This window comes from Rattus rattus, chromosome 5, assembly GCF_011064425.1.
Source record: "Rattus rattus isolate New Zealand chromosome 5, Rrattus_CSIRO_v1, whole genome shotgun sequence".
NCBI lineage: Eukaryota > Metazoa > Chordata > Mammalia > Rodentia > Muridae > Rattus > Rattus rattus.
This window is the reverse complement of record NC_046158.1, coordinates 6,009,124-6,081,212: the sequence shown is the minus strand read 5'-3', so window position 1 is coordinate 6,081,212 and position 72,089 is coordinate 6,009,124.

Here is a 72,089-nt window from a genome sequence, read left to right as displayed (position 1 = left end):
CCAGTGTCTTTTTCCCTCCAAAACAGTTTATTGTAGAAGCTTACATATTGATACTATTTCCCAAGGTTAAATAGGTGTTCTTATAGATAGGAATCATTTTTAAAACAGTGTAATTTTAAACAGCCTTATGAATATCAGAGTGTTCCATAATTGACTTAAGGCAAAGTTGACAACGTACAGGCCCCAAAATAAATAGGCATTTCTCTGAGTAATCCGTAGTTCCAAGTGTGAGAAACAGGATCGTAAGTGTCGATTCCTATGAAAAGCATTCTGTTATAATACTTAACAAAATGTTACACAGCTGCACTTGGCTGGATTTCATTCCGTTGCAGTTTAAAGCAGTTATTGTTAGAAATTATGATGCTTTTGTTCTACTTAATGGTAATTGTATGCAAATTTTGAAATCTGCCACAGGCTGCCTATTTGTGGTAAAAATTGAGGGAGTAATTCTATTTCTTTTTTATTTTTTCAGGAAAATGGCCAATATCAGGAGTCACTGGCTGTCTCAAAATTGCAGCTATGGTTGCCTACTCAAATTACTAGGAAATTGGAGCTGAGTTTGTAGCAAACGCAAAAACTATTGTACACCAATGTCCTGTTGCTTAGAAACACGGCTAATGCATAAAGGCAGTGAGAGAAAAGATGGTTAAAATAAGAGAAAAATTGGAAAAGTGTTCAGTTACCTAATTTATATTATCCTAAATGAAAATGAAAAGAAAGTGTGTGTGTGTATGTGTGTGTGTTTGTGTATGTGTGTGTGTGTGTGTGTGTGAGAGAGAGAGAGAGAGAGAGAGAGAGAGAGAGAGAGAGAGAGAGAGAGAGAGAGAAACCATCCTGCTTCAAGTTTTTCTTCTAGTAATAAAAATTGGCCATTCTGTCTTTTGTTGTTGAATTTAATCTTTTTGTAGATGAATGTTTAATCTCACAAATGGATTAAGTTTGAGATAAATTTGAAAGCCAAATGAAAATACAGGTACTGTCTTAAGTAAGTCATTCTGGTGAGTAGAAAGCCATAGCACATGAAATGCAAACACAGTGAACAACATCCTGCAGAACCTCTACCAACAGCCACCACTGTAACTAATTTAACTAAATGATGCCTAAGAGATAAATGCTTTCAAATTGTGGGAGACTGTGTACTATTTCATATCACAATTTCTTTATGAATTTGCTTATTTGTATATAATAGTATGTGTGTATGTAGTAGATTTCCTTATGTGATACTTGTTAAAGACTGTGTGTTATTCGTTAAGCCTCCCTTGTTTTATCCTTTAGCCAAACTGTGTATGTATGACTTTTCCCCCATATAATAGATTTGCTTGGGTTTGGAAGTCACACAGGAACACTGAAAAATTACAGTGACTTTTTAGAAAGTAAACCAAAGTCAGCTTTCTGTTTTGTTTATCTGTCCTATTATATACTACATGGATGAGTTAATTATGTCATTACATATATGTATTTATAATCTAAAAGAACTGATTATTTGTATTTTATAAGATACAAAAATAATCTAACTTCTTTTCAATCTAAATTTACTTGTATACTCTATGATGAACACATGCTAGGATTTGAGGCAATTTTTAGAACTCTGACATAAATTTACATTATCTTTAAATTATCTCCTATACTGTCAAAGACGATTACAAGCTGGTACTATTTTTGCTAAGTCTTTGAATTAAATGCTTCAGTAAAGCAGGGTGTCCAGATGGCTCAGTGGTGATGATGCTTGTTGCCCAACCATAGGAACTGAGCTTGATCCTCATGACCACTGGGGGAAGGAGAAAAGCAACTCCTGAGGGTTGTTCTCCCTGACTTCCATGTGTGATGTGTGTGCCTATGTGTACAAACTCTCTCTCTCTCTCTCTCTCTCTCTCTCTATATATATATATATATATATATATATATATAATTTTTCAAAACAAACAAACAAAACCAAAGATTTAATAATGAGACATTTTTTCTATAGTAATTGTCAGGAATGGGAAATTGAGATAGTGTTTCACTTAGCTCAGCCAGCCTCAACCTCCCTATATGCCTGGCAATAACTTTGAACTTCTGAACCTCTTGACTTTATCTCCTAAGGTCTATGATTACAGACTGATGACACCATGGCCCATCCATCTGCAGCAATTTCTAAACAAACCTATTTCTTTAAAAGAGCCTTGAGATCAAAATGGTATTATATTGATTTGGCATGTTATTTAATTTGAACATTTATAAGAATTGCATAAAAAAAAAGAGAGACTCTATCCAAGAAAGACTCTCAAATATACTGTAAATGGTTACAGGAAAAGACCTATAAAATATTTTACTTGGACTTAAGAATAATAAGTGCTTTGCAAAAAAAAAATGCCTCTCAGCAAATGCATTTCTTTCATGAATGATGAAATGAACAGAAAGGACATTATTCTAGCATTGAGTTAGTAGATAAACAGTCTGGTAATTTACAGCAAAAGCCTTCCTGGTGAATGCTATCAAGATTTCTTGACTGCTTTCAGTGTGTGAATCATATTAATGGATGGTATTTCAGCATTAATTACACAAAAAAGCAAAATTTCAGTGTTATCCTAGTGAACTGGATATCAAAATTTTACTTGTTCAGAAAACAACTGTGGTGCCACTGAAGCTAAGCTAAGTCTGAGCCAAAGCGTTGAGCCAGCAGACGTCAGAGGTTTGAGTTCCACCATCAGAGACAGCACATTAGTGCAGTAGAGGGGGAAATGAAACCCCACAATTAACCTCACAGTTGATTGATGAGACTGGAGAATTCAAAATGCTGAAATAAAACTGTGGACTGGGGAGATGTGGAAGTGAGCAAGAGAAAGAGGCAAAGAGAGTGTTCATGGAATCAATAACTTGATAGAACTAGTTTTCTTTAACTATAATTTCTGTCAGACTTCGGACATGACAAAGAGGAAAAAGAGTATTCATTTTGAACTATATAAAAGTGCTGGTAACTTACCAGTTTTGAGCAACAAATACTCTGTTTCATGTTTCAACATTTCCCAACGTTCCTAATCACCCTTAGGATGTCACCCCAGGGCTCTTGATTCTTTCCCATACAATGGAGTTTGCGATTTTTTTTTGCTTACTTTTTATTAACATACTACAGACCAGCAGAGAGTCTGGGTCTTCAAAGCTCAGTTGTAAGTGGAGCAGGAAGCTGCTTCCTTTAGACAAATACAGGAAAGGCCATTGATTCTTCAGAGGCAGAAGACACAATTTCAGAGATGTGGCAGAGGAAACCATTAAGTAGAAGGAGAAGTCTCTGAAATCTAAGACCCATCCATAAGCATCTTGGGACTATTGCAGGCCAATCTGTCCTGTGTGCCACATATTTTATTCATTCCATTTCTGCCTTCAATGCCTTTGTGGAAAAAATGTTTCTGTGAAAATATCACTCCATCCTTAGGTTTCGAGCATCACTAGATTCCCAATTGGATACTGGTGCGGTTTGAATGTGAAATGTCCTCTCTCTGTCTCATGCATCTGAAAACTTGGACTCCAACTGGGGCATTATTTTGGAAAGTGAAACCTTAGAGGATGTAGTCTTTCTGGAGGAACAAACAAATAAAAAACACACAACCAAAACAAAAGAAAAGCCAACCAAACAAAACAGAATCAAAATGATAGGAAATAGTTGGTAGGCACAAGAGAGCTTATATAGGGCCCTAATTCCCAAGAACAGCAATAAATTGCAGTCATGGATATGTTTGTGGGATTTAACTTGTGTGATTATGAAGGGGTGAAGAGAGACAGGGTGAAAGGACCGAAAAGAAGAGAGGTGGGATGGAAAAAGTAGGAGATGGAGAATGGGAGTTCACAGAGTAGAATCCCAGTGATCTTTCCTTCCCCTCTGTTGTCCTTCTCACTGAGGACTAATCCATTTAAGCAGTAACATAAAGCTTGACCAAACATCACCCTCTTTATTATCTCCCTTGATCCCCATGTCCATTTAGCTCCCTCTTATGGGCTGGTTTTGCACACAAGTGATATTTGCTCCTTGACAGCCAAGCAAATTTCCTTCTTGATATGTCACAATCAAAAGAGGCAGGCAAAAATGTCCTTGTCTTGGTATTTCTCTGTTTGTAGTAGACATACCCTAAGAACTGTTTAAAAAAACATGATGAATTGTTTATACATCGCCAAACCTTCCTTCAGGTCTCAATTCTACTGTAGACTTTTAAGTATTTCATGTCTTTACAAGGCTGATTTCCCCAAACATAGTATTCAAAATCACAACCCCAGTAAGAGAAGTGTTTGGAAATTGGGATTATATGTGAAGGTGATCTCAATAATTTGCAGCAATCACTGGACTTCCTGTGACTCTTGATTTTAGTATAATAAACCCTCAGATTAGTTAAAGGTGCACATTTTCCCAACAGATTAAATAATATTTACAGATAAAAATGTTTTGAAAAGTTATACAGTCATTATAAAGAGTATAGAGAACTAATAAATCAACAATGAACTTGACAAGGAGTGAGGTGAAGGGCTGGAGATGGGATACCTGTTGACTGCAGTTGGATCTTTTTTTTTTTTCCTTTTTTTCAGAGCTGGGGACCGAACCCAGGGCCTTGTGCTTGCTAGGCAAGTGCTCTACCACTGAGCTAAATCCCCAACCCCAGGATCACTTCTAATATATTCCACTCTAATATATTAATGTTAGTGGAAATCTGAAAAATCTAACATTCAGTTTTTCTAATGAACATACGTCATTGAGTTTTATTCAATTTTCTAAGTGTTAATAACACTTAGAAAGAGTCGACTCTTCCCCAGCACTGTGTACGAGCAGGTGAGACAATGGCCTGGTTCTCAATAGATTTAAGCTCTGTTCTTTCCTTCTGTCACAGCAACACTCAGAACTGCAGTGTGGGTTAGAAAGATTTCAGGGTTAGAATTGATCCAGGTTGTGGCTCAAATTCATTGCATATTAGGCTCTCATGAGTTATCCACAATGGGAAAAACGTTGGAAAAGCCTCACCACTTGCTTAACATCTCATGGTTCTATTGAAACTAAAGTGTCTTAATATATACTTACATTTTTACATCTCTTTAAAAAAAACCCACAGTTTTAAATTCTTGCAATTTTGAGGATCAGGGTGAATGTCCTTATGTATAAATTTTTGGGTGTAAAGAGGAAGGAAATCGAGATGAAGAGGAAAAGGGAGGTATGGGAAAGCAATGCTTAGAGCTTTATATGAAAACATGCCTTCTATTTGTCTTCTGCAGTATTATTTTTTGAGCAATATCCATGGCATGGTAAAAATGGAAGACCTATATCAATGTTTTCCTATGTTCATAGGATATCATTTGAAAAGAAGAAACTCAAACTGATTATTAAGTGATCTTCATCACAGAAAATGAATAGAACATCAAGGAATCCAAGTGAATGAAAACTGATTGAGATCTAAGTTGGTTCTGTAATTGAAGAATTTTCTTGGTGTTCGGTAACCAAGGAGGCAAATATTTCATTCCTTGACTCCTGGGATCCATTATCGACTACTTCATATCTTTGCACCCCCAGAGCTTATTTTAATGCATCTATACAGTTTGTTATATTACCTTAAAATATGTTCCAAGTTATGGAAAAGTTCTATGTCTAACATCAGTAATAGCAGGTTTTGTTGTTGTTGTCATTGTTGTTGGTGGTGATGATGATGATGATGATGATGACAATGATGATGATGATTTGTTTACTTTCTTGCTCGATTGTTTTGAGACAGAATTTCAATATTCTGCACAGGCTGGCCTTTAGCACTGTGATTCACTCTTACAGGCCCCATACACCTATGAAATAGATTATAAGCTTATGGCATCACTTGCTGAACCCATAATATTTTAAAGTGGTTTGAAGCTACCAATTCTCTATTTTCAGGGCGAAAGAAACAGTGTCTGACCCATGTCAAGTGCAGCCACTGGGTGAATCAGTAAACAGAGCAGTAACTGTGTTTACGCAGAACGACGTGTATTCTCCAGCTAAGATGATAACGGGACAATGAGGTGGGTTTAATGTTACTATTCAGTATGCAGTTGTTTCCGTGGAATCAAAGACAAATCATCTGGCTCTGACTGAAAATGAAAATCAAAAATCAAAATTTAGAATATTTTTCTCAATATGAAATATAGTTAAGTAGGTACCAGAAAGTCCTCTAATTTCTTGGAAATAACTGCCATTTTATTTTATTTTCCATAGACCACTGACACTTCTATAACATGGGAGCTGTTGAGAATAGTTTTCATACCTGTGATATAGATTCTCATCCAGTGTTGCTTAAATTCTGCTATTCGTATATATTTCAACATAAATGAAATCATAACAAAGAGCTATACTATGAGAGAGGCAATACATAATTTTAAATATATTTTGATACTACATGTATATGTAGAAGTTTCTAATACATCTGCCATTTTGAAATTTTGTTAGATTTCAGAACTTATGTACACAAATATAATTAATACCACAGAGAAAATTTAGAGCCAACAACTGAGGTTTATAAAATGGTTTTGATAAAGGTAGGAATGGTCATATTTATAGGGCTTAGTAAATCTCAGAAGGCAGCATGAATAATTTCTAAAAAATACAGCACTTTAAATATTGTAAAAAGTAAATATTATAAAACAATAGAAAAGCAGAACAAAGCAAAAAACAAAAACAACCAAAAGTTCCAAATATTGCCATTGTGTTTTCTAAGGTGAGAATATACTGACAGAGTAGCATTGATAACATTGATAAAAATTAATGAGCTGGAGTTATGTTGTGTTATTAATAGAAAGCTAGGGGACAATGATAAATTGTTAATGATGTCTAATAACTTTGGAGCATTTAAAATACTTACCATTCCTATGAATTTATCTATCCGCTAAATTTAATCTCAGATATTTCTCCCTCACTATTCATAAGATTAACAGTCCATTTTCCAAACAATTCTTATAACAGAAGGAAGTCAATAATCAGCAGAAACCTGATTATTCCTACTGTTAATCCTCATGACCTCACACTGAAAATATGATAGTCAGAGGAGAGAAACTCAACATCAAAAATAGAAGCCTTGTCCAAAATCAGAGTGTCAAGATGTTGGAGTTGGGAGCTGAGTAGGTGTGTGAACACATAGTCTGTTTTTTAAGGCATATAGGTCCTGTCAGTAGTTTCCTATTTCTTATACGACACTGAATCTGTCCTGACTTTCCTGCCTTCGTGACCTGAAGTCTTGCAGGTAAGCGCACTGCTCTTTAATGGGAAGCTCTTTCTCTAATCATCTCTCCGTGTCTATCTGGGGATCTTTATCTGCTGTGGAGTTGAAGCTTCTAATTCATCATTTGTGGGAATCTGAACTCTAAAGCCACAGTGATTATCTGTCACATTACTGTCAATAAAATGCCCCACTCCTATTTCTCCTTACCCTATGGGCTTGACTTTACCCAACTTTTGTTGACAGACTTTTTAAAATTTACTGTGGTCTGACATACACCTCCTTCTGCATTCCTCTCCTTTCTTCTGCAAACACCTTCTGCAGTATCCATGTTACCTCTACCTCTGTTTCTGATTTCAAAATGGATGTTTTTTTTTTCTCTTCTGGATCAACCATACACTGCATAGGTAATGAACATTGAATTTAATTTTATGTACACTGTAGGGAACATATCTATTATATTTTATCTAATAGAATTTATTTAGTGCCTACTTTGCAAATAATCTACCTCTGAAGAAAGAAAATGTGTAGGTTTACTGTATATAAAATGTAAATAATCCTCAATGTGAAGATAGACTTTGATCTAAATGACAAGATATATTTTATGTTTTGTTGTTATACAGATGGAAATTATGCTATTTTTCTTTTTTCAACTTTAAAATACCTTTTTCTATGGGATTTTTTTTTAAATTTACATTTCAAATGTTATCTCCTTTATGGGTTTCCCTTCCATAACTCCCTATCCCTTCCCCACCCCTGCTTCTATGACGGTGTTCCCCCTCCCCAACCAACCACCATCCTGCCTCCTCACCCAGGATCAAGGGCTTCTCCTCCCATTGGTGCCCAACAAGGCCATCTTCTCCTACATATGCAGCTGGAGCCATGAGTTTGTTCATGTGTACTCTGTGAATAATGGTTTAGTCCCTGGGAGCTCTGATTGGTTGGTATTATTGTTCTTCTGGGGTTGCAAGCCCGTTCAGGTCCTTCAATCCTTTGTGTCACTCCTACAATGGGGACCTCATTCTCAGTTCAATGGTTTGCTGCTAGCATTCGCTTCTGTATTTGTCATGCACTGGGTGAGACAGCAATATCAGGTTCCTGTCAGCAAGCACTTCTGGGCATCAGCAATATTATCTGGATTTGGTTGCTGTGTGTACAAGGGGCAGGTTCTGAATGGCCATTCTTTCAGTCTCTGCTCCAAATATTGTCTCCATATCTCCTGCTATGAATATCATTGTTCCCTCTTTTAAAAAGGACTGAAGCACCTGCACTTTGGTCGTCCTACTTCTTGAGCTTCATTTGTTCTGTGGACTGTATCTTAGATAATTCAAGCTTTTGGGCATATCAGTGAGTACATAACATGTTTTTATTTTTGTGATAGGGTTACAAAACTCAGAATAATAATTTCTAGTTCCATCCATTTGCCTATGAATTTCATGAAATTGTTTTGATAGCTGAGTAGTAATGCACTATGTAGATGTACTACATTTTCTATATCCATTCCTTTATTAAAGGACATCTGGGTTCTTTCCAGCTTCTGGCTATTATAACTAAAGCCGCTATGAACATTGTGGAGCATGTGTCCTTGTTATAAATTAGAGCATCTTTTGGGTATACGCCCAGGAATGGTATAGCTGGGTCCTCATGTAGTTCTATGTCCAATTTTCTGAGGAACTACCACATTGATTTCCAGAGTGGTTGTATCACCTTGCAATCCCACCAAAAATGGTAGAGTATTCCTCTTTCTCCTCATACTTCTGAGCATCTGTTGTCACCTGAGTTTTTGCCATTCTGACAGATGTAAGGTGGAATCTCAGGGCTGTTTTGATTTGCATTTCCCTGTACTTCTCAGCTGAGAATTCTTTGTTTAGCTCTGTGCCCCATTTTTAACAGGGTTATTTGACTCTGTGGAATCTAACTTCTTCAGTTCTTTGTATATATTGGATATTAGCGTCTATCAGATATAGGATTGGTAAAGATCTTTTCCCAATATGATGGTTGCCATTTTGTCCTAATGATACTGTCCTTTGCCATAAAGAAGCTTTGCAGTTTTATGAGGTCCCATTTGTCGATTCTTAATCTTAGAGCATAAGCCATTGGTGTTCTATTTCAGAAATTTTTGTCCTGTGCCCATGAACTCGAGGCTCTTCCACACTTTTTCTTCTATTAGTTTGAGTGTATCTGGTTTTATATGGAGGTCCTTGATCCACTTGGACTTGAGAATTGTACATGGTGATAAGAATGGATCAATTTGCATTCTTCTACATTCTGACCTCCAGTTGAACCAACACCATTTGCTGAAAATGCTGTCTTTTTTCCACTGGATGGTTTTGGCTCCTTTGTCAAAGATCAAGTGACCATAGGTGTGTGGGTTCATTTCTGGATCTTCAATTCTATTCCATTAATCTATCTGCCTGTCTCTGTACCAATACCATACAATTTTTATCACGATTGCTCTGTAATACAGTTTGAGATCAGGGATGGTGAGTCCCTCTAGAAGTTCTTTTATTGCTGAGTATAGTTTTCGCTATCCTGGGTTCTTGTTTTTCCAAATAAATTTTCCAGTTAATCTTCTAACCCTATGAAAAATTCAGTTGTAATTTTGATGGAGATTTATTGAATCTGTAGATTGCTCTTGGCAAATTGGCCATTATTACTATATTAATCCTGCTATTCCATGAGGATGAGAGATCTTTTCATCTTCTGAGATCTTCAATTTCTTTCTTCCGAGACTCTTTTTTTCGGAGCTGGGGACCGAACCCAGGGCCTTGCGCTTGCTAGGCAAGTGCTCTACCACTGAACTAAATCCCCAACCCCTTTCTTCAGAAACCTAAAGTTCTTGTCATACAGATTTTTCACTTGCTTGGTTAAAGTCACACCGAGGTATTTTATACTATTTGTGACTATTGTGAAGGATGTCATTTCCCTAATTTCTTTCTCAGCCTGTTTATCCTTTGAGAAGAGAAAGGCTTCTGATTTGTTTGAATTAATTTTATATCCAGCCACTTTGCTGAAGTTGTTTATCAGACTTTGTAGTTCTCTGGTGGATCTTTTGAGGTCACTTAAGTATACTATCATATCATTGGCAAATAGTGATATTTTGACTTCTTCCTCTCCAATTTGTATCACTTTGACCTCCTTTCATTGTCTGATTGCTCTGGCTAGGATTTTGAATACTACATTGAATAAGTAAGGAGAGAGTGGGCAGCCTTGTCTAGTCCCTAAATTTAGTGGGCTTGCTTCAAGTACCTCTCCATTTAGTTTAATGTTGGCAACAGTTTGTATATATTGCTTTTACTATGTTTAGGTATGGGCCTTGAATTCCTGATCTTTCCAGGACTTTTATCATGACCGGGTGTTGAATTTTGGCAAATGCTCTCTCAGCAGCTACTGAGATTATCATGTGTGTTTTTTTCTTTGAGTTTGTTTAAATAGTAGATTACTTTGATGGATTTCTGTACATGGAACCATCCCTGCATCCCTGGGATGTAGCCTACATGATGAGGATGGATGATTGATTTGATGTGTTCTTGGATTTGGTTTGCATGAAATTTATTGAGTATTTTTTGCATCGATATTCATAAGGGAAATTGGTCTAAGGTTATCTTTCTATGTTGGGCTTTTGTGTGGTTTAGGTATAAGTGTAATGATGGCTTCATAAAACGAATTGGGTAGTGTTCCTTCTGTTTCAATTTTGTGGAATAGTTTGGACAGCATTGGTTTTAGGTTTTTTTTATGAAGGTCTAATGGAATGATCCAATAAACCCATGTGGTCTGGGAATGCTTTTGGTTAGGAGACTTTTCCTAACTGCTTCTATTTCTTTAGGAGTTATCAGACTGTTTATATGGTTTATCTGATCCTGCTTTAATTTTGTTACCTGGTATCAATCTAGAAAATTGTTCATTTCATCTAGAGTTCCCAGTTTTGTTGAATATAGGCTCCTTTGAATTTCCTCCGATTGTTTTGTTATGCCTCCCTTTTTATTTTTAATTCTGTTAATTTGGATATATTCTCTGTGCCCTCCTGATTAGTCTGGCAAATGGCTTATCTATTTCTTGATTTTCTCAAAGAACCAACTCCTGGTTTTGTTGATCCTTTCTATCTTCTTTTTTTTCTACTTGATTGATTTCAGCCCCGAGTTTGATTATTTCCTGCCATCTACTCCTCTTGCCTGTAATTGTTCCTTTTTGTTCTAGAGCTTTTAGGTGTGCCGTCAACCTGCTAGTGTATGTTCTCTGTAGTTTCATTTTGGGGGCACTCAGTGCTATGAGTTTTCCTCTTAGCACTGCTTTCATTGTGTCCCAGAAGTTTGGGTATTTTGTCCCGTCATTTTCATTTTTCATTATTTTCTAAAAAGTCTTTCATTTCTTTCCTTATTTCTTCCTTGACCAAGTTATCATTGAGTAGAGCATTGTTCAGCTTCCATGTATCTGTGGGCTTTCTGTCATTTTTGTTGTTATTGAAGACCAGCTTTATTCTGTGGTGACCTGATAGGATATATGGGATTATTTCAACCTTCTTATAGCTAATGAGGCCTCTTTTGTGACCAATTATATGGCAAATTTTGGAAAAGGTACCATGAGCTGCTGAGAAGAAGGTATATTCTTTGGTTTTAGGATAAAATATTCTATAAATATCTGTTAAATCCATTTGGTTCATAACTTCTGTTAGTTTTTTCTATGTGTCTGTTTAGTTTCTGTTTTCATGACCTGTCCGTTGCTGAGAGTGGGGTGTTGAAGTTTCCCACTATTACTGTTGTGTTACAATGTGTGCTTGAGGTTTAGTAAGATTTCTTTTATGAAGGTAGGTGCCCTTGCATTTGGAGCGTAGATATTCAGGATTAAGAGTTCATCTTGGATTTTTCCTTTGATGAATATGGGATGTCCTTCTTTATTTTTATGATAACATTTGGTTGAAAGTTGATTTTTTCGATATTAGAATATCTACTCCAGCTTGTTTCTTGGAACTGTTTTCTTGGGAAATTGTTTTCCAGCCTTTTACTCTGATATAGTGTCTGTCATTGTCACTGAGGTGTGTTTCCTGCATGTAGCAAAATGCTGGGTCCTGTTTACGTATCCAGACTATTAGTATATGTCTTTTTATTAAGGATTTGAGTCCATTGATGTTAAGAAATAGTGGTTGTTGTTTACTATTTTTTTGTTAGAGGTGGGATTATGTTTATATGGCTTTCTTCTTTTGAGTTTATTGCAAGAAGATCACTATTTTGCTTTTTTAGGGTATAGTTTCCCTCCCTGTGTTGGAGTTTTCTATCCATTATCCTCTGTAGGGCTGGATTTCTGAAAAGATACTGTGTAAATTTGGTTTTGTCATGGAATATCTTGGTTTCTCCATCTATGTTTATTGAGAGTTTTGCTGGATATAGTAGCCTGGGCTGACATTTGTTTTCTCTTAGGGTCTGTATGACTTCTGCCCAGGATCTTCTGGCTTCTTAGTCTCTGGTAAAAAGTCTGGTTTTATACTTAAAGTTCTGCCTTTATGTGTTACTTAATCTTTTCACCTTACTGCTTTTAATATTCTTTCTTTATTTTGTGCATTTGGTGTTTTGACTATTACGTGATGGGAGGAATTTCTTTTCTGGTCCAATCCATTTGGAGTTCTGTAGGCATCTTGTATGTTTATGGGCATCTCTTTCTTTAGGTTAGGAAAGTTTTCTTCTATAATTTTGTTGAAGATATTTACTGGCCCTTTAAGTTGTGAGTCTTCATTTTTTTTCTATACTATTATCCTTAGGTTTGATCTGCTCATTGTATCTTGGATTTCCTGAATGTTTTGGGCAAGGAGCTTTTTGTATTTTACTTTTTCTTTGATGGTTATGTCAATGTTTTCTCTGGTATCTTATGCCCCTGAGATTCTCTCTTCTATCTCTTGTATTCTGTTGGTGATGCTTGCCTCTATGACTCCTGACATCTTTCTATAAGTCTGTGTTAGCACTTCTCTAAACCTGCTTTCTCCCAGCAGGATCTGGGTACAGATATCTGTGGGACTGTTTTAGCTTGGGTACAGGCTGAAACCAGAAGGGTCCTATTCCAAACTGCTTCTGGGTTTGTGTGTCCTGAGGGCTCCAGGCAGCACCCTCGGAGCAGAAGTGTTGGTTTCACCTTTGCTGCCAAGTGTTTCAGCTCTCCTGGTGATTGGTTTTCATCTCTGGGAACAGGCAGAGAATGGAAATATCCTCTCCCTGAATGCTCTAGTTTCCTGGGTCCACAAGGCTCTAGGCAGGTTCCTCTTGGGCCAGGAATATGAGCAGAATAGTGGTTTCTTCTGAGCTCTCAGAATTGTCTGTACTTCTGAGAGTCCAGCTCTATCCTCCACGAGATTTGGGCACAGAGAACTGTGGGACCGAGTCAGCTCAGGGCACAGGCAGAAAACAGAAGGTGTTATTTTTCTGTTATACTAGACGATAGAAAATCAAGAGAAAAATTCTTGTAGTTGACTTGTCTTATTCTTTTTCTTTTCTTTTCTTTTTTTACTTATTCATTTTTTAGATAATTTTTATTTACATTTAAAATGTTAACCCCTTTCCTAGTTTCTGGTCCATAAACCCCCTATCCTATCCTGTCTCCCCCTGCTTCTATGAGGGTGTTCCCCTATCCACCTACACATCCCTTCCTGTTTCCCTGCCCTGATATCCCCTTACACTGAGTGTTGAGCCTTGGCAGGACCCAGGGCTTCTCTTCCCATTGATGCCCAACAAGGCCATCCTCTGCTACATATACAGATGGAGACATGGGTCTGTCCATGTGTACTCTTTAGTTGGTGGTTTACTTTCTGGGAGCGCTGTTTGGTTGGTATTGTTGTCTTATGGGGCTGCAAGCCTCTTCAGATCCTTCAATCCTTTCTTTAATTCCTCCAATGAGGACCTGTTCTCAATTCAATGATTGGCTGCTAGCATTTGCCTCTGTATTTGTCATGCTGACTGAGTCTCTCAGGAGACAGCTATATCAGGCTCCTGTCAGCATACATCTCTTGGCATCAGCAATATTGTCTGAGTTTGGTAGCTGTATGTAACATGCGGTAGATCCTCAGGTGGGGCAGACTCTGGATGGTTTTTATTCAGTGTCTGCTCTAAACTCCGTCTCCATATCTCTTCCTATGAATATTTTTGTTTCCGATTCTAAGAAGGACTTAAGCATCCAGACTTTGGTCATTCTTCTTGAACTTCATGTGGTTTGTGAATTATATCTTGGGTAATCTGAGCTTCTTTTTGCCTAATATTCACTTATCAGTGAGTACATACCATATGGTTTTTTTCTATGATTTGGTTACCTCACTCAGGATGATATTCTCTAGTTCTATCCATTTGCCTATGTATTTCATGAAGTCATTGCTTTTAATAGCTGTGTTGTACTCCATTGTGTAGATGTACCACATTTTCTGTATCCATTCCCCTGTTGAAGGACATCTGGATTCTTTACAGCTTCTGGCTATTGTAAAAAAAAAAAGCTGCTATGAACATAGTGGAGCATGTATCCTTATTATATGTTGGAGCATATTTTGAGTATATCCCCAGGAGTGGTATACCTGGGTCTTCGGGTAGTACTATGCCCAATTTTCTGAGGAACCTCCAGACTGATTTCCAGACTTTTATTTTTCAAGGACACTCCCTGAGCAGTTCTAATTTTATCAATTATATAGACATACAACCTTCCTAGTTAATTGACATTAAATCAAAGTTTGAAAATGACATATTCGTGCACCACATTAAATTGTACATTAAGTTTGAAGAGTTACCTTTCCCAGGAACTTGAGGAAACTAATGGCTTTTAACCTCCCAACAACAATGAAGTTCCTACAAAACAAGAGTCTGGGTCTCATGGTCCTGCTACCAAACTGAAAGAGTAATGCGGCACTCAGTGACTTTATCCACGATTTTTACAGTTAATTGCTACTTACACAAGACAGTGTAATTGGTGTTCTCTTACATCCAACTGCATGCCCCGGAATTTCAGAAGCATTTTATATGCTCAGTTTCCCATCATCTATCTTATGACATAAAGCAAGGTGTAATGATGATGAATATCTAATATTTTGCATTCTGGAATGTACATGGGAAATATTTTCACAGAAAAGTTAAAGGAATTCTGAATAGTGGGGGTGGAAATTATTTCTTCAAGGGGTCTTCCTCATTGCTCATCCTGAGTCTAGTGTGGACTTATATCAGCAGAATTGCCTGTCATCTTTTTTTCTAAAGTTCTTATCAAATGCATTTATGCCTTTGTGTTATAGGGTGTGTGTGTGTGTGTGTGTGTGTGTGTGTGTGTGTGTGTGTGTGTGTGCCATGATGCATTTGTGCAGGTCAGAAGACAACTTCCAAGTCATTTCCTTCTACTATGTTACTTTCGGGAGGTGAATTCAATTGCCAGCCTTGGTGGGTACCAGGCTTGGAGGCAAGAGCTATCTCATAAGCCTCATCCTTCTGGTACAGTATCTTCTGAAGTATCTCTCACCTCTGACTCTAACCTGAAGTTGGGATGCTTTTCCTAAGTCAGTTACATAAAGCAGAAGCAATCTGGACACTGGCTGGCAGACCTTGAGAACTCAGAACTTAGGAATTATTTTCCCTAACACTCTTCATCTGCTTTAAACTCATGGGGTGAAATACCATTTCCTGTTGAACTTTCCCACCTGCTACATGCTCCTTTTCCCGCCTGCCTCCTCAGAAGTAGACTTTGAAGAAAACAAGCAAAACACTTAAAGAAAGGAGGGTATCAGTTATCTTTTCACAATTAATTTTACACTCTTCTCAAGATAATTGAAATTTATTAGGTACTTGACCAAAATATCCCTTGAACTCAGAGTTCAACAAGGCCCTCACCCTCACACATAATGTGTGCTTTCCATGATGCTGAACTTCAGCTTTGTGGGAGTATGGCTGAATGTGGTCCACTGTGATCAGCATTTTGAAGTGAGGCCAGCAATTGAATTCCAGAATCTTACATCTCAAGGATGTTTAACTACTTAAAACTTGGTGCCACATTATTTCTGTTTCTGACATCATGCTCTCTGATGTCCACAATTGTACATATCCATTTTTTATTGTTACTTCCTTCATTAGATCTTTTTCTAGTGTGTGAATAAATATTACCTACAGATATTTTAATGCAGACACTGAGCATAATGAATCAGACTGAACTAGAAATTTTATTCCAATTACTTATTCTTATATTCTGTAATTGTAATGCAATTATTGTTCCTGTATCATCAATAGGTAGAAAATTGATTTCTACGGTCTTCTTAATTTACCACTAGAAGTTTTGATAGAAATGGAGCCTCTCATTCGATATTTACCCAGTTTCCATATTTTCCAAATAAACACATTTAGACTGACTTCTAAACCCATGTGAAATGAAACTGTATAGCTGCATTCTTTAAATGACCTTTTCCTAGGAAAATCCATTTCTTTTTTGGTTTGGTTTGGTTTGTTTTGGCTTAGTTTGGCAAAGAGGAATTCAATGTATTTTTGTTGAACGAAGGAATGAATTGACACATGAACTAAATTGGTTTTGAGATACCCAAGTAACAAACAGCTCAGAAGACATTTTTGTTGTTGTCAAACCCTTTATTTATAATCTGATAGCAATACATTTCCTCAGCTGTAATTCATATTTCATGAGGAACAAACGTATCCAAACACATACTTTAGTTTTTTAAAAGTAACTAAAATATTTTAGACTCAGACCTTGTGCATGAACTTTCCATTTTATAAACTCCCTAGAAAAATGATAACGTCCATGCTAAAGCGATCTCATCATAAACATTTCTGCCAGTAACAATTAAAGAAATGTTCTTTTATGTTTCCTGATGCCAAAGTGTACAATGTCTTTCATATTACCTGACTGAAGAATTGAAATCTAGCATAAGGAATGCAGTCTATAAATAAATGTCTACAAATCAAAACTCTCCCTCTAGTGGACCAAGAGATATACATGAAGACAAAGTACAGAGAACGTTCTACTTTCTGTAGATTTTCTTGTCAGACCACTTAACCTTGGCTTCCCAGACAGTGAATGTGCCTGAACTGGAATAGGGGACACATGTCAATATGTAGGCTCTTCTTAATGTCCAAGGAGCATTGGGTTTACAAACCGACAAACCAAAGCATATCAGGCCCTCACAGTGACACTGAAGACGCATACATTTGCCACATCCCGTCTAAAAACCTGGCTTTGTTTTCAACACTAAGTAGTGTGAAGTTACTGACAGTGGCCTGGAATTTATTGGAGCAGTGAGATGAGACTTCTGGCTTCCCAGTTCGATATGGATCAGGAAACGTTTAGAATACACAAGCCCACCCAAACTGCAAAACATCAATGCTGCTGATCTGTCTGTATTATTATTATTAAAGCTGCGCAAAGAGGTTTTCAGGGAGTTCTCCACTCATCGTAAGGAGCAGGGCCCAAATATCTTACCGAGCCCTGCATTGTGATTTACTGAGCATTCAAGGATTCATGTACTTTCCTTCCTTCTACAGTCAATCATTATTGTACTCCAATACTGCAAGTTTTCGTGTCTCTTCTGACATTGGCAGAAGTGTTTGGATGTGTACAAAATGTTCACAGTCCTCTCTCTAGTTGTCCATAAACTGCACCACGCTGAAGGAATCAGAAAATGGTGTGAACACCAAACTAAGCAGTTGCTGGCACACTGAACAGGCTTTGCTGCTGGGGCCCAGTAAAGATAAATACTCATCCATCCAGCGCCTTCATTTCTGTAATGTCTCCCTGTCCAACTTAATAAATGCTTTCTTGCTGCTTTCTTGGCATCTCTTTGAATGAGGAATGTAAACTGAAAGGGCCTAAGAGACCAGAACTGGCACAAAACTGTACTATGAATAAAACAAGGAGACAAGGAGACTTGCTCAGTAGTCCCATCACAGTGCCACAGCCTACCAGAGGGCAGATGGATGAGCTACCCAGGACTCAGATATTACAGATGCTGCAGATGCATTAAAGAAGCTGGGAACAGAAGAGTGAAATTACCAGGCTCAATATTTAAAAAAGGGAAGGCTAATAATAAATCAAGAGAACATTTCAGACAATAATTTCAAGCTTTACTAATAGCAGTGCCTATATGTATGTATGTATGTGTGGATATATATATCTCCAAGCTCTGGATATGAATATAGGTAAACGTAGCAGGGGTTTATTTAGGGATACTGAAAATTGAGAGAAACGGCCAACAAAATTAGACTGAAAGTATCATTTAGCTGTTTCTGTATTTATACTAAGTCATAAACTGTTCCTGTTTCAAGATCTAAAAATAAATAAATTAATTCCCTAGAAAATCATGTTTCTTTTAAGCTACATACCATGGAAAAGAGAAACTTTTTTTATAGTGCTAAAGTGTCTGACAGTCTTCATTTTTAACTTTTTCTCCAAAAAAACTTTCAAATACATTATTTGTAAAGTTCTAGTTCTCTTTTCACATATATACATTCCCCAGGCAATCATGCTTAAAACTTTGATTACAATGCAATTGTTCCAAATAATATATTAAATAATAGTTCATTTAGGCCATGCCATAATGGGTAGCCTGGGCTACTTATTCACTCATTTTGACATCTCTAGGAACAAGTTTAGAAAGGCTTCTCAATAGATGAAAGTGGGAAGCAAGAGACAGAACTCACAAGTAATATCTCATTGTTGTTGATCTCTGGAGATGCAGGTGTTGTTAAATCTGCAGATCTGTTATATTTCTGTGGCTCTACCAAGTCAGAAACATGGAGTCCTCTGGTAAGAAGAACATTTCTGCTTGACTACAACAGGGCTCACATTGGAAAGAGAAGTACAGGAGGCAGTCTCTTCTTTGTGATCGGAACATGTCCCTACCACATGCTGGCTAGGCAGAAGACACTCGTCTTACCAATTTGTGGCAAAGTATGAAAAACATGAATCAAAAAACTGAGGGGTAAATAACATTGCACCACCATGATTGAAGGCTAAAACTGGATGAACACTATTGAGAATATGCTGGTTTACAATGCTCATCAAATCAACTAAAGGAGAAAAGGCCAGAGGCCATGAATTTTAGAGAGCTTAAGGGGAAGGTACAAGGGAGGAAAGGAGAAGTGTAAAGTGACACAATTATAATTTTAAAATAATAAAATTTATTTTTATAATTTTGGCAGAACTGTTAACATTATGTCAAGTCTATAGTCCCTAGGAGGAAATTAATGTCTATCAAGATGTACTAAGTTCTTGTGCCTTTCTGACAGTCACATGGAGTCTGTCATCATCTTAGTGCACATAGTAAAGTAAGAAATCTGATGGGTAGCAAATCCTCATCTTGCAGCTTTATTTGTTTGCTCAGCCACTCACTTCTGTAGCTATTCATAGCATTTTCTTAGTTTCAACTAAGTTTCATTCAGGTCTTGTTTTCTGCATTTTGACTAGCTGTGGCTTTCTGTAATGGTCTGTTTATGCTTTGATGAAGGACTCCATTTTCCTAAACCAACATAATTCCCCAATCTATTTAATACTAGTCTGTATTTGTACACACCTATTTTATTAACTGTCACCATGAGCAAAAAAGAAAACCCAAACCAACAACCAACCAAACAAACAAACAAACAACAACGTAGTTTATATGTTTCAACCATGTCAGGAAGAAGACAAATTTGGAATCAACACAACCTAGAGTTACAGAATATCCATCAACTTCATTCAGAATGTGGTCAGTAACTAAAGAGTACACAAAACTGGGCAAATGCTTAGGACACTCTTTGAATCTAGTGAACGAAGATACTGTTTTAACAGATTTCATGTGATTGTGCTTATAAATTACTGACTGCTGCACAACAAATTACCCTACAATTAATATCTTGGAAAAGAAAACATTTATCATCTCATAGATTTCCATGAGTCAAACATCAATTGTTTCTCTGCATCGCTGTCTCAGGAGAATAACATTCAGCTTCAGGCTCCCTTAAGGGATGACCTGCTTTCAAGTGAAGTAACTTGGCTACTGATTGACTTCCAGTCCTCGTTGACTCTTCCCACTCAGATCGCAAAATGGCGACCAGCTTTGCTCATAATGATTAACATAACTTAAAGTGAATACTTCACTGTGAAGACACGTTTTCTTTGTTACTTCGATTTGAAGTATCATTCCATTAGTTTGCTATTATCAGCTCAGGACATTACTAATCCTTGATTCATACTGGAAAATGAAAGAATGAGAGAAAGCAAGAAACATTAAAAGAAATCAAGAGAATGATTGTGTAGCGTTCTAGGAGACTACTTACCACAGTTCATGAAGCAAGCTACAATAGAGAAAATAATGTACTGACCTCCAGCTAGTCACTTGGATTTCAGTTGGAATCCAATGTTCTTAAATCTGTGAGCTCTGCTTACTCTCCAACCCCTACTGTGAAGGTTAATTGATGAACAGATTTCTGTGCTGCCTTTTGTCATCACTATAAGATGGGTACAGTAGGCCATTTTTCTTAGGTCTGTTAGGAGGATTAAATAGTATAATTATACTTAACATTGCAGGATACATGAAGCAACTCTTTTCTTGTTTTGGTAGGACACCATATTTTTTGTGCTAAATTCAAGAAAAACAATCTTCCACATTGACTCTTATGGACTTCCAAGGTTCAACACTGGTGCCTTCTAGAAGAATAACCAGCATATTTATATCTTCAGAATTCTTTAAAAGTGGTGGTTATTTTGGAAAACCTTCTGTGAGAAGCAAAATGCTGTGACCCAACTAAAAGGATTTTTTTCTGATTTTTTCCCCCTTTCTTTTCCTAGTATTTGAGTTCAGCCAAGATACAGCAATTTCTCATTATAACCAGTGAATTGTTAGACCTCTAAATGGTCTACTTTGTACTCAGCCCTGACAACACAACCAGATTGTTTTCACAGTTTCTAGATACTTCATTTCAAAAGGGGGCATAGACCTGTGGAAACATATCTAAGAAAATAGACCAGATTGATGAGTGGATTCTAAATCTAGCCACATGTCAAGTGAAAGATTAACAAGAAAAAGAGTATTAAACCAAGGACAGAGCTGGCTTCGAATCTTAGTTCTTTGAATCTTAGCTCTACTGGTAGAACTTAGTAATTCAGTGACCATCTCTGACACTGTTTTCTGATTCTGTACACATACAATAATCATTACATGCTATGCAGCTATCTTATGCACACATTAAACAAGTTGCTTTGCATATGGTTCAGATTGTTATTGTTATTTTCTTTTCAGATGAGGCTGGAGCCTTGCAGCAGAAAATTTGACCCTCTGCCGTGGTGTTTCTCTTTAGTATTTTGGTTGGCAAATTCAACTTGAATGGAACAACCTTTCTTTTTAAAGATCTATTTATTCCATTTTTAAATGATGTATGTGGGTGTGAACACATGTGAGTTCAAGTGCCTAGTATTCAGAAAAGACACTGGATCCACTGGAGCTGGAGTTTTAGGTGAGTGCAAAGTATAAGACTTCAGCACCAGGCCTGAGTCACCTGCAAGAGTAATCTGTGCTCTTAATACTTGAGCCACTTCTTTAGCATTAGATAGCTCTAGACAGCCTTATCTGTGTGAATTTGCCTGACATTTTTACCTTAGTCATTTCTCTAGCACTAGATAGCACAAGGCTGCCTGTCTATATGAATTTTCCTGATGTTTTTACTCATCAGAACCATAAGTGTTTCGCTTTATTTAAAAGTTTACTAAAAGCTGGATTTAAAATGAATTCTTCAGTCTTTAAAAGTGCAACAGGATAAAAGATGGTTTGGAAAATTCGTATTATGTTTATTCACAAGTTACTTTAGCAAATTAAAAGACAAGAGGAAAATTTAAAACCATGGTGTAGATGTTGAAACACCATCCTGGGGATTTACTATCTTTAGATTCATTATCAAAAAACAGTGAGAATGATTTTTTATAGTAAATTATTGAAAAGTCAATTAATCACTTTAAAAAGCAAATGTTTTCTAATGAGATAAGAGAGTTGCATTTGAAGAACCAAGCAAATTAGGTGACCTAGGTCTTGGAATTAGAGAAAACTATTTTCATTTTTAATAATTCTGCTTATTCCTGACATTATCACTTGTATTAATTTTTATTCCCACCCACATGTAATCCCCAATGCTTACCATCTCTTCTAAATGACATACTATATAAAATGACAAACAGACCAAAAAAGAAATTAGGGAAATAACACATTTTACAATAGCCTCAAGTAATATAAAGTATCTTGAAGGAACTCTAACCAAGCAAGTAAAGGCTTGTATGATTAAAAACTTTAAGGCACCGAAAAAAATAAATTGAAGAGGGTAACAAAAGATGGAAAGAACTCCCATGACTATATTTCAGTAGGAATAATATAGTAAATATGGACATCATTACAAGAGCAATCTAGATATTCAATGTAATCCCCCACAAAACTTCTAAAATAATTCCTCACAGAATTTGATATAACAATTTTCATTTTCATATAGAAACACAAATAGAGAGAACTCTTGAAGGATGATGATGATGATGATGATGATGATGGTGATGATGATGATGATGTTAAATTGCCATCTCTGAATTGAAGATATACTACAGAGTTATAGTAATAAAAATAGCATGGTATCAGCATGCAAACAGACACATTTTTTAGCAGATTTGAACTGAAATCTCAGGCATAAGTCTACACACATATGGACATTTGGTATTTACAGAGAAGCTAGACTGAACACTGAGGGGGAGGCATTGCTGATCAAATTTAAAGGCTACAGAATAATGCACATAGATCCATACTTATCACAGTGCCCAACACTAAGTTCCAAATGGATCAAATACTTCGACATAAGGCCAAAGACACTGAATCTGATAGAAGATAAAGTGGGGGATAGTGTGAAGCTCAATGTTTCGGGAGAAGACTTTCTGAACACGGCACCAATATCATAGACACTAAGATCAATAATTAATAAATGGGACCTGATGAAAACAAGAATATTCTGTGTGGCAAATGACACCATCATTCTGAGAAAGCATCAGGTTAAAAATGGAGAAAAGATTTTTTACCAACTTTATATCCAATGGGGCCAATATCTAAAATGGATAAAGCACTAAAAAACTAAACATGAAGAAAATACAATTAAAAATTGAGTACAGATCTAAGCAGAGAATTCTCAAAAGATAAAACATAAATGACAGAGAAAAAAATTGAAGAAACTGTCAATATTCTTAATCACCAGGGAAATGTCAATCCAGCCTCTTGAGACATTTCGTCTTATACTGGTCAGAATGGCGAAGATAAACAAATGATAGCTCATGGTAGAGAAGACATGGAGAGACAGTAACACTCATCCCTTGCTGGTAGGAGTTAAAATTTGTACAGCCACTATGAAAATCAGCATGATGGTTCCAGTGAGTGAATAGATCTACTTCTAGATCCAGCTACAGCACTCTTGGGCACACCGAAGAAGTCTACACCCTCCTAGAGAGATGCTTACTCTAGAGAGATGCTTACTCATCAATTTTTACTGCCACTCTCTTCATAATGGCCAGACATTGGAAATAACTCATCAACAGAGACGGCTCGTTTATATAGTGGAATATTGAATTGCTTTAAACAATGTGATCATGAAATTCACAGGCAAATGCCTGGAGGCAGAAAAATTCATCTTTACTAAGATAACCCAGACTCCCAAAAGAAAATATGATATGTATTCTCTTATATATGGATCTTATCTTTTAAGTATTGTATAAGAATGCTACAGTCTACATAACCACAGTGGTTAGCTATAGAGTAAAGATTGTAAGCGCCAAAGAGGAAGGATAAACTTTGGAGATTGTGTCTTGTGCTTTTTCACTTTTTAAAAAATAATTATAATTATGTTTATGTACAGAAAACCTAGCAATGTACATCTAACACAGTTTAGTGGCAAGTTCTTTAGCCTTTTCCAGGTTGGCAATGCAAGCCACAGACTTAGGACCCAAGACATTGTTTTCCTAGTGGCAGCAGATTTCATAGTATCTGTCATTATAATTGGTCCTAATTCCTTCCACCAGCTTAGCCAGAGCACCCTTGTCTTCCGAGCTAACTGGTGTGAAGGCAACAGTGATGCATGTTTTCCTGTGGATCAGGCGCCCGGACTGGCCTTTCCCTTGGTGATGCAGTAGGGTACACCTATTTTTAGATATAGGGCAGGCGGGAAAACCACCAACTCAATGGGGTCTACATCACGGGCAATCACCACCAGCTGAGCCTTCTTATTTGTCACTAAGGTGGTGGCTGTATTGGTCTCTTAGTTGGGACTTCCCCTTTGCCAGTTGCTTTCTTCTCGGCACAGGGCTTTGTTTCTTCTCTTGCTTTGTCTCTGGCCTGTACTTGTGGGCAAAATTAAGCAGCTGAGTAGCTGTTTGCCTATCCAGAGCCTGGGGGGACTGGTTAATGGCAGGTGGTACTTTGAGCGGGTTATAGAGGATGGCTCTTTGCTGCTGCAGCCTGATGTAGTGGGGCTGTTTGATGAAACCAAAGCATGTTAGATCTCTTTTGAACTGGATGTCCTGACCAATGCCAAAGCTTTTGGGCCTTTTCTCAAACAAAGGATTGACTGCCTTTTTGGCGTCCTATTTCTTGATGACTGTAGGTGGCAGAGACCACCTTCTTCCTCTTGGCCTTCTTTCCTTTGGGCATCTTGCTCGGCTGGCGAAGAGAGGCTTTCACACTTAAATTCTGATTTGTTTGCCATTTTTAAGTTTTATTTTTTTTCTATATTACTCTGATTCTCTAGAGAGAAAGAAGACATGTAGTTGTATGGGCCAGGATCTGGGGAGGATTTTGGAGAAGATGGGAAAGGAGAACCATAATAAAAACATTGTGCGAATTTTCAATAAAAATAAGTTATTAAGTTAAAACCTCAATATTAAAAATATTAAATATCTTTTAAAGTTTAAGTAGTATCTTCAGGTAGTAGTAACATGTTACTCAAGTCAAACTCTGCATGAAGGACTGAAGAATGTTCAAAATAAATAAATATTGAAAAAATGAAGCCAATTAGTTTATTTTTTATTTTTAATTACTGAAAGCATAATTAACTTCCAAAAACTAAGAACAGGCATTCTTATACAAGAGCAGGAAGAATATACTCCACTTTGAGGGGGGAGGGCAAACTGAGTTTGTTGTGGTTACTCAAGTTACTCATTGTTGTGGTAAGGCAGCAAAGACAATGTTTGCATAACAGTTGGGTGTGGTAATGCTTCTGCCTTTCATTGTCTTCTCTCTTTCTTGCTTCTCTGAGGTATCACAAACTCCCTCATTTCTTCATGAGTTACCTTTTGGTATTTTTTTCCTCTTGGTACAAAGTATCCAAGTTATCAATATTTTCAACTTACATTTATTTTTTAGGCTTTAATCTAGAAATCACTTTTTTAATACAGGGATATTTTCAAAGTACTTTATTCATTTTCTGTTTGTTGAACTGAATAGTGACATGTTAGAGAATATGTTGTACAATTATACTTGCTTTTTTGAAAATAATTCAATTTTTATATTTTTCTCTCAATGTTATTCTTGTCTTATTGTGAACAGGTAATACCAGGAGTTTGGTGTCTAATACTGGTTCAGAGGATTTCATGAAAAGATCCAATCATCTAAGCCTTGATTACCCCTCCGTCTTCTTGAGGACCATACACAAATGGGAGTACAACCTGCTTTGACTTTTAAAATACTTCATCATAAATTCCTTTTCCATTTTTTTTCTGTTATGCTCAGAGTATTTTTTTCTTGTCTCAACACAACACATTTCATGAGTATATGTCTCTTCTCATTTTTCTCTTTACATCTCTTGACATACGTCTGGGTTTCTTGAGATCAACATGACCAAATAACAATATTCACTCATTCTATTCTCCCTCCTCTTTTTTCTTCCTTTCTGCCTTTCTCCTCTTCTTTCTTCTCTCTCCCTTCCTCTCCTCTGTCTCCCCCCACCCCAGTTCAACCAATAGAAATGGTCTGTGCTGTCCCAGAGAGCCAATATCTGAAGTAGTTACTCCCTTGTCTTCCTGTGGCTAGGAAGTGACTTGCTGTTCCCATAGTGATTACAGCAGGGATAGTGCTCACCAAGGGGCAATAAAGGCTCCTTCAACAGGGTTAACACAGATGATGAGACATAATCACCTCCAGAATTGTAGAGACTAAAATGACACTACATGTGGCAGAAATGACTCATGCCTGATTTCTACCAACCTCAACTGTAAATTTATTTTTTTTCAAAATGGCAGTTAACTTTAAACATCTGGAATGACTGATTTTTGAAGTAATAAGATTATTTTGTTCTCTTGCTTTTTAATAATACTTTATTATTTCTTTGAGAATTTTATGGCATGTATTTTGATCAACCCCTACCCACTGAATTCTACATTCTCTCTAATATTATTCAGCTGAATTTAGAAAGCTAACCATTGTCGCTAAACTGTTAAAGACATTTCCACAAAAGAATTAGAAAGTCAGTTCCTCAGTTGGATATTATTCATTCATATTAAGATCTTATTTTTATAGCGGTGAAATAACCTAAGATTGTGTGCAAGTTAGGTGAGCAGTCTCCTTCTAAGCTCTTCTCTTAGCTTTTCCTGGATTTTTTTTTGTTGTTGTTGTTTTGTTTTTGTTTTTTGTTTTAGAGATGAGTATCTGCAAATGATTTTATTTCATTAACATCTGATTTTTCTCCACTAAAATTTATTTAAAAATATGGATACCAAAATAGATGAAGACAGGCTCATGAAGTCCCATTTGTAGATTAGAATCTTTTGGTAATTGGCAGATACATGACAGGGATAGTCAGTTTCCTCAGGGATGAAGATATGAAAGACTATCCACACTCTGGTAGATGATCTTATAACCATTCATATACAGGCAGCACTCAATGGACTCAGGGGGGGGTTATGAAAAAGACAGAAAGAGAGAGATAGGAAGGCTGTGGAAGGAATTGGGACAGAGTGTATATTTGCTCAAAGTACGTTATATGCATGTATAAAATTATCAAACAATAAGAATGTATTAAATGTATTGACTTGCCCAGATCATATAGTTGAAAAATAATATAACAATGTTAAACTAATTATCTTTATTTTGCTAGTTCAGCTATTAAACATACTACCAACATCTGCTTTTCTTTTCATTTTCTTTCATGTTTCCATTTTTCTCATAATCTAAACTTTAGGACACTATTATCTTTTCTTTATAATTTTCCCCTAATTGACAATTCACTACAACTCATTGTGTTATTAAGAAAAACAGAGATGAATTTATCCACAAACATAGCAACTATTTTACATTTTTCAGTTGTTCCAATATGCCGTATTAATTTTTAAAAGTTTCTTCCTATCCATTTGTCTATGAATAGGTACTAGAGTTGAAATATTGGGGGTGACTATTTGGGGCTGAATGTAGTTCTAACTTCAGTGGAATGATATTAAGAGATGGGGATTCCAGAAAATCATCACAGGTCACAAGAGTAGAATCCCTGGGCTAGAACTAGCAGCCCTCAGAAAGAACTTTAGAGCTGCCTCTCTGTCTTGTAGAGAAAAAGCAAGAAGAAAGTATTCTGTTCTCCAAAAGGAGGGTCCTTTGCTGGGAATAAATTGATAGCAACTTAATCTTTGACTTAATCTTCAGAACTGGAGGACGTAAATACCTGCCTGTTGCCCGGTCCACAGGACTTTATGAATACAGGCCAAAGGGTCATGATACTGTATTTCAAGGCACAAGAATGTCTACAGAATTCTGGTCTGTAGAAATTTGTCAATACTACATGGGCTCCAGTAAGTAAAATTATTTTTAGAATCAAACAGAATTATCTTGAAAATTTCAATAGTTTCTCCTTGTTACATGAACTGGGTGGACAAAGATAGTAATGTACCACAGGAGCCTCAAGTGAGGGACTCTGTTGGTAGAATGCTGTCTGATCTGCAGGAAACCCTGTTTAGTCCCAAGCACTATTCATGGCTCTAATGACAGTATTTTGGATTTGGAGGCTATGGCTCTCCGAGAAACAGTACATTAGAGTTTTCATAATTCCATAGTTTAAAGAAGTGAATAAACAGTCTGGAAAGGGTTGCAAGCAGAGAGAGCATCACGATGCTATGGTTAGCTAAGTCCATAGGCACATCTGGAAAGCAATTGCAACCCATGAACCATGCAAAATTGTAAATGCGGCTTGTGGAGAAGAAGGGCCCTTTCTATCTGACATTATATTGACCAGGCTCTTGCTCTCCCCTCCACAGAGGCCCTTCACCCTGTTCTGTAAACAGAGAAGGAAGTCAGTTGGTGGCTCACTCTTGCATGCAGGAGGTTGGCAGCTCACCCTGAACTTGCTTTAGCCAGAGCATACCCAGGCGTCATGGTCAGTGGGTATCTTGTAGCTTCAAAGGTAAGTCCACTGCTCAAAGGGAGACATTTCAATGACCCAGGATTCCTGGCGGATTTTATTTCAGTTGCTGGAAGTTTCTCAAAAAAGGCACACAAACTCTCCAGCTGCCTGGAGAGTCTGTGAAATACATGCAGCAGGGCTCCCAGACAGGGCTTTAGAAAGCAGCCTGCACTACAGATCCAGCCCAGTCTCTGCATCTTGATTTCACCAGAACAGATGTTATCTGCAAGCAATTAACATACTTGTCATCACCAGTGAGACAGACACAGAGTTCCGCAGGTCATTGCTTACAGTGTTTTAATATACACTAAAGAAAAGTGTGCTCAAAGCAAAATTTTCACATTGATATTAAGACAGCATTCATTAAAAAAAAAAATAGACAAAGGGAAAGTTACCTGTGTCTATCTTTTAGTTTATTCCCTCAATCTTTAGAAAGAAATACTAACATTTTCTTTTAATTATTCAGGAATAAAATTCTTCAGCAACATAAATATTGTAGCAACGGGCAACTCAGTTACATCATGTCTAATTATAGTTGTTAATACATCTTCATACATTGATGGATAGAATTTATCATTTAACTTATTTTCGTCTATTTTAATTCTTTAAAGTTACTTATGTTACACGTTTTTGCATATGCTAATAGTGTGGCTTGCAATAGTTAAACAGATGTCAAATAGGCAAATATTAGTGTTATGTCTCCTAAGACATAAGATGAAAAAGTTTAGTGGTAGTCCAATAAGATGCTCTAAAATAGATGATAGAACAAAAACAAAATAAGAATTTTAAGTTCTTAAACTGTGTTTAAAAGTGGCCAAACCACATAATGTGTTTCTATCACACAGCTATACTTTTGACATTAACTTATTTTCTTATAGACTAACTCTGACCTGATTGTCCTAAATATCTATACTTATACAGTTCAGTTTTTTACATTCATATCTTCACTTTTAGAAGATTGTGATCATTTGAAGTATTTCTCTGGTCACAAAATTCCTGCCTTAATTTCTTCTTTTTTGTCATGTTCTTCAGAAATTAAGGCAGGCAACTGGTGTACTCTCAAGGCAAAAATCACCAGGGTCGGCTCCACTGGCTTCACAATATAATCTGAAATCACAGAATGTCCTGATGCACATCTTACTCTGAACCACAGAATGGTATATAGTTACTGCTCCAGAATGAAGACATAGGACAGCCAATCCAGCATGGGCTGGAGTCTAATGCTCTCTGTCACCCCAGAGTTCACGTTTTTACTAACTGATACCCTTACAAAACCAGTATTTTTATCTATTAATAAGCTTTTACTTGAGATTGCTCATTTTATCTAGAAAAAATGATTTATGTAGTGTATGTAAAGTGATCATTAGAACTAAACACGACAAACATTGATATACTTTTATTGATGTACTCTTTTCCCCTTCTAAGTTATATAATAATTTCACTGTGGTTTTTCATGTATCTTACTAAAAGGAGTAACTATTGAAATACCTGCCAGGGTGGATAATGTGAAATCTCTCAGAGCAAAGCCAGGCCACCATGGGTCTTTTGCCTAAGGGAGGACCAAAATCCTGATACCCTTGTGTGACCCCCTTTTGAATATTTTTTGCCCAGTCCTTTACAAAACAGTCAAGACACTGAGGTGACAAGCCTCTGTTTGTGCTTTGGAGAAGAGGGGGTATTCAATCCTTTCAACAATGTTTTGTCAGCTTCTACACTAATTGAAACATGTGACTTATCTGTGAACTTACTGATTCTATCTCAGTAGGCTTGCTGGAAGCACATTCCACACAGCATGTGACAATTCAAACAGCAACTCCTTGTTCTGAAGTCCTTCCTTTGCTGGACAAGATGAGAAATATAATATGCAAAACCATAATTAAATGAAGAAATGATTTTAGACACCCAAACTTCCAATGAAAGAAATCACCACTGTACCATGACAGAAATCAGCAGGTGAAAGGAGAAAGTTTAAATGATGTTTGAAATTGTCAGGCAAGCCATGAGTAAGGCAGTGAACAGAGTGCGTCCATACCCACAGGCAGAATGGAGAATCATAGAATCTAACAGTTCTCAGAAGCTAATGTGTGTGATGGCCATCCAGGGGAACAGGGATGTCAAGAAATATTTTCAGAATAGCAATGATGATGTTAGTGGCTAACATGACTTGTTATTTTAAGATAGAATATTCATAAAGCACATTGCACAATGAAATAATGGTATCAATATTTTACAACTACATTTTTAGAGACATTCAAGTGGTTAGTACTCTGACCATGAACTCATTTAAAAGGTAGGATGCAACTTTTCTTTTGTTACAATGGTTAGCCACTAAAAGATGCAAGCGTGATAAGATATAATCTTATTAATATGAAAGCATAGTCTTTATTGGAGGTGAAAGGTGATTGTTTAACATCCCTTCCTCTCTTCATTTTTGTGCTAATAGTCTTACCAGCCCCTTTAGAAGAGTGGAGACGATTAATCTTGCTTATCAGCACAAATCCATTACCCATGTATTATGGACACTTGCATTAATTAAAATTTTTATTCTGTATGTTCATTCATGTATGTGCACATGTCTGCACATTATTGTGTGCATGCTCACATGTATACACATGCCGAGGTTGATATTAGATCCTTTGCTGCTTTATACTTTAGTTCTTGAAGCAGAGTGAGAATTACACCTAGAGCTTGCGAGTTTGGCAAGATTGTCAGGCAGAAGGTATCCCAGAATTAGGATTAAGGGCACACGCCACCATGGCCAGCTTTCTACACTGATGCTTAGACATGACATCAGGTCCATGTAACTGAATATCAAGCCTTTATTGGATGAGACACCTCCCTAGCCTCTGTAATTAATTTAAAAACTTATTTAATTTTTATGGGTATTACTGTTTGCATGCATGTAGGTCTGTGCACCACGTATATTCCTGGTGCCCATAGAAGTCAGAATGAGGAGTTGATCCTTGGAACAGGCCCCTGAGCTGCTCTGTCAGTGTTGAGAATCAAACCTGGGTCCTCTGCGAGAGGAACCAATGCTCTTAACTGCTGATTCACTCTTTAGCCCTTACAGGTTTTTTTAATTTAGTTTTTGTTTTTTATTTAGTTAATGGCTGTACTTAATGCTTACTAATATCCACCCACTTGAATTATGAACTGGATTATTTGTCTTCACTAGTATATTGATTTCTATTTTTGGGTCATTAATTTATCCAAGGTTTCCCTCTATCTTCGCTAAGATTTTAATGAGAGGGTATTTGTATGTGTTGACAAGCACTTATTGTTTCTTTTGCCTCTACTGCAATTATGATATGAGTTTCTACAGTGCTTAAGAGTTAGTCTGTCAAGGCTGCTACAACAAACGACTCTAGAAAGTGTCTTGTTTTACACCCAGGAAATGTAGGAATTTTAACAGGGTCAGTGAATACGGAGCTGATCTCCAGGTCATAGATGACACATTCTAAATGTGTCCTCTCATGGTTAAAGAGATAAGACAGCTCTTAGACTTCTTTAATAAGGATGCCAATCCCTTTGATTAGAACTTGATCTTTCTGAGCTAATTCTTTTTAAAAGGCACTAGTTCCTAGTACCATTATGTGATGATTAAGGTTCAGTATATACATTTTGGAGGTAAATGCATTGAAAGGAATAGCATTGAGGGAGAATGGGGAAAAGGCTACAACCAGAGACATTTGAGAGGAGGCCACAGGGATGAAAGGAATGGGAACCATCAAGGCGGATTCCAAAGTAGCACAGATAAACAGCATCTGCTAGCTTTGTCCATGCTACAAATGCCCATAGTCACTTAAAAATGTTTCTGTGCCTTGCTTATGAACCTTTTTATATGCATTTTTTGCTTCAATGAGTCAATAATTTATAAATTATAGTAGTTATTTCTGCCTTACTGAATGGGGAAATAATGGACTTGAGTGGTGAAAATAATGCTTATACATTAGAATTTATCCTTACCCAAATAGGACCTCATAAAACTGCAAAGCTTCTGTAAGGCAAAGGACATTGTCATTAGGACAAAATGGCAACCAACAGATTGGGAGAAAATCTTTAACAATCCTACCGATAGAGGGCTAATATCCAAAATATACAAAGAACTCAAGAAGTTAGGCTCCAGAGAGCCAAATAACCCTATTAAAATATGGGTTCAGAGCTAAACAAAGAATTCTCAGCTGAGGAATATCAAATGGCTGAGAAGTACCTAAAGAAATGTTCAACATCCTTAGTCATCAGGGAAATGCAAATCAAAACAACCCTAAGATTCTACATCACACCAGATAGAAGGACTAAGATCAAAAACTCAGGCGACAGCAGATGCTGGCAAGGATGTGGAGAAAGAGGAACACTCCTTCATTGTTGGTGGGATTGCAAACTGGTACAACCACTCTGGAAATCAGACTGGAGGTTCTTCAGAAAATTGGATATTGAACTGCCTGAGGATCCAGCTATACCACTCTTGGGCATATACCCAAAAGATGCTCCAACATACAACAAAGACACATGCTCCACTATGTTCATAGCAGCCTTATTTATAATAGCCAGAAGCTAGAAAGAACCCAGTTGCCCTTCAACAGAGGAATGGATACAGAAAATGTGGTACGTCTACACAATGGAATACTACTCAGCTATCAAAAACACTGCGTTCATTAAGTTCATAGACAAGTGGATTGAACTGGAAAATCTCATCCTGAGTGAGGTTACTCAATCACAGAAAAACACACATGTTATGCACTCACTGATAAGTGGATATTAGCCCGAAAGCTCAAATTACCCAAGATGAAATCCACAGACCACATGAAGCTCAAGAAGGATGACTGAAATGCGGATGCTTCACTCCTTAAAAGAGGGAACAAAAGTATCCATAGGAGGGGATATGGAGGCAAAGTTTGGAGCAGAGACTGCAGGAATGGCTATTCAGAGTCTGGCCCATATGTGGCCCATATATATACAGCCACAAAAACTAGATAAGATGGATGAAGCTAAAAAATGCATGCTGACAGGAATCGGATATAGATCTCCCCTGAGAGACACAGCCAGAATATGTCAAATACAGAGGCGAATGTTAGCAGCAAACCAGTGAACTGAGAACTTGACCCCTGTTGGAGTACTTAGAGAAGGTATTGAAAGAGCTGAAGGGGCTTGCAACCCCATAAGAACAACAATGCCAACCAACCAGAGCTTCCAGAGACTAAACCACTACCCAAAGACTATACATGGACAGACTCATGGCTCCAACTGCATATGTAGCAGAGGATGGCTTTGTTGGGCACCAGTGGAAGGAGAAGCCATTGGTCCTGCCTAGATTGGACCCCAGTGCAAGGGAATGTTGGGGTGGGGGAGCGGGCAGTATGGATGGGAAGGGGAACAACCTTATAGAAGGGGAGGGAAGGGGATGGGGGCTTATGGACAGGAAACCAGGAAAGGCAATAACATTTGAAATGTAATTAAAGAAATATATCCAATAAAAATCTGAAAAAAGTATTTTCACAAAATAAAATTTCATTTTATGTATTATATATCATGAAATTATTGACCATATATTTAATAAAATATAATAATGGATCTTTGATTGTCCCAGGTTAAGTAAAAGAAGTAGCTTTTACTACTGGCAGATCCTTCCTAAACCTCAGTGCCTTATTATGCATGCACTCTGCTATCATAGACTCTAGTCTGCATTGCTCCATTCAGTAGCTGGGAAGACCGAGGCTGGAGCATGTGCATCAGTAACAATGACACGAGGAGCATGCTTGGTGGCTGGGAAAGGGGAAGAGACAAGTTAATAGCATTACTAGTGGGCTTTTCATCTCTTCAAACTTGAAGTGATATTCTCGTCCCACTGGTTAAAACCAGTCACATTATAGTTTTAACTGCAAGGGTGCTAACACAGAAGGATGAGCAGAATTTGTTTAGTAACCCCTACTCCGTAATGCTGCCCACATGGCTTTCTGAAGAGTAACAAACGCAATGCTTTCAGTGGATCATAGAGCGATCATATTCCTCTTTGAAGTCTGAACTGTGTCTCACTCCTGCTTTTCTTCAGTCAGGGTAGAGTGAACATCATCCATTCACTAGAAGCTCCAGATGTATTTCCACAGTTCTCGTTCATGTAGAATATTAAATAAACAGATGCCATTCCTGATTAGGAATCTCCACTTCCTCTTACCTAATATAAAAATGTACCAAGACATTTTCAAATTAGGGACTTCTTTGTTTGTGTTTCTCATGAACATGGGAAAGGCATTGCCAAAGTGGGTAGTTTCAGAGCTGCTGACTGTCCCAAGTGAACTGTTCATTTGCTGATTGATTTGAAGCACAGTTTCAAGAAATATGAAGGCATCTTCCAATTTATAAATGAGGCGCAGTTGTTCTGTTTTCCGAGTGATGCACAGTGCTGGCGGCAGCCCTGAGATGGTGTCATCAGCATTACAGCATTGATGCTCAGGCAGTGTTTCCTTATTCTGGAAAACCGTATTACATAAATAAATTTAATAGGAAAGATATATGGCTTGATATTTTAAAATTATCTTTTCGACAGTCATTTGTATCATGCTGTCAAAGGAAACATCGTATCAATTTTCAAGGTGGAGTTGAGGACTTCTCTTCGAGAGTGTTCCATTCATTCCTACAAATAATTTAATTAAGTGCTTGCCCATGTTTATTAACTTTTTGCCTTTTCTCCTGTCTTTTGCTATTAGGTCCTGAATTTAAAAATGCGACATTTCTGGCTAATTTGAGAAAGAATAGTTTGAAGGCTTGCAAGAGGGCTCACTTGCCACACAAGCTTGCTGATCTGATATCCAAATCTCTATACCATGGGACCTGCACCCCTCTGATACACATAAATACACACACACACACACACACACACACACACACACACACAGAGAGAGAGAGAGAGAGAGAGAGAGAGACAGAGAGAGAGAGAGAGAGAGAGAGAGGTCATACATCCATGGATACATACAGATATCATACATACATACACATACTCACACACATAAGTAAATACTTTAAAGAAAGTTTTAAACAGATAACAGATGGGAATTGGTATAAGTATAAATACACCTTATACATTGTTATACATTGAAACTCCCTCTACTATCAGAGAACATGTTTAATGCATATTTAATATTATACATATTTAATTATGTATTTTTCACTAAAATGAAAATTATCAGGGATAGATGAACAAAGTCATAAAACCCCAGGGTGAAGTGGTACCCAATGGGAAGGGGTAATGGGAGAAGGGATCTATAATGGTGGGAATAGGAAGAAAGTAGGGAGGGGGCTGTAATCTGGCTGTAAAGTGAATAAATAAATACATAAATAAAAATACCAATTTTCTTCATATTGATACATGATGCCAATATAGCTACAATAAAAATATCAGTTTTCTCTAGATTTTATATATATATAAAATAAGAATTTCAGTTGGATTCTTTGAGAGCATGATTAGTTTTAAAATTGTCTGAAGAAATTCAACGACCCACCAGAAATGGTGAAATATAAAGGAAAAGAAAAGTCACACTGGGGAAACTCTGCTACCAAACATTATTTACTGTCATGACTTGGTAGATGGTTAAAAAATGGCTTATATGACAAAATGGAGAGTTCGGAAACACTGGTGTTAATACATATGTCACAGTCGACATAAAAAGCGACAGAAAGAAAAAGAAATCATTAACTACTTGTGTCCAATTAACTCATTTTCCATATGTAAAAAACCTGAGCAGGAATGCCACCTCAGGTCAAAATGTTCCATTTTGGAGGGATAAAATGCCATAGTTTAAAATAGTAAAGAAGTAATGAATATGTCCATCCCTAACATTGTGATGACAACTTCTCTTGAGTGACGTATGTTTTAATAAAACTAGCATATTAGATATGTAGATATATTGGCTTTATATCACCTAGGAAAACTAAAGAGAATATTATTATTCCAGAAACTTGTAATACACACTGTCACAAACATTGTTTTAAACCTCAAAGTAATAAAACATTGTTTTCACAGATAAAAGACAAAAACTTCATAAGGAAAAAAAACAGTTTTTTTTCTAAATTTTAAAATAATAATTGGTAGTCAGAGAAAAGTAAATTAATTGAACTACTTTTGACATTTTGTATTCTCCAGAATGACAGAATTTTTGTTTTTTTTTTTTTCAAGTTTTGCTGAGAATGAAGACCAATGAAAATCATAACATGTTTTTTTAGGGATTAAATGCATTCAACTAATTTTAAAGTTCTCAGATGGTCAAGTTGTTTCTTACAGTATATTGTGTGTTTAATTAAGTGAGAAAAATCTCAGTCGTATCTATCTCGTGGGATGTGTGTCATTATTTATAATGTCAAAAGCAGTTTTCTATATTCCTTTCCTTTTGCTTGCAATCCCCCTTCCCAGAGAGGGCAAGTTAGCCAGACCATGGCTTACTCAACTCTCCTAAGTGAGACCTGCTGGAATTCTGGACTGTCCCTCTGTAGCTGCTTCCCATGGCTCTAAAGGCCTATGTGTCAGAATTTATCCTAACAGTAAAAGATTCATCTTGCTGGCTAAAGCATGCAAGACTCTGAACCCTCCAGCATTGAGAAGGTTTGTGTGAGAATGCACACTTTCCATTTAGATAGACAGCTCAAAGGGGATACAAGTTGGCAAGGCCCAGGAAAAGCCATGAATGGGAAAGGTGGTGAAGAGTCCAGCAAAAAGCCCAGTCATTAAACCAGATGAACAGCAAGAACCTTGCTTGCTCAGCTTTCCTTCCTGTGCTTAGGTTTTGGGTTTGGTTTGGATTAGTGTTTAGTTTTGTTTGTTTGTTTGTTTGTTTGTTTTGTTTTGTGTGAGTAGTGTTTTAAATAAAGGTAAGAACTGAGAAGTACCTAGTGGTATACTTGGATTTTGCTATATTTATATTATTATCATATATATATCATTTTAAAATTTATCTTATATCTATTATTTTTACTTTAAAATTTAACAAAATCTATGTTCATTTGTGTTTCTTCCTTTTTGAAGACTTTGTCTTATCTTTTATCTATAAAAACACTTTTTATTACTTCGAGATTTAAAATAATGTGTTTGACATTGTGCAACTTTCTAGAACAATAATATTCTTTGTAGCTTTTCTAGTGGATATAAAGTCAAGCCAATACTCACTCTTGAAAACTGAATATTGTAAGATCAGGAGTTCAAGACCTCCCTTAACTGTATAGCAAATTCAAGGCTCCCTGAAGCCTCATCACCTAAAATTAAGTAAAACAAATAAGCATACAAAGAAAAAAATCTTTTAAAAGATGATAAGAAATGAGCAATAGATGTGTACATGTTAGGAAGTAATGGACTTTATATCAGAGAAAGAAACTAAGAAACCACATATTGCAAATTATAGGAGGAAGAAGAAAAATAATTTACAGTATTTAAGATCTGTGTTTTTATTTTCCTTCATCCTCACTGTTTTCCATCTTGAGAACTACAGGAAGTTAGTGTTTGCCTTCTCAGTACCAAGATAAAAGTATAAAGTAGAAATAAAGCAGGTTGAGGGAATAGCAACTTCTTTGTGCTAACTCATAAACTGTGATTTTTTAAATCCAAATTTTGTTCTCAAATTTTCGAAAATTCTACATTTTGTTCCTCTTTATTTTATTTAACAAATTTCGTTCTTTTGTGTCTTCTGTAAGAAAAATACATACCCAATTTTCTATCATATTTCATGTATTGTAAAATACATTACATTAATTATACATGTAATATCAATGTGATATTGTTTTTTTAACAAGGTTGCTATCTCCTAATTAGTTCATTGAAATTGTCCACGTGTAATTTTTGGTTCCTTGTTTTCTTCTGACTGTTGGCCACCTAGAGCACATAGAGTAAAGAGATGTATGTCTAACTTGCTTAGAAGATACAGCAACTCAAAGAATAAACATGATGTATGCTTTAGAAGTTGGAAGTAAAAATAAATAAATAAATAAATAAATAAATAAATAAATAAATAAGAGGGGAAAATGGAAAGGACTTGGTGTTCCTAAAATTTTGTGAAGATTAGGTCAAAAGAAGAGGAATAAATCCATATTGAAGAAATGAGAGTTAAATGGGATGAAGAAGAAAAAGTAGGAGCACGATGCTATAAGGTCTGCTATCCTCTTGGGTCATTTCTAGAAAACATGCCTGAGAATATAATGAAAACAAATGTGCTGATTGATTTAATTTACTGGCTCTACAACAGTGCAGGACAATAATCCCTCTCCCAGAATGACCAGGGTTTAAGATTACAGTCACAGTTCTGATCGTGAATACATCTGAAGTTGAGAAGAAGTTGCTATAACTTGTCATACAAGTAAGCTACAGCCTTTGAAGGGTGTGTGAGAAATAGTGCTGATTCTAAGTGGGTAATAAATGAATAACTATTTCATCCAGGCTTGAGTAACAAATGGTCTTAGTTTCCTGTTTCCTAATTTGTTAAACTTCCCAATACATTATACTCACCTTCAGCTTTAATATTTGGGTAAATATGACAGGTTAAATCTTTAATTTTTAGAATATTTTAGTTTCTTGATTTTAAAAAAAATTGTCATCACAGTTATAGGCATCAGAACAAATGACCACAGAGACATGAGGTGAACTCTCTGAGAATCTAAATGGTCTCCTATGCGTCACTATCTCTGCACACAGAGGGAGCTGAAGGACATCCACACGGCATAATTCAGACAGCTCAATAGTAGAATGGAAGTTGTATATGAAGTGCCAACTCCTGTACTTCGGTGAGAGCTTTCAGAAGCACAGCCTTGAGATAATAAAAAGAGGTTCTACACAGACTTCCCAATTGGGTAACAATGTCGTACATGAACTTACAGGGATATAAAGCATTATGAAGACAGCAAAGAATTAATTCTGACTTACTCTATTTTGTGTAATTGCCTTTATACAATTTGCCAGACAAAAAACTACACAATGTAGACAATTTTATGTACTTGCTGCATTTGTGGTTTCATTGATAAGTACTTAAAATAGGACCTGAATATTTATTTGATGATCAAAAGTCTTCCGGACAAGCTGATCACACACACACACACACACACACACACACACACACACACACACACACACACATGCACATACATGCAATCACAATCACACATACATAAAATATATGGTTAGAGACAGATTTGAAATAACAAGAATAAATAGCCTGAGTGTATAGCTTACTTCATAATTCTATTGTTCAGAAGACAAGGAAAAGAGAAATGTCTTGAGTCTAAGGAGACATGACAGTGGTCAAATGAAGAATGCCATTTGATTACAACATTTTAGAGAAGTTCAATTTTATCTACATTGTAAAAATGTTTGGGGTTAAAGTCAATTAAAAAGTACAAGTGAAGCTGGTTAAACTTGTGGTTGGTGTGGTTACAATGTTCAATAACATGTGGGAAATTTTCTTGGATGGAAGAAAAGCATTACACAAGTTAAGAATTCATGGATCCTGTGGTTTTCAAGATCTGAACCTAACCTGAACTTTCCAAAGTTTGTGTGTGTGTGTGTGTGTGTGTGTGTGTGTGTGTTCATTCTAAATTTTATAAAATTATTTTAAAGTCAGTTGAGATCTATGTCTATAAATAGACTGAAGAATTAACTATAAGTAAATTAGTCTAAAGAGTTAGATTTTCATTAAGATATTAGAAGATTTAAAAATCAAAAGGCAAAATAGTTAGAAAAAGGATGATCAGTTTTCACCTAAACCAGAACATTTGTAAAATAGTTTTACATGATCTCAGGTTGTAGTCCAGCTCAAAATCCTAAGTTATGTTGTTTTTCTATATTCATATTTCCCAGGATCCCTATGCTATTGGCAGTGAAACTATTGTTCCTTAGGGAGGAGACTTTGAGTTCTCTGATTTTGGTCTCCTCCTCATTCATCAGACCACTCTGGAACTTGTCCTTGGTCAGATAATGTATAAGGCCACCATGCAAGTTCTAACAGCCACCTGGGAGCTATGATTAAAATCATGTGGCTAAGCTCTTCAAAACACCCTGTGTGAGAAAAAGAAATGCACATGAATAATGACCTTAATGGAGTCTTGGGTGTTGCTGAATGTCCATTGTGTATTCTGTAGTGCAGCCAAATTTTCTAATCTGAAGGATTGTGTTGACCAGTGGGAGAGTAAAATGGATGTATGGGATATGGGAAATCATTTACATGTGGTTTTGTAAGAATATTCTTTTAAAAGCAAGACTTTTGTGCTTTCCATAATTCACTGTATTATTTTACATTTGAATAAAGATAATCCTCTTAGCTTAGTGAGTTGACTAGAAAGAACACAGGCTCTGGACATAAAGAATCACTTACTAGTTGGGTTAATTTAGGTAAGCCTTGATAATGGTGTACGGTAATAATGAACACAATTTAAGCCCCTGAGCAATGATCAATTAAGTGTGTGTGAATGTGGGTGGGTGAGTCAGTGGGTGGGTGAGTGAGTGAGTGGGTGGGTGAGTGAATGGGTAGGTGGGTGATTAGGTGAGCTGGTGGGGAGGTGAGTGTGTGTGTGGGAGAGTGAGTGAGTGAGTGAGTGAGCAGGTGGGTAAGTGAGTGGGTGGGTGAGTGAGTGAGTAAGTGGGTGGGTGAGTGAGTGGGTAGGTGGGTGATTAGGTGAGTGGGTGGGCAGGTGAGTGAGTGGTTGGGTGAGTGAATAAGTAGGTGAGTAAGTGGACGGGTGAGTGAATGGGTGGGTGAGTGAGTGAGTGGGTGGATAAGTGTTCAGGTGAGTGGGTAGGTAGGTGAGTGAATTAGGTGAGTAGGTGGGTGAATAAATGGATGAAAATAATTACTCAGCCTCAAGTCTTTCCAGAAAAGAGTGATAAGAATTTTGATCTTAAACTTTTAAAGGTGAGAGAATATGAGATTTCATATAATTTGAAATACATAGTGGAACAAAAATATTGGTTAAAAAGTTTTTGGTCCTTAGCTAATAGATTTAGAAAGCTTGTGTGAAGGAAAGTTATATTTTGAAGAGAATAATTTGAACTGGAGACATATTTCAGTTTTTTAGAGTTAAGGCTCATAGCCCAAAGTCAAAACGTGTACAGTTTATCAATGGATTTGTTCTTTTTCATGTCATGCGGCAGATCATTTGCCATTTGATGAAAAGGGCAAAAGACTATAACTTCTTTAAAGGGTCTGAACAAAGTGGTTAGACAGCAAAGAATTTAAGAGAAAAATTGTTTTTTCACAATAGAAGGAATAAAGACGTAATATTTGGTAGCTCTTCAATGGTATCTTTTCCTTTGTGATTACCCAACATGGTTCTTTAGTGTACAGTACAAAAATGTTGGCACTTTCAAAAAGGAACTGGATTTTCTTTTTTTGCATAACTTTTTGAATTTTATGGTTATAAAATAAGAAACTATATACTGATCATGGTGGATAATTGTTTTGATGTGCTCTTGGATTCGGTTTGCCAGAATTTTATTGAGTATTTTTGTGTCGATATTCATAAGGGAAATTGGTCTAAAGTTCTCTTTCTTTGTTGGGTCTTTGTGTGGTTTAGGTATAAGAGTAATTGTGGCTTCATAGAAGGAATTCGGTAGTGCTCCATCTGTTTCAATTTTGTGGAATAGTTTGGATAATATTGGTATGAGGTCTCCTATGAAGGTCTGATAGAATTCTGCACTAAACCCGTCTGACCTGGGCTCTTTTTTGGTTGGGGAGACCTTTAATGACTGCTTCTATTTTTAGAGTTATGGGGTTGTTTAACTGGTTTATCTGTTCCTGATTTAATGTACTGGTATCTGTCTAGGAAATTGTCCATTTCCTGTAGATTTTCAAGTTTTGTTGAATATAGGCTTTTATAGTAAGATCTGATGATTTTTGAATTTCCTCTGAATCTGTAGTAATGTCTCCCTTTTCATTTCTGATTTTGTTAATTTGGACACACTCTCTGTGTCCCTCTCGTTAGTCTGGCTAGGGGTTTATCTATCTTGTTGATTTTCTCAAAGAACCAACTTTTGGTTCTGTTGATTCTTTCTATGGTCCTTTTTGTTTCTACTTGGTTGATTTCAGCTCTGAGTTTGATTATTTCCTGCCTTCTACTCCTCCTGGGTGTATTTGCTTCTTTTTGTTCTAGAGCCTTTAGGTGTGCTGTCAAGCTGCTGAATATGCTCTTTCCTGTTTCTTTCTGCAGGCACTCAGAGCTATGAGTTTTCCTCTTAGCACAGCTTTCATTGTGTCCCATAAGTTTGGGTATGTTGTACCTTCATTTTGATTCAATTCTAAGAAGTCTAATTTCTTTCTTTATTTCTTCCTTGACCAGGTTATCATTGAGTACAGCATTGTTCAACTTCCATGTATATGTGGGTGTTCTTCCCTTATTGTTATAGAAAACCAGCTTTAGCCTGTGGTGGTCTGATAAGATGCATGGGATATTTCTATCTTTCTGTATCTGTTGAGGCCTGTTTTATGACTAATTATATGGTCAATTTTGGAGAAAGTACCATGAGGTGGTGAGAAGAAGGTATATCCTTTTGTTTTAGGATAGAATGTTCTATAAATATCTCTTAAGTCCATTTGGTTCATGATTTCTCTTAGTCTCTCTATGTCTCTGTTTAATTTCTGTTTCCATGATCTGTCCATTGATGAGAGTGCGGTGTTGAAATCACCTACTATTATTGTGTGAGGTGCAATGTGTGCTTTGAGCTTTAGTAAGGTTTCTTTTATGTATGTTGGTTGCCCTTGTATTTGGAGCATAGACATTTAGGATCAAGTAGGCTTCATCCCAGGCATGCAGGAATGGTTTAATATACGGAAAACCATCAACGTGATCCATTATATAAACAAACTGAAAGAACAAAACCACATGATCTTTTCATTAGATGCTGAGAAAGCATTTGACAAAATTCAACACTCCTTCATGATAAAAGTCCTGGAAAGGATAGGAATCCAAGGCCCATACCTAAACATAGTAAAAGCCATATACAGCAAACCAGAGGCTAACATTAAACTAAATGGAGAGAAACTTGAAACAATCCCACTAAAATCAGGGACTAGACAAGGCTATTCAATATAGTTCTTGAAATTCTAGCCAGAGCAATCAGACAAGAAAAGGAGATCAAGGGGATACAGATTGGAAAAGAAGAAGTCAAAATATCACTATTTGCAGATGATATGATAGTATATTTAAGTGATCCCAAAAGTTCCACCAGAGAACTACTAAAGCTGATAAACAACTTCAGCAAAGTGGCTGGGTATAAAATTAACTCAAATAAATCAGTAGCCTTCCTCTACACAAAAAAGAAACAAGCCGAGAAAGAAATTAGGGAAATGACACCCTTCATAGTAGTCACAAATAATATAAAATACCTCGGTTTGACTTTAACCAAGCAGGTAAAAGATCTGTATAATAAGAACTTCAAGCCCTGAAGAAAGAAATTGAAGAAGACATCAGAAGATGGAAAGATCTCCCGTGCTCATGGATTGGCAGGATTAACATAGTAAAAATGGCCATTTTACCAAAAGCGATCTACAGATTCAATGCAATCCCCATCAAAATACCAATCCAATTCTTCAGAGAGTTGGACAGAAATTTGCAAATTCATCTGGAATAACAAAAAACCCAGGATAGGTAAACTATCCTCAACAATAAAAGGACTTCTAGGGGAATCACTATCCCCAATCTTAAGCAGTATTACAGAGCAATAGTGATAAAAACTGCATGGTATGGTACAGAGACAGACAGATAGACCAGTGGAATAGAATTGAAGACCCAGAAATGAACCCACACACCTATGGTCACTTGATTTTTGACAAAGGAACCAAAACCATCCAATGGAAAAAAAGATAGCATTTTCAGCAAATGGTGCTGGTTCAACTGGAGGTCGGCATGTAGAAAAATGCAGATCGATTCATGCTTATCACCCTGTACAAAGCTTAAATCCAAGTGGATCAAGGACCTCCACATCAAACCAGATACACTCAAACTAACAGAAGAAAAAGTGGGGAAGCATCTCAAACACATGGGCACTGGAGAAAATTTCCTGAGCCAAACACCAATGGCTTATGCTCTAAGATCAAAAATCAACAAATGGGATCTCATAAAACTGCAAAGCTTCTGTAAGGCAAAGGACACTGTTGTTAGGACAAAACGGCAACCAACAGATTGGGAAAAGATCTTTACCAATCCTACAACAGATAGAGGCCTTATATCCAAAATATACAAAGAACTCAAGAAGTTAGACCGCAGGGAGACAAATTACCCTATTCAAAATGGGGTTCAGAGCTAACCAAAGAATTCACAGCTGAGGAATGCCTAATGGCTGAGAAACACCTAAAGAAATGTTCAACATCTTTAGTCATAAAGGGAAATGCAAATCAAAACAACCCTGAGATTTCACCTCACACCAGTGAGAATGGCTAAGATCAAAAACTCAGGTGACAGCAAATGCTGGCGAGGATGTGGAGAAAGAGGAACACTCCTCCATTGTTGGTGGGATTGCAGACAACCATTCTGGAAATCAGTCTGGAGGTTCCTCAGAAAATTGGATATTGAACTACCTGAGGACCCAGCTATACCTCTCTTGGGCATATACCCAAAAGGTGCCCCAACATATAACAAAGACACGTGCTCCACTATGTTCATAGTAGCCTTATTTATAATAGCCAGAAGCTGGAAAGAGCGCAGATGCCCCTCAACAGAGGAATGGATACAGAAAATGTGCTACATCTACACAATGGAATATTACTCAGCTATCAAAAACAATGACTTTATGAAATTCATAGGCAAATGGATGAAATTGGAAAATATCATCCTGAGTGAGGTAACCCAATCACAGAAAAACACACATGGAATGCACTCATTGATAAGTGGCTATTAGCCCAAATGCTTGAATTTCCCAGATGCACAGAACACATGAAACTCAAGAAGGATAACCAAAATGTGAATGCTTCACTCCTTCTTTAAAAGGGGAACAAGAATACCTTTGGCAGGGAATAGGGAGGCAAAGTTTAGAACAGAGGCAGAAGGAACACCCATTCAGAGCCTGACCCACATGTGGCCCATACATATACAGCCACCAAACTAGATAAGATGGATGAAGCAAAGAAATGCAGGCCGACAGGAACCTGATGTAGATCTCTCCTGAGAGACACACCCAGAAAACAGCAAATACATAGGCGAATGCCATCATTAAACCACTGAACTGAGAACGGGACCCCATTGAAGGAATCAGAAAAAGAACTGGAAGAGCTTGAAGGGGCTCGAGACCCCATATGTACAACAATGCCAACCAACCAGAGCTTCCAGGGACTAAGCCACTACCCAAAGACTATACATGGACTGACCCTGGGCTCCCACCTCATAGGTAGCAATGAACAGCCTAGTAAGAGCACCAGTGGAGGGGAAGCCCTTGGCCCTGCCAAGACTGAACCCGCAGTGAACGTGATTGGGGGAGGGTGGTAATGGGGGGAGGATGGGGAGGAGAACACCCATAAAGAAGGGGAGGGGGAGAGGTTAGGGGGATGTTGGCCAGGAAACCGGGAAGGGGAATAACAATCAAAATGTAAATAAGAAATATTCAAGTTAATAAAGATAAAAGAAAAGTAAAAAAATAAAATATAAGAGAAACTATATACTGGAATCTATAGTTAAGTGTGGTTGGTTTCCTTTTGCATGCTCCATCTCATGAGTATGTGTGTGAGACCAAGCTGACCACCTATCTGAATTTTCAGCTCTCTTCTCTGTGTAGTGATACAACCTTTTATTGTCTCCCCAAGACTCAACTACCCCAAAATTTGCCAGTCATATTGCAATCTACCACCTTTGTCCCCCCGATATTTTTTTTGAAAACGTACAACCAGAATTTTTGGTTCATTACTTTGCATGAACTGTTTTGGTCTGCATAAAGCAAGTAACAAAAAAAAAACAAACAAACAAAAAAAAAGAAAAACAAAACAAAAACAAAAAACCCCAAAACAAACAAACAAACAAAAAAACCCCGAAGCAACAACAAGAAAAAGCATGAAAACTAAAGCAAGATAAAGTGAAATTCTCTTGAGTCATGCACGGAAGAATTAGCAAAGCTGAGGTTCACACCGCAAGAAGCTCTAGAAGTCATGCTTTCAATATTACTATTTTATTATGAGACACTACAAGATAGTATTAGATAATTGAAAATCCAGGTGTTCAGTTGATGCTGTATGTTCAAGACCTAATCCAGATAATCAGAGTTGGCAGTACATTTTCTTTTGAGAAAGGAATAAATAGGCATTTTGATAAACACTTCAACCTTATGTATATTAAAATTAACATGAGCTATTTTCTCCAGGTCTGATCATCCCCCTAATGATCTATTTCTAAATCTTAAAGTGATAGACCAGATGATAGAATGTGATTGTCATTGCCTTCCTTTTCTGTCGGCTCATGCAAACTATGATGAAATGTTCTACACCGAACTGTACAATAAAGTAAAACACTTGAATGGAGTTTTCACAAGCCAGGACCATTCTTGTCCTTGAGACTATGTTTGTACTATATTCATTGTTTCTAGGTTTATTCAATTTCTTTTGCTTTATCTTTATGTTAAAACTGTTTTTCCAATAACCTCCCATGTGATTTCTGAGCTAGTTCAAAGGGATTAGAATCTACACTTTCCTCACCTGCTTGAGGAGAAGAGTTGGATCCAAAGGAATTTGTACTCCTCAAGCATTTCCAGGAGACCCCAGTGATTGCAACAATTGCTCTCTCAACCTTGAAGACGCCATCTCAAACATGAGGATGGTCCTGGTTTCTCCCACTGATGGAATAGGGTGTTTTTAGTTGGTCCCCTAGACAAATCACATACCGTCTGCTATCTTCCTGTAGTACTCACCTGGCAGTGACCACCAATGTAAGAAATGACCTTTTCTCTTTATTTCTTTCTAAGTATTTTTCTTGGCTCTTGGGGTTATTTGAGTTGAAATACCATCCTTTATTATACAGTATCATATCCATTCTCCTATGAACCAAACGAGCCAAGGAGTCAAGTTCAAAGGCCTGATTGACACTTGCTCAGTGGAAACCACTTCTGGTTCATATCTTTGAGATCCCATGTTATGTAGATGTGATAAAGCTACCACTACATTAGTATGTACCAGTGGACCTAAACTACACAACTGCTGGTTTGTGGACATCTTCTCCACAGATCGCAAGTATCTATTCATCATCTCTGTCTTGTCAGCTTTTCAAATGAAGCTCATCAGTTAATACTAGAATTTGTTGTGGATCATTTCAACCATCATTAAAGAAGGGTTTGATTTTTATGTTTTCAGAATAAAACCTAAAATCTCAAATTTTCTAGGTAACTACTCTACCCCAAGGTTATATATCAAGCTATCATCATTTAGGGGATGATATATATATATATATATATATATATATATCACAATATAATATTGATATATATTGATATATTGATATGTATCTAGAGCTCTAACTTCTCTTTTTCAAAATTTCTTGGATAAATTATTTAATCTTTTTAGATCTTGCTGTTTTCACATAAAGACACAGATCATAGTCCGAGGAAATTAAAGATATTAACATACTGCAAGAGTATATAAAAGTGTGAAAACAGTAAATCTCAGCTGCCAGTCAGGTTTGTCTACCATGAATTAGGTCTACCACACTGTCTTGTAAGAGAGCAACATATAAGTTTGTTGGAAGAATATTGTCTTGAATGAATGCATATTTGTATCATTTCTTTTAATAATACCATAAATTGAAACTGATACAAGTTATGGCTTCATTGCCAAATATGTACTGAACTTTACTCATAACCTATAGACCTTAATGAACAGCAAAATCTAAGAATAACGCAAAACATTCATTAACAAAATTGTTGTGTTGTTACATGGATATTAGTAGCTGAATCACATTAGTAATAGTGTTATGTCATTTGATAAGACACTAAAAACAACAGAATGTAAACTTTCCCTTTTGTAAAAGGTCACTCTTCCTCTTCCTGTTCTGTCCCACAAGTGGCGGAGAAGTTAAATAAATGTTCACATTGTAGCTTTAGTTCAAGTCATGCCTCAAGCTCACAGAAGCAGAGTTGACAACTCCAGATGTCCATTAGTCATGGAACCATGGAGTTAGACACCACTGATCTGTTTGTAAGCTGTGGGAAGATCATGAAATTATATCACCACCATACACATAAACAAGGATATGTTTTATTAGTTTGGAGCTGAGGAGAGAATTCAAATGCTAACTTAAAATCAGAGAAAAGAAAAAAGAAAAAAAGAAAGAGCTCAGAAATAGATAGAGACATAGAGGGAGAAAATAATTAAGCTCTGAAAACATAAAGGTGGGCAGCAATGCAGAAGAGAATGTGGCTTTTGTCATAGAAGCAATGTCTTAATTATTGCATGGGACAGACCTATCCTGTCTGCAATTATGTCTGGCAGCTTACAAAAGCAGGTCGAACTTGCCAGAGGCTTGGAACTTTGTGGATTTGTGGCTTTTCAGATGTGCTTCTGTATTGGAATGTGTTTGTGTTTGCCTTGATTTGTTTTTAATAAAAAAAAAGAAGAAAAAGAAAAAAACTTAAAGAAGTTTCTGCTTTGGTAGATTTTCTTTGGAATTCCAGAAAGGACTCCAGGGGCCTCTGTGGCATTTTGTGATGATAAAACAAAGCTCTACATTTGTCCCAGTTGGAATTCCAGGCACTGAAGAAGCCAACTTTAATTATTATTATTGTTTTCATCAGAACTGAGCCCTTTTTGATTATTTAGGTTTATACTAATCGCCTGCTAAACATACTCTCTTCCTCTTAAGTAAGGCTCAAAATAAAACACGGGAAACTTCACAATAAGATTTCAGAAGAGCCAACTTTTTGAGTTTCCATGGAGACCCGTGATATGATGGATTTATGAAGAAAGAAATGTTAATAGAAGCAAGGCCAATAGTGGTGGACAAATTTTACAAGTGTGTGGAAGAAATTGCCTGGGGATCATAGCAGCTGAGATTAGAAATGGTAATTCATTATAATATCTAAACCTCCAAACTGAGATATAAATAATTATAACCCACCCTTAACTGTGAGGACTAACTACATCATTTTTAAATAGATTGTTCATTTCAACTTAAATTCTATCTACATAGGCCAACAGTAATTGCCTTTTAAGTTTAACCAGTGGAGCAAGAGAGATGGCTGTGACAATGAAGGCATTTGCCATCAAGCACAATGACACTCTCTCTCTTCCTCTCTCCTCCTCCTCTTCCTCCTCCTCCTCTTCCTCTTCCTTTTCCCTTCCTTCCTCCCCTCCCCTCTTAATTACAATATATATATATTGTAATTAACTCATGAATTTTAGCTGTGTCTTCAGAAGTTAGTGCTCCATTCCTGAAAACCTGTCTATTCCCTTAAAAGAAGTCACATTAACATGTATTGAATATACCATTAGTCACACTCTAATGTAGGTTCTTAGAATATAAAGGTGACCAAGATGCTGTGGTCTTCAGAGCACCCCTGGAACTAGGAAACTAAAAGACAGACATACAATCACATTGCAATACACTGCAACAAATGCCAACACGACATTGTAACAAATACTGAACACACAGACTAGAGTGCTTAGATATGGTGGGGAAGTTGGGAAGTAAATGTAGTTTAGACTCGTTTCTTAAACTTAATGGTTTTACTTATAAAATTCGGTTATATTAATCCTTACAGTGAAATCAAAATGCTAAAGCAACTGAATATGAACTCAAACCTATAAAATTACAAGATTACAAAAGTAAGCATGTAGTATCTGCATTAGGTTGGGAAAACTCCACTATTTTATTTCTGTTTTATGATCTCCTAGCTTTCTAGACCCTCAAACTTCCATGTATTGGATCTAACCTCAATATTGATCTAATCCATTCAGAGCCAGTGGATATTTATACATGTTGCTATACCATCTCTTTAGGTTTTAGTCCCTGGTCAGTACTCTAAACCTAAAGACTTTAGACCTAAAAATAGCTAGGGCATCAATGGAAAAAAAATTGCTGGCGGATTCTAAAATCACAAATGGGACATTCTGCTACGTTAGCTTTTACAAAATATGAACACTGTGTTTGGTCAAAGCCAAGGACACACTTCGGAGGGTTGTGTGGATGGAAAGCATGGGGTGACTTATTGGAACATACCGAGGGGAAATTAAGCTGGAGGAAGAACAAACAGAACCAGAGTTAGAGGCTTTGTTGAAGGCAAGTACACTTGTTATTAGCCTGCATGATATAAATCTTTTTGAAGGAAAGTACGCTCACAAAGGCAGGGCAGTATCTGTCTCTCATTTTTGAGGCAGGAGGGAAGGGAAAAATGGGGACACGTGCACATTTTATCCAGTGACAGGCACAGGAAGCAAATTATATTCTGCTAACAGACAAAATAACTGGACAGAGGTCACAGTTGCTCTTGAGGAAAACAGGGGGTTCATTATTAGATATATTATTTTGAAATGATCTCCATAAATCTTTTCCTCATATAAAAGATATCACCAAAACAGTTTCTAATCCTGACCATAATTCTATTATTTCTTTTAATTGAAATACCTGGGAGGCATTTCTTCCTGCAAGAGAAATAACGTACTTGCCAAACCTCAAGGACTAAAGGGCTGGGAAGGCTAACTAGCTGGGAGAAAGAAGAGGGTCTGGAGAAGGTGCAAAGAGGTGAAGGAATGTTATTTTTCTACCTCATCCTTGTCAATGACAGCAGGTGCTGTGGAGGGAAAGACAATCAAACAAAGTGCAAGGAAGCCAGTGGAGCAGACACAAAGGGGGAAAAGAATCACTCTGCCCTGTGGCTCATTAATCTTGTCAGAAATACTCACTGTTGAGAAAGGCTAACCTTCTCACTGCCCAAAGGAGCCCCTCCCCCTTCCTGACAAGAATGTATTAAAGGTCTGGGGTAGCTAATGGCTGAGCCATTTAATAAATGACTTACTTACGTCACCATTGACACTAGCCAGCAGCTGGAGGCTACATGTAAAGCACTAAATCCTTTACCTGAGTTTCTAAAGGGTCCTCTAAATCATATTTAGTGACACGCTGAGGGACACAGGGATTGGGACTTAGTGGCAGGGAATACTTCATGCTGTTTTGGGGTAGGTCAGAAGGTCCAACTTGGATTTCTTCCCAGTAACCTGATATAGGTGAAGCAGCAGGTTATAAAGGAAAGTCAGTTTCTGAGACGTCCCGGCTTTCTTTAACTACTAAGCACATTATAGGGACCTGGTGAGAAACAGGAAAAGACCAAACAAGAACCAAATCCATTGATCAGTATTGCAACTTTGCTTTTCTCATTCTGTGCAAAGATGGGATGCCACATTATAGAAGTCAAATATTTGTTTAGGTTCTTGTTTTCTTTCATTAACCAGAATAGATACCTAAACATATTTTCCTAAAAACATAAAATATAACATTAGATTTTAACTCCATCAAGGACAGTTTCCAGTACTTTCAGATGATTTTTATCAATTATGATGCAGAAATCTCTCCCTAAATCATAAAAGGGAAAAGAAGAAAGAAGAAACAGAAGAAGTAAAATGGGATGAACTTGTGTCATGTTCCAAGCGTTGGTGTCCGTTCCTTAGTCCTCACAGTGGTTCCAATGTTAGAAACCCTAAGGTCAAGATCAGAATAAAGAAAACAGCATTGCCATTTCATTCTAGTTTTGTCTGACTTGAAAGCTGAGCTGCTGGCTCTGCAGAGAATCTACTTGAGTTTGAGCAAACCTTCCAGTGTTCCTAAAACCATCCTTATGAATGGCTGAATGTTGATTTGTGAAGAATGTCTATAAAGACTGTTGGATCTTTTTATTACTTTTGGTGTAAATACTTTAGGATCAGCAGTCTGAGAAACCTGAATCCAATTTTCTAAATCATTGAGGATCCCGAACTGTCATGAGCGTCGCTAGATTCCCTCAGTTGTACGAGCACAGGTGCTAGAGTTTATCCTAAGTGGAAGAATTTGGTTACTTATTGTTCAGCATAGAACAATGAAAGTGATTTTTCATGTATTAAGATGGCAATGATAACCAGAGTTGTTCAGCTGTATGATGTACGAAGCATGAAAAGATACTGTTTGAATAGTATATCAGCAACTCACAGAATATTTGGGGGATAACTGAGTCCTATTTGCTAACACAGGGTTAGCTAGCTCTACAACTAGCTAATAGAGTGCACACCTATGCTTGCTTCTCTTTTAATGTCAATTTTATCATTTTACTCAATATTCCCGGAACATGTTTTGGCAATGAATAAAATAAATATAAAAAGATATAGATGATAAGAAGCTGTTTATGTTTGTAAACAAAGTACTTAGTAACTTACATATTTATAATTGGCTTAAAATATTTGTTCTCATATGTATTACTAAGGTAATAACTGAAAGTTTCTACATACTACCTGCCATTCATCTACTTTCCTTGAATAATTAAATGTAAGAGTTGAGAATCTGTCTTTACTGAAAATAAACTGCCTTTCCGGAAGTTTTAGTGTATCTTAGGAATGCCTACGGTCAGTCATACTGGTCCTCCTCTCGTCTTTATTCTGTAGTAGGGTGAGGACAGGAAGGTACAGATTTGATTATGTGGTATCCAGAAGCTGGAAATTGAAACTCCCTGTTTCTCACAGACCAGGTGTGGTGCAGACAGGCTGAGGCTCCACATTTCCTCACTGTGCCCTAACCATGACCTTAACCCTGACAAAGCAAGAGAAGCAACACCGTAATAAGCTGCTGTTGGTTAGCTGTGTAGGGGAGAACTGTCTGCAAAAAAAAAAATGTATCACATCAATCTGTCTTGGGCAGCAACATGCCCAGTATCCCTAAGTCAGCCCGCTTTGGAACTAGACAAAGGTCAACGTTGAGTCTTCATGAGTTTGCTTCACGTACCAGTGGGAATATGGTTCTGAGCAATGCACTGTTTTCTATTTAATCTTGAAGTTGGTCACAAAGAATCATCTCTAAAGTACTGCAGCCAAACAAATGGTGTTTTCTCTCTTTCTATTCGCAGAAGCTAATAGACATGAAGGAGTACATAGCCATTCAATGCAATTCAGTTAAAACAACTTTCTCCCGGACAATCTGTAACCTCTGTGTCATTCACTTTTTGTGCATTTCATGTCCTTACCATTTACAGTGCTGGAAATGATGGTAAAAATTACTTCTGGCCTCTTTAACAAATATAAACACTTTTTTTTTGGAGGCAGAAGTCATTCCTATAATTTTCGCACAGTCAAGGTAGGAGTATTCTTTCTCTTTCTTTCTTTCTTTCTTTCTTCATTTCTTTCTTTCTTTCTTTCTTCCTTCCTTCCTTCCTTCCTTCCTTTCTTTCTTTCTTCCTTTCTTTCTTTCTTTCTTTCTTTTGTATTTCTCAAGGTTGAATGATAGGAAGCAATCTAGTAACCAAACTACGAGAAGAAAGATCTTAAGTAGATGAATATTTTAAGCCACGGCTTATTAAAACAACACTGGCAGGTTTTATCCCTTTAAAAGGGATGGCTCACATTATACTTATAAAGTATTTTGATTAAATTCAAGAATTAAGCAGTCTAATGAAAATCTTGTATTATGTACCATCTCTGAAAGAGAGTACTATTTTGGGAAAAAAGTCACTTCTCGAATGTTCACCCTCTTTCGTGTGTAAGTCTCCTTAAACCATTTCTTCATCAATAAGAGCTTCCACAAACTGAAAACAGAAAATGAAGAAGCAGATCTCTATTAGATTTTGTAGGATTCTTGGAAAATCAACATTAAAAGGAAAGTCAGGACTTAACAGACTAAACTAAAGCATTCCCCTGCCCTGCTATCCTTCGATCAGTGACTCTTTCAAAGATGATCAAGCAGAAAACCAATTCCTACTGCCTGTCAGAATTAATGACCTTTTCACATCAGACATTTAGATATACTGAAGGGGCTATTCTATGATTTTGTTTCTAGCATTTCTAATAATAAAGGATTATTATAACATGATGACTAATCAGACTTTGTGTCTGTCTTCTCGCAACATAACTTTCATCCCATTCCTAAAATCTTGGCCAAGATCTACCAATGGCTTATCGATGGGCCTACATATACTAGTATGGTAGGGTGAAAAAATGCCCCAGATAAGCATTCCTTTCTCAAGGGCTGACCCTGAGAAAACCATGGCTGCTTTGTTATGGACATCAGGAAAACATACATATTTACCCCCACCAGTCTCCTTCCTGAAATGCATTTTCGATTCTAATTCAATTTTAAAATGTTTATAGAGTCACTAGACTAAATCATTGCTATTTACACAAGTACCTATAATATCTAATACATAGTATAGCATAGAGTGGGCAAATAGTACTGTTAAGAAACACCTTTTTTTTTTAGTATGAGAAGAAAAGCAAGATAATGTTGCTGCTGCCAGATCAGATTGTGAGTGGTATGTACCTAGTCTTTATATAACAAGTGTATTTTATAAGGGAAAAAACACAAGGAAAATATTTTTATTTATTTTAATAGTTGTACAAGAGCCATGTTGGCAAATGAAGAACCAATAAAGTAAAATTGTCTCATGTGTTTCTTATTATGAAATCAAACAATAATGTCAAAGAGAAGCACACACCAATCACAATTCCATCTGAGGGGAAGAGCCGAAAAGTGTGGCTCCATTTTCATCAGGAAAGAGGCATATATTTCATGATGTGCTGAAGCTTGACCCCAAAGGCATTCACATTGCACTACTGTACTGTATGATCTGTTCAAGGATCACTGTGCCGATTGATGGAAGTGAACAGAATCACTGTAGCTCAGAACGAGAAGGATGTCCTCAGCCTTGGGATAACTCACTGGAACAACAGAAACCAGGACTGTACCTTGGCATTCTAGAAAGGAAACCATGGCAACACGATGTGAATGCTACCATGCATTAGACACTTGAATCATTGGCCATGTGGGAGTTGACTGCATGACATGACCAAAGTTTTTTCTGGAATATTCAGTTTGGTCAACAACCAGACAAAAACCATTCCTATGCTGGATGCAACAGATTGCGTGCCTAAATATTTCCTGAATTCCTTCAGGGCTGTTGTCGTGTTTTCTGTGGAAATATGCGAATGACCATTATCAATTGTAGAAAAGCACTCATTTATAGAAGATTGGATCAGTAAGATATTTGGCTATCGAATTATCCCTGTGATAACAATAAGTGGTCACTGGGGCCTCTAAGAAATGTTCCTATGTGAGAGTGCAAGCACCTACGGAGGCCAGTTTCATCTGCGAGGAAGATTATAATTTCAGTTTATTGGTTCTTCGTTTGCCAACATGGCTCTTATACAACAGATAAATAAAAAATATTTTCCTTGTGTTTTTTTTCTTATAAAATACACTTGTTGGGGTTGGGGATTTAGCTCAGTGGTAGAGCGCTTGCCTAGCAAGCGCAAGGCCCTGGGTTCGGTCCCCAGCTCCAAAAAAAAAAGAAAAGAAAAAAAATACACTTGTTATATAAGGAATAGAAATAAGAAAATAGCAAGTCCTTACTTCATGGTTGTTTTTCTGTGTTGGAATTTATTTTCTAGCTTTTCATTATGAGCTGGTAATTTTGTTGTTTTCCCTTTGAAACCTGCGTGAGAATCAATGACTAAGTAGTTGTATCACCCAGAAATGAGTTTGAGTCTCCTCACTGTGTACACCACAAAGTGGACGAAACTATTTTCCAAGCCTGGACTCAACTCCAGACTACAGAGAAATGATAAATCCGTTTTCAACATTTTTATTAAATTGATCTAAAATTTAATGTATGACATTGACATTGCTTTATTTGGTAAGACATATAGGAGCACACACAAGTCCAATAAAATTTCTAATTTTACAACCTTTTAAAAAATCTATAGATTTATAAACATATCTCAAACATATGGTTGACAAAGAAGTGGGGTTTTAATCTTCAGCATTGGTATTCAGGATCTGTCTGGTTGAGACATGCTCATGTAGGAACTAAAAATGTTAGAGTAAAATAATTGTTCTATTGGTTATTGACCAACAACAGAAGAGTTCTGTGTAGCATTTCTAAGTATCTAAGCATATAAATTAATTAGGGAAGAATTTCCGTTATCCACTTGGGATCAAGCCTTGGATACCTTGGAAATGAATATGATACGCCATGCAGGAATTGTAAAATTGTCTAATAGGCACTTCTCTTCGGGAAACCCAAGGAGAGATTGAATCAGGAGGCTTTTTTTTTCTTTATTCAACTTTTTCCATAAATGCCAGGCGAGTATAGTGCATAGATATTCAATACATTAAAAGAAGAAGAATAAAAGATATTTCAAACATTAAATTTTTTGCCTATTATATACTCAAGTTACATGTTTGTTTTAAAACTAAATAAGCCATTTTATTATGTGATGTAAGCATTCATGTTATATGATAGGTATATATTTAAAAGGTTTGATGGCACTTGCCTAACAAATTAATCCACTCTTACAAAAAATATTTTAGTAATTTTTCTCTTTCTAGTCTTTCCAGTATCTCCTTGACTGTAGTTAGAGTTAAATTGCCCTTAGAGGGGTAATGATGAGTTTAAGGAACAAAGAGCAACAATTTGGAAATAATATATATATATATATATATATATATATATATATATATATATATATATATTACATTTATTAAAAGTTTTGTCCCACAAAACATACAAATCTTAACCAATCTTTATGAGCCTCTACTGAATTTCTGTCAGGGTTTTATATATAGTCCAAATGTAAGTAGATTACATTCTAGAAAGCAGTTTCATTTAATTGATTCGAATTCAACAGAATTTGAGGCTCTGATACAGAAAGAACTTTTTCTTTCTTCTTCCCTCCCCACCCCCGCACTCTTGAATAAAGACAAGGGTATTCCCCTTCATCCCTGTTAGCCACACAGCTTATAGCTCAGCATGAGTCAAAACCAGACCTTCATGGCTAAGAGAGTGTAGGTCATTTTAATCCTGTAGTTGAGGGTGAGTCACAGGGACAGAATGGAGAGGACAGAGGCCTAGGGTGAGGTCAACATCACTGTACACTGGGAAGCAAATGCCTGCTTAACCTAGCCTGAAGCTTGCCTATAAGGCAATGGCCCACTATAACTGCTAGTAACAAGAAGGCAATGCTTTCTGTACCAGCTCGGGGGCTGGACTTGTGCTTGGCCCCAGGCCTCCCTGCGGATGGCCGCTGATTAATCCTTTGAACAGCACTGCTTCTGTTTCTGAGGCCAAGCTGGAGTTCAGTGCTGAGTCCCTGCCAAGCCACTAGAAAGGAAAAGCAGAACCCGCACCGAGCTTTCAGCGCCCTGTTCCCATCTACAGTGTTTATTTCTCTAAATCTTGTCACGATTAAAATACTCACAATTAGTACACAAGCATCTTTATGCTTTGCTATAGTCTTTCAACTTGCAGTGTAACATTATTTATTTTAACTTCATTTTACTTTTGATGTGGTGCATGTATACAATTTACCACAGGCCCCGTCTTAACATTTAACAGCACACTTCCTCTTTCCTTTCGCAAACAATTTCATATCACATGTTTTACATTTCCAGTGGATTCAGATACGCTTTCGGTGGATAGACAGTAAGACAAACAGAAATTAATTGAAAACGGTAAACAACAGAAACAGGACGTGAGGCAAAAGTTCAATTTGCACCTTTCACATTTTTCCTTATCTCTTTTAATTGAAGGATGCAATTTTCACTTTTACGTAAAATCATCAAAACTGAAAGACAGTTGCAGTCTCCTTTTTCCTGAGGTAAAAGCTATGATCTCTCCTTCTGTCTGAGTTATCACTCTGCTAGTTCTTATTTAACCATCAGTATATAGTTAGGCAATCTTTATTTATCCTGTTTATGTAAAATATGAAAACAACTAAAACCACAACTACTAACACAGATTCCTTATTAAAAATGAGTGAATTGGGCTAAGGAAATGGCTCAATGTGTAAAACACTTGCTAAACAGGTGTGGCGACCTGAGTTCAAATCCCCAGAGCCTATGGCCTGATATTGTGTGTCTGCAAGTCTAGTACTCCTACAGGGAAAGGTAGGTGATCAGAATCTTGGGAAGCTTCCAGGTCAGCCAGCAGACATAACAGTAAATAATAAAAGAAATGTGTCTTAAAGAGAAGAGAGAGCAAAGCCCAATACCCAAGTTTATCCTGTGCTAGCCACATGGGTAGCCAGTATGCTCTTACTTTCCTGCCCAATTCATAGTCTCTATTTTTTTTTCATTTTTTAAACTAAAATATAATTACATCATTTTCCCTTTCCTCACCTCAATCCTCCCCATGTTCTCCAAACCCTTGTTTTCTTTCAAATGCATTGTTTCTTTACACACGCACACACACACACATACACACACAACCCATAATACACAAATCAAAATGCAATTTAAAATTTTTTTAAAGTAACTGAAGAAAATTCAGAAACTATACTTGATATCTAAAAGTCTTGCATTGGTGAACCATTATGGTGTGCACTGGAGGAAATTATCAAAGTAAAGTCAGGCCTCACCAAAAATGACCATAAACTTAGCTTTCAAAATCCACTCATTAGCTCATTTCAAATATGTCAGACTGGCAAAAAGTATGCTGGGTTTCTATGCAGGGTATCACCATGCCACATGATATTTTCCCACCTTATGAAGAAGCTGAATGGTTGTATGATTTTACTTGGCTAAGAGAATCTAGGGGGAAATCCTCTTGTAAGTTTTTTTTGCTGGTGAACTCAGTTCTTTGTAGCTACAGGACTGCCTTTCTGATTTCCGTCCTGGCTGTTACCACATAGGGATGCTCTCAGCTTCACATAATCAATATGCTAGCATTGTGGATTGTAAATATTGCCATAAAATGGTTACGTTGTTCACAAGATGGACTTCAACTTGCAGACTTTCCTAAGGGTGAATCACATGGTTTCACAGGACATAGTAGGTGATTTTGCAATTAAATAGAAGTCAGGCCAAATTTTAACTGATCTCAAAACCTTACCCTTGTTTCATTGAGTTCTTTATTTTTATTTTTATTAGATATAGTTCTTTACTTACATTTCAAACTTTAGTCACCCAGTTTCCTGTCCATAAGCCCCCATTCCCTCCCCTCACCCTCCCCTATATGGGTATTACCCCTATACATCCCCCTTATTGCCCCCCCCATATTCCCCTGCACTGGGGGTCCAACCTGGCAGAACCAAGGGCTTCCCCTTCCCCTGGTGCCCCAACAAGGCTATTCTCTGCTACATATGCAGTTGGAGCCCTGGGTCAATCCATGTATAGTCTTTCGGTAGTGGTTTAGTCCCTGGAAGCTCTGGTTGTTGGCATTGTTATTTTTATGGGGTTGCAAGCTCCTTCAACTCTTTCAATAATTCCTCTAATTCCCCCCCCCCAAAGGGGTCCTATTCTCAGTTCGGTGGTTTGCTGCTAGCATTGACCTCTGTATTGGGCATGCTCTGGATGTATCTCTCAGGAAAGATCTATATCCAGTCCCTTTCAGCATGCATTTTCTAGCTTCATCAATCTTATCCAGTTTTGGTGACTGTATATATATATGGGCCACATGTGGGTCAGGTTCTGAATGCCCATTCCTTGAGTCGCTGCTCTAAACTTTGCTTCCATATCCCCTCCTATGGATATTTTTTCCCCTTTTAAGAAAGAGTGGGATCATCCGCGTTTTGGTCATCCATCTTCTTGAGCTTCCTGTGGTCTGTGGATTGCATCTTGGTTCTTAACTCTGTAAGACTTTTATGAGTGACTAACATGGTACAGTACAATGGAAACTGTTCGATTTTGAGGCTAAATCATGAAAACGTCTCTCTTCTGGTTTCTTGGATTACCTACTATTGGAACATAGCTACGAGTGTTCTATATCAGTGTTCAAGAAAGACTTCATAAGAGGCCATCAAAGAGTACACATGGAACGACCCATGGCTCCAGCTGAATATCTAGTGGAGGAAAGCCTTGTTGGACATCAGTGGGAGAAGAAGCTCAATGCCCCATTATAGGGAAACTCCAGGGTGGACAGTCAGGAGGGATTGGGTAGGTAGGTGAGTAGGGGAGCACCCTCATAGAAGCAGGGGGAGAGGGGAGCGGGGAGAGGAAGGGAAGACAGGTTTTGGGGGGAGGCTGGGACAAGGAATAACATTTGAAATGTAAGTAAAGAAAATATCCAATTAAAAAAAAAAGAGGCCACACAATAGCCACACTGAGGGCCAGTGAACATTTGGTACAGTAGTTCTCAACCTTCATGATATTGTGATCCTTTAATAGGGTTCCTCATGTTGTAGTGACTCCCAACCATAAATCTACTTTCTTTGCTACTTTATAACTTTAATTTTGCTGCTGTTATGAATCATATGCAAATATCTGTGGTTTTCGATGATCGTAGGTAACTGGCTCCTGTAAAAGGTTTATGTTTGACCGCCATTGTGGTTACACTCCACATGTTGAGAACCACTGGTCTAGTACCTACTAGGCCATGTGGGTAAAAAGATGACAGGCAAATGAAGAGGTCTCCAGATATTTGTAGCCTTTGAATCCTTTCCAGATATAAAAACTCTCCAGCAGAATCAGTAGTCACGGTGAAGGAGAGGGCAATTGTCATTCTTTCCCTGTCTGAATTCCTATGTCTGGGGCTCCATGAACGTACCATGGCAATGACACAGAGTAATAAAGACTGGGTAAGATTAAAGAACACCAAAATTTTACTGTCTTAGAACTGTGCTTCAGCCTGTGCTTTATTCGGATAGTTTTCTGGTAGCACTTTCCCTGCCAGAACTATGAATTATAAATAGTTTAAATACTGTGGATGTTATAGCTTAAACCAACAAGCTGCCACAAAGTAGGGTTGACCCATATTTGACAACATACATCATCCTTACTGCTGCTTACTATACATAAGAACAAAGTAATTTAAGTAAATATTTCTAATTTGCATGATAGTTTCAATTTTATCTCTTCCATACTAGCTCCTTTTATTTGTATTACTCATAATTTGTGGGAGATTTCTTCAAATAATATAATTCAAATCTGAATACTGCTAACAAGACTAAATTTCACTGCACTAGAGAATTAGGCTCAACAGCTCAACCCATGTTTTCTACAGTAGCTGCCTGTCCTATGAGGAGGGCACTGGTCAAGGTGATGTGGGGAGCAATTGGGAGGTACTGGTAAGTTATATAGACTGCAATGGTGGCAGAAAGAAGAACGAAGAGTATTCCAAGTGGTCACAAGAGGCATTTGGGACCACGTCTAAAGTCAAGGTTGCTGCATAGTTTTGTTTGTATTTGTTTGTTTTTAATATCTGCATAATCAAGGTTTTGTTAAATAGGCTCTTAGACAATGAGGGGAAAAGGTGTTTAATGACAAGAACCTCAACAATAACTTCTAATTCACCTTAGTGGGGCCTTGTTCTTAAGTTTGGCACTTAGTAGTGTTAAGTTTACTAGGATCGAATGAAGCAGAGAGGACATTGGGAAGGAAGGAAGATAAGTTTCCTAGAGAACTATTTTTCTTACCAAATTAACAAGATTGTACTTGGATGCTAAATTTGATAAAATTCACCTTGGTAAAACTGCCATAGTGGATTGCTGTGCTTATTGGTAACTGTCTGGTTACTGATAGTTAAAGTATCTCATAGACTTCTTAGTCTATTAGGAAAATAGACATTTACATTTACATTTACATTTAGGGATAATCTTACTGTTAGTCATTGACAATTTGGTCTGATTTTGTTTTGAGTTACAAAATGAGTTACTTTTAGCCAGTACTTTACAGTACTCTTGTTTCCTGATTCTGAAATTAGACTGTTCCTTTACAAGTCCTATACTGAGGGTCTGCTAGATGGCTTAAAGAGACCATGTAACATTTCTGACCTTTGGAAGAAGAGCGATCTCAACCTAGCTACCATTTTTATTTCTGCTTTAAGGTACAGGATGTGTTCCAATGCTGTGAATACACTGAGACTTTAGCAATGCAGGAAAAGCAGGCACAGAGGGGGAAAAAAATCTCAACTAGGCAAAGCCTCTTCAAATGCCAGTGGTTCTTTTTAATCATTTAGAAAAACAAAGAGGAAAAAAATCCCACTGAAATCCAGCAACCAACCACATTGTGGGCATTCCCTAAATGACTTGTGCAGCATCCTGGGAGGGAAACTGGCTAGGAGGAAAGCCCAATGACCACTTCAGTTTGAGATACTTTGATCTTGACTGTAGAACTCAAAGCTGTAATGTTGCTTTTAGAACGTCAAACATAGAGATGGCCAGTGAGTTTCTGTACCATGGAGGAATTTCACTCTAGGTCATGGTGAATTTCCTCCCCTTACCTTAGTAGACCTTGGCAGTCCCTGGACACCACATTCCTCTCAAGAGAATCTTCTTCAGGAACAAATGATTCAAGAGACACATTTGCCTTGGGGCCCTGTGCTTGTTGATGAGAACAAACAGCTGGATACAGAACACCCCATGCTAGCACTGTGCCAGCAGCTCTGGGCAACTCCAAAGGGTTAGTTACTTTCCTTACACCAGCATTACATAACCTAATTCTGTATCATTTCATGGCCTATTATACTGTGTGCCTGAGCCTAACTCAAGCCGGAGACCCTAGTGGGCTCCATCCTTCCTCATTTATCTTTAACTCGTGCTTCAATCTCATTTTGGATTCTCCTCCTTCAGATTAAGGAAGCCTCATGGCGGACTGCATCTTTTAAATCATTGAGACATTTCTTAGTAAAAACTTTGAGTCACACATATAAGCATTACCTACAGGGCAGAGAACCTGAAGCAGAAAAAAAAAAGAAAGGAAGAAAAAAGAAAAAAGAAAGGGAGAGATTCCAGAAAAACAGCTCTCACTGAGATGTATTCTCAGGGACAATGTTTGGGCAGATGACTGAAGAGTGAAAGACAGAGCTCTCAGAGAAGGTGAAGTAGTTCACAATCTGCCTCCTTCCTTACTCCATTTGAAGTAAAATGCTGAATTCTAACCATCTCTAGCTTAATTGAAAGTAATGCTTTTAAATGGACATTGAGTACCAAGCAAAAAACTTGGGGCATTGACTTTAAAATGCAGACATCCCAGTTATAACACATTAGCCTGAATCAAATTCAGTGAGTGCAAATTGTAACATCCGATTGTTTCCTGCTGTTTCAGAAGAAAGGGGTGAGCATAAAACTAGGAAGAAATAGAGACAGAAAAAAAAAAACCTGGTGTCTGTATTTGTATAAATTATATGCATTTCAGGTTACTACAATTTATATATCCGTGTAAATGTGTATATTAATGTCTACATACGCATATTTATATGTCACTCAAAAATTTCCCCTTAGCCCAAAGGATATGTACCCAGTAAGCAGAAACAAACCCAGAAAGCAAAAATTAAATTTAACAAACTGATTATACTATCGTATTTTATCATGGCTTTACAGCTTTAAAAGTCTCTCCTGTAAGCTTTACAATTAAATGAGTCTCTCATTCCAGAACTTAGATAATGAAACTGAAATGTAGACAGTAAATCAATTTGTCCTTGGTGGAGGGAGCAAGGAACTAGCAGAACTGGCACTGAGATTCAAGAATAGAATTTTAGTTTGACCTTGATCCCCATTTTTCTTTCCAGAGAATTTCTGTTCATTCTACCTGACCACACACAAGAGTGTGCCCAGCAGCTTTTGATGGCTTCCATTGTGTATGACAAAAACAATAAACTCCATGTATCATCTTTCATATTACCAAAATGGTGAAATGAACAACTACTGGAAATCCTTCCTTTTCTTTCTGAGAAAATGATAGCATCTATATTACTACTGTATTGGGTCTAGACTTGATAATTATCAAAGATTACAAAGTAATAGCAAGATTTCCATATTTGAAATGTTGGCTATTATCCCACAAGGTTATGATTTTATGATAAAAATTCTTTATCTTTTGATATTTAAGAAGCATGACATGTCCAATGGTAAAGCAGACATGCGTACCTTCAGTGGTTAAGTTAGGAGTTTGCGACTCAAAGAAGGCACAACTATTTACAATGTTTGTTTTGTGTTGTCTACTGCTCACATTGCTATCAAGTGGGTCAGTGGGTTTAATCTTTTATTGTCTGTTTTACCAAGAAGAAAACTAAGACCAAGAAGGCTAAGTGAATTGTCTAAGAACTACATACTGCCAGGCTGCAACTTGAAAACTTCATTCTGAACTGTGTGAACTGTGGTGGCGAACACTGTACTGGAAAAACTGAGAATCCTGTAGGTCCTTTGAACTTAGGCTGGGCTTCCTGTACACATACACTACAGAACCGTTGCCCATATACATCAGATCCTTTCCCACACTCCTATTTCCTCGGCTACTGCATGCATTTCCTTTTGATCTGCTCCATTTTTTTCTCTCACAGCTTTTCATCTCTTGCAGTTAGGAGCTGTGCCTCTATTTCAATTTCCAAAGTTAAGACGGGCTTAAAAAATACTCTTTGAAATAACTGTGTGATTTATTGAATAAGTGAATAGATGGATTATCACATGAGATAACAAAATGCTTGTAAATGATGAAAAGTTCTTTCTCTGCTGGTAAAATGAGCCCATTCAAACCAGATTAAAATATATATAAACACAGGTTTATTGGGAAACTGCTCTTCAGTTCACTGGCCCAAGGAATGAGGCCAGGGAAGTCTTCAAGGGAAAGGAGACAAAGGAAAGTGGGAAGAGAAAAAGAGAAAGAGAGAAAGAACACTCTCAGAGAGAGGGAAAGAAGAGAATAGGAAAAGAGCAGAGAGAAACCAAAATGCCTTGATTATATATGGAAGAGCCTCTGGAGAAAGGGTCATGCAGTCCAAGAGATAGAAAGTTTAGGGTTGGGAGTGAGGGTATGTGAAGTCCCTATGGACTATGGGATGCTGGGGTAACCTGGAGGCCAGGTCTTTGGTATATAAAATATGCACCTCAGTTGATGTTTCAGAGTCTGAAATCCAACTAATATAGTTGTACATGATTTTCTCAGAAAAGGAAAAGCTGCTCCAAGCTTCCGGGTAATGAGCTCTATAGGGAGGACCTGCAGGAAAAGTACAGGAATGCAGCTTCAAAAGCTGGAAGAGTAGATAACAACATAGTTTAGTGGGGTGATTTTCCCGGATGTCATTTCCATAGCCATGAAATTAAATTGTGGTGTATCATATCACTGAATTCTCTCAGTTTGAATCAAATGCTCATGTGATTCTATAGGTTATCAGAGACTTGGAATGACCAATCTTTACATGCCTTTACAATTGATTGTTTCTCTTACTTGACTCATGCTGGGCCTTCCTCCTCCTCTTCCTCCTCCTCCTCCTCCTTTCCTCTTCCTTCTACTTCCCCCTCTCCCCCTCCTCTCCTTCTCCCTCCCTCTCCCTCTCTATCTGCCTCCCCCTCTCTCTCTCTCCCAAATAATAGAAAAGTGACATTCCCCCCAGGTGGTACATTTATTTGTCAAACTCTGTTGCAGCTGTAATTAGTTACCACATAAAGACCCTAAACCAAGCAGCAACATACACTTGTGAAGTGTTCACAAGCAATTCATCCGCCCTTAAAAGAAGAAAACATGCAGTTGTTTATAAGGGGACACTGACAGAGATTACACAGTCTTCTGTGAAGTACAGAGGGGTAAAAGCATATTACATCGTTATCAAAGCTAAATACTTTCCTTCAGCTAATGACCAATGAGAGAGCTGTCTTTGGCTTTTGCCTTGCATGTTGAAATCTTTTGGGCAACAATGGAAACTTTGCATGAAAAACTGAACATAGCATGTTGCTTTCAGTTATTTATCTATTTGGTTTATTAAATCTACCTTTGCCTCTAGAGGCATAAGCACAACTGTAAAAACAAAATAATAGTATACATAAATCTCAGCCTCTTTCCCAACCTCACAGTTGGGATTCTCCATATCAATCAGACAATACCCTGACTTCAACCCAGGATATTAATGAAAGTTACATTCTCATTTTGTACTGCTAAACAAAATTACATTTGTTAACACATTTTCCCCTCAGATCACTGTCCAGAATGCCTCGGGTTTTCTAGTGTTTATTTTGTTTTTCTAATTCCTTTCTGCTTCCAAGGGTCAATTTACTGCAAAATGAAGAAGAGTTGATGGGCGGGTTTCCTCCTCCTCCTCCTCCTCCTCCCCTCCTCCTCCTCCTCCTCCTCCTCCTCCTCCTCCTCCTCCTCCTCCTTCTCCTTCTTCTCCTTCTTCTTCTTCTTCTTCTTCTTTTCTCATTGAAACACAATTCTTGAATGCACTTTCCTTGGGAAAGAATGACCCACAGCACCAAACAGAAGTAGAAGAAAGAAACTGGCTGACATCTTTTAATATGTATTCAGATTATTATTGATGATATTTGTCTTGACCTGCCCAAGAGCTAAAAAAAAAAAACATTAATTTTCCAAGCTCTTGAAGCTAGTTGTGATACTTTAGACAAGGACCAGCTTCTTTTGTCTGTGTCCTGTGAAGTCACATGGGGCTTGGTGTGCAAAAGGATCACAATATCCAGGCTTAGTTTTGTGCTTTGCTGTTACCACCTTGAAATTCAGTAAATTTTGAATAGAAGACTCCATCCTCCACTTTGGCCTGAGCTCCACAACTCGTACATGCTTAGACATATTATCTAATTAAGTTATAGACGTCAATTTTATTTTTGCATCAGGGATAATTAAAAAAGAAAAACAATAGTAACTGCTACTCAATGAGCATAGCCAACTCAGAACTGTATAATAGATCATGCTCGGTGTAGAATCACAGGGACACCTTAAGATATTCTTTTAATTAATTAATTAATTAATTAATTAAATTTAGATCACCATTGCAGCTTTCCCTCCCTCCTCTCCTCTCAGTTGCTCCCTCTCACCTCCCCTCAACCCATTTCTCCTACTTTCTCTTCAGGAAAGGAGATGACTCCCAGGGATATCAGTCACTAAGGTCAACAATTACTAATTGGGACCTCATGAAACTGAAAAGCTTCTGGAAGTCAAATGCACCACCAAAAGGACAAAATGACAGCCTACAGAACTTGATTTCAACCAAATCCACATCTGACAGAGGTATGTCATCCAGAGTATATAAATAATTCCAGAAAATAGACATCAACAAGCCAAGTAACCCAATTAAAAATGGGATACAGATTAAGGGAAGCTTGACAGAAGAATCTTTAGTGGCCAAGAAGCACTTAAATAAATGTTCAAAAACCTTACTCATGAGGGAAATACAAATCAAAACAACGCCATCTTACACCCATCAGAACAGCTAAGATCAAAACTCCATCAACAGCTCATGCTGGTGAAGATGTGGAGCAAAGGGAACAATCTTCCATTGCTGGTGGGAATGCAAGCTCGTACAATAACTTTCAAAATCAATTTGGTAATTACTCTGAAAATCTTTGTCAAAACCCAGCTATACCACTCTGAGAAATAAACCCAGGAAGTTCCGCCACACTACAAGGACAGTTGCTCAACCAAGTTCATAGCAGCCTTATTCCTAATATCCAGAAAATTGAAACAACCTAGATGCTCATCAACGGAAGAATGGATAAAGAAAATGTAGTGCATTTACACAGTGGGGTATTACACAGCCATTATAAACAGTGCGTTGGCTGCCTGTGGATCCTGCTCCCTAACTGTGCCTTGTCTGGCCTCAGTGGGAGGGGCTGCACTTAATCATGCAGTGACTTGATGTGCTAAGGGGGATACCCAGGTTGGGAGGGACTTTCCCTTCTCAGAAGAGAAGGGAACAGGGAAATACAGGAAGCATCTCGGTGAGGTGGCACTGAAAAGAGAGTGAGTGCTATTGGGATCTAAAGTTAATTAATTAATTCATTAAAAACAATAATATCCTGAAATTTGCAGCAAATGAATGGAACTAGTAAAGATCATCCTGAATGAACTAACCCAGACCCAGAAAGACAAACATGGTATGTACTCATTTTTAAGTAGATATTAGTCATGCTACAATCTACAGACCCAAAGAAACTAGGTAGCAAGGAGGACCCAAGGGATAAACTTGAATATCACTGAGAAGAGGAAATAGATTAGGCATCAGGCTGGATGGAAGGGTGACTACATAGTGAGGAGTAGGAACAGGAAGGGTGAGATCGGGGGAGGATGGAAAGAGAGAATATTGGAAGAGATAACTGGATTGGTAGGGGTTGTGGGACATCTCTGGGACCAGCTACAAACGTAGGTTAATGGAAATTCCAAGGAATCTCTGAAAGCCACCCTAGATAAGACTCCGAGAAATGGGGGATATGAAGCCTGAAGCAGTCATCTTGTGTAATCAGGCAAAACTTTCAATGAAGGGACTGGAATACCAAACCAGCCACAAAACCTTAGAACACAATATGCCCTGCCTATAAGATGAGTAGGAGTAAAAGATGGAGCAGAATTTGAGGAAAGTGCCCACCAATAACTGCTCCAGCTTGACACACATGCCATGAGAGGGAGCTCACCCCGGATGCTATTAATTATATTCTGCTATACTTGCAGGTAAGAGCCTAGCACAACTCTCATCAGAGAGGCTTCACCAAACAACTGATTTAAGCTGATGCAGAGACCCATAGCCAAACAGTAAGTGGAGCTTTGGGAATCTTGTCCAAGAGGGGAAGGACAGATTGAAGGAGCCAGAGGAGTTAAGGTCATCACAAGAAAACCTATAGAATCAACTAATCTAAGTCATAGGGGCTCACAGAGACTGAACTGCCAACCAGAGACCATGCATGAGATAGACCTAGGCCCTCTGCACATATGTAAAAGTCGTACAGCTGGTTCTTCATGTGGGACTCCTAAATAGGGAGGAGGCTCTGTCTCTGACTACACTGCCTGCCTTTGGATCCCTTTCCCCTAACTGGGCTGCCTTGTTTAGCCCCAACAGAAGATGTGCTTAGTCTTACTATATACCAAGAATTGTTGGTATCTTTTACTCATTTTTAAAGATAATAACTCTGATCCTTGGGGACTTTAAATACCTTGCCTACAATAAATGCTTGAGACTGATCGCAGACCCAAGCTTTCTTATTTGAAGGGCTATAGTCTTCCTTTTATGCTGAGTGCTGGTTTAAATTCTGTTGGGGAAATTAGTTTACAAAGGATCCCATGCGGTATCTCTAGTCTATGGGAGTTTTAGGAAGATTTGGATAAGCCTTATCAGACAATATGGAAAATATAGAAGCATCCATTTGATGTGCATGTGCTTGATACACATGAAAGGATTTCTTAAGTTATGGTAAGACAAGATACCTCAAATTTTCAGTGAACTTGGTTCTTTAATGCTTCTTTTGATTTCTTCCAATTCTAAATTTAAACTCATTTGGTACTGGGCATGGGGTATGTATGTGTTCCTTTTTAATGAATGAGAACACGATTTAACCAGTGAAATTCCATTTTATTTACTATTGAAGAATTTAGTTCTTTCCTCTCTAAGGCCTTAAGGACTTAGAGGGTGTTATGTGCTTGGAGTCTCAGCATTGTAAAGGCTCAGTAGCCATCCAATCTAGCTTATTTGGCAATCTCAAAGATAATTTGTGATCCTATCTCAAAACAATGGTGATGTCTCTCCTTTTGCTTCTGTGAATATGGAATCCAAAAGTACTAAAAGATGCTTCTCTTTTGGGTTGAGATGGTAGAAGGATTCAGCAAAATTAAAGAAATGAAGCAGACATGAGCTGCTTGTCTTTGAAAAGTATAAAATAATAAAATAATAGAATGTGTGAGAAAGAAGGGCCCATTGCTACCATTTGAGGCCAAAATCTCACTGTTTCTTCTGTTCATCCTTTTTACCAGGGACAAGAGCTGGACATTTTTTGACAAATTTCCCAGTTCTGGAGAACTACATGCTCTCTATATATTCCAGATATGTTGAAGTAGAGTTTGGAAATATATCACAACATGCAAATTTATTTGAAAATTATTTAAGAAGATGACTTTTATTTTAAAGTGTGTCATTCAACCAACACATGGGCTATGTAATAATGGAAAATCACATTTATCTTCTTTTTAAAAATAGGTTCCAGTTACATAAAAGACATGATAGAGGTGTGAGAGAAAGTGATAATTTATGTAAGGGCACAGCTGTCAGTCTGCCTGGAAAGAATTCTCACCCATTCTTAGCCATGAGCACTTCCACTAGTTCTTTTGCTTGTTCACTTCCATTTTACCCCCTTGCTAGCTGGTGAATAAGAATATCATCCATATCATAGGTTCATAATAAGGTTTTATTCACAAGTATGTTTCAAGTATTTAGATGAATTCCAAGATCATAACAAAAATGAAATCAAAGTTGATATAACCTCTATTCTACATTCTAAGGAGGTTTGGTAAGATTTGTCTGTATGTTGACCGAGTCTACTAGACTCATTTCTGATATTTCACAAAGCTTGTGAAGCAGCCTTTCTTTTATGACCATGGAAAGTATCCTTTACCAGAGATTTACAATGACTGCATGGTTAGATTCCATTGGGCTTTGGGATTTGAGTGACAATTTCACCACAATAATCATCAGTAGACACTATGATGCTTTGAACTGCCACTTGATGATTCTCTTCTGGATTCTTCCATCCTCAGCATCATAGCCACATCTTCAGCCAGGCCTTTCTTCCTGCCCTCAAATCCCCAAATGCACACTCCTTGAGTGAACTTCATGACAAGTGTTGGACTGTGGCCTTTAAGAGCCAGAAAAATGGGCAGAGATAATCTGGGGGTAACAGTTGTAAAGAGGATGCTGATTTGCTCATGGAAGCCACTCAAAGGGTTTCAGAGTCTATTCACAAAGGCTGTCACATTGCTACACCACATTAAACACAGGCCTATGCAATACTGATGTGTTTCGTAACTTCAGAAATAACAGAAACCTCAAATGCTTCCAGGCTTTTAATTTCCTTTATAACCATTGTTAACTGATTCTTCAATGCAAAATGAAAAGCTAGCTTTCAATCTTACTCATCCCTCTAATCCCCCCTCCCTCTAATTCTCATCCAACACCCACTTTAGGAAAATAGTCCAGTCTCTTCTAAGCTTCATTTCTGAGCAGAGAAGTCATTCTTACTGAAGAAAGCTTCTTCTACCATGATAAGATCTGTCACTGTGGTCAGCCTTTAGACCAAACCTACAAGAAGGTCTGGTCATGACTGGAGCAGTGGTGTTTCTTTTGCAGGAATGTACTTGGAGTTTTTGCATGTATCACTGTCCCTCATATCTTTAGTAGTCAGAAGTATGATTAAAGAGATCAGGATTGTTTTTGTCATGGTTCCTTTCCTATTGCTGTGATAAAAACACTCTACAAACAAACAAACCAACAAAGCATTTGAGGGAGAGAGGCTTATTTTAGCTCCCAGTATAAGTTATAGTCTACAGCAGGAAGCCAGAGTGGCAAAAGGCAGAAGCAACTGGTCACATCATTTTCATAATCAGGAACAAAGAGTACTGAATGCTGGTGCTACTTGATCCCCTGTCTTCATTTACATAGTTCAGGATCCAAACCCATAACAGTCCTACTAACAGTGATCAGGTCTTCCGCCTC